The following is a 72,089-nucleotide window of genomic DNA, read 5'->3' on the forward strand; positions in this document are numbered from 1 at the left end:
CAACCAATTTCATATCAAATTCAAACACTTTCACATAAGATTCAATCAAATCCATTCAATTTTTCATTACTCTGGTTATCAAATATCAAATGCCCAGTTAGGTGGGACTTTTCAAATGGGTGGCTAGCCTCAAATTGTTCCTGGTGGACGGAACCAAACACTACTAGTACTAGTAATCTCTAACCAAACCCCTAGAGGCTGGGGTCCAAATCAATTACATTCTCACTATGAAATGTAAAGGTCAACTATTATATCTCATTGACAAGGTCGAATAGTCAACTATTATATCCCGTTGACAAGTGTCAAATAAACCAGAGTGATGTTTTTGTTCAAGTATTCAAATTTACACAACATAATATCTCCATATTTTGTGTCATAAATAAAACAAAATATTCCAACATAATATTTAGTGCAAAACAGTTTGATCCATGCATGGTAACAAAATATCATTTTCTTTTCCACAATTCAAAATAACATATAAAAAAATTTAATTTTATAAATATTGCATTAACTTCCCTTACCTCAAAAGAAGTCCTAAAAAACTTTGGAGAAAAAAATAATCCTGATAATCTACTCTTCACCTAACAAAACATAAGAAGAACAATTATTACTATTTACCTAAAATTATAGGTTTGACAATCCTAAAATTTTAGGTATTCAAATTATTATTTTTAATTATGAAAGACAATTTAATCTATTCATAATAATTTTTTTTTTGGGACACAACTTAATTTAATTAAACTATAATTTATTTCACTAATTAATTTCTATGTTATTTATTAACTTATACTCATCATTAGTATAATTATAATACCAAAAAAAAAACTTTACTTTCTTTTATTTAAAACTTCTATTCTCTCTTTCCTTTTTTTTTTCAAACATAAACTTTATCCATTATTGTCAATATAATAATATATATACATATATATATACATTAACTACCAAACCCCATTCATCCCTCCATCCGTACACACACCCACACCCCATATATATATATATATATATTTTCTCCAAGTGTGCACATGCGTCCTCTATTTTTTTTTCTTTCTAAAAGCTTAAGAATTTCCAATTTCCAACAATAAATCAAAATCTTAAATTTTCACTATTTTGATATTAAAACGAAATAATAATAATAATAATAATAATAATAATAAACTAACCCTAATTCCAATAATAAATCAAAATCTTAAATTTTCACTATTTGATATTAAAACGAATTAAAAAAAATAATCTAACCCTAATCTAGATTTGGGGTTTTCCAAAAAATATATATCTAATGTGCTTGAAATTAACTAATGAATCTAAAATAATAATCTAGGGGTTAGAAACTTACCTATAGAGGTTTGTTCTTCAAACCTTGAAATCTGACCTCAACTTCACGTTCTCTGGAAACTCTCTAGGAATAGGAATACGATTAAAAAAAGAACAGGAAGAAGAGAATTTTCTATTTATACCTAGGGTATTATTCGTAAAATTACCTTTTCACCCCTCTTCCATTTTATTAAATTAATTAATTAGTTAATTTAATATCATTATTAAGAATTTCCTAAATTACCCTTTAAAAGAAAACTTGGGCATTACATCCTCCTCTTCTTAACAAAAGTTTAGTCCTATAAACTTGACATGCCTGAATCTTGAAATAATTGGCCTCTCGGATACTATGATTGCTCCACTGGACCTTTACCAACTTGACAACAGCATGTCGTAGTACCTTATCCATCACATCCACAATTTGAACGGGTACCTTTTCATAGGTCAAGTCCTCAAAAATTTGAATAGGCTCCAACTCCACAACATGAGAGGGATCATAAATATACTTCCTTAGAGTTGAAACATGAAACACATTATGAACCTTAGACAGGCTTGGGGGCAAGGCTACTTTATATGCCAAAGTGCCTACTCTTTCTAATATTTCAAACGGACCCACAAAGCGAGGACTAAGTTTTCATTTTCTCCCAAATCTCATCACAGACTTCATAGGTGAAACTTTCAAGAACACATGATCACCCACCTCAAACTCCAAATCTCGCCTACGATGATCGGCATAACTCTTATGTCTACTTTGAGCTGCTTTTAATCTTTCTTTAATCAAAACAACTTTTTCAACAATCAACTGCACAAGTTCAGGCCCCAAAAGTTTCCTTTCTCCAACATCATTCCAACAGATAGGAGATCGACATTTCCTACCATACAATGCCTCAAAAGGTGACATCCTAATGCTAGCTTGAAAACTATTGTTATAGGCAAACTCTACTAAAGGTAAATGATCATCCCAATTACCTTGCAGGTCCAAAATACAAGCTCTCAACAAGTTTTCCAAAACCTGAATTACCCTTTCTGATTGGCCATCAGTTTGAGGATGGAAAGCAGTACTAAAACTCAACTTAGTGCCCAAAGCTTTTTGTAGACTATGCCAGAATCTAGAAGTGAAACAAGGATCTCTGTCAGACACTATAGAAACTAGTACTCCATGCATTCTCACAGTCTCCTTCACATAAAGAGAAGCTAAACGATTTAAAGAAAAGTTGACTTTCATAGGCAAAAAGTGAGCAGACTTTGTCAACCGATCAACAATCACCCAAATAGCATTATTACCCCCTAAGATTCTTGGCAATCCTATCACAAAATCCATGGTAATATGCTCCCACTTCCACTCAGGAATAGCAAGTGGCTGTAAAGACCCTATTGGTCGTTGATGTTCAGCCTTCACCTGTTGACACACTAAACACTGAGCCATAAATTGTGCAATATCACGCTTCATACCTGACCACCAATAGTTTTGCCTCAAATCCTTGTACATCTTTGTCCCTCCTGGGTGGATTGCAAACTTGGAACAATGAGCTTCCTCTAAAAGCTCCCTCCTTAAGTCTTCATCATTTGGGACACAAAGTCTAGTCCCAAATCTTAAGACCTCATCATCTGACAAAACAAAATCAGGCTTATTGCCCCTCTTAACTTCCTCCATAACTTGCACTAATTGGGAATCATTCTTTTGTAGGGTCTTAATTATCCCAACTAAGTCTGGTTGTACTCTGAAATCTGCTACAAGTGCTCCTAAGCCCATAACTCGAAAGTGGACTTGTAAACTCCTCAACTCTTCAAGTAACTGCCTTTGACAACCTCTAATAGCTGTTAGAGAACCAACTGACTTCCTACTCAAGGCATCAGCTACAACATTTGCCTTCCCAGGATGATACTGAATAATACAATCATAGTCCTTAAGTAGTTCAATCCACCTCCTCTGTCTCATGTTCAATTCCTTTTGGGAAAATAAATACTTCAAACTCTTATGATCTGTGAATATCTCACAAGTTTCACCAAAAAGAAAATGTCTCTAGATCTTAAGTGCAAAAACCACAGCAGCTAACTCCAAATCATGAGTAGGGTAGTTCCTTTCATAAGACTTCAACTGTCTAGAAGCTTAAGCTACAACTCTCCCATGTTGCATAAGAAAACAACCTAAACCCTGATGAGAGGCATCACTATACACCATAAATCCTCCTGAACCTGAAGGGATAGTCAAAATAGGAGCTGACTCTAATCTATTCTTCAACTCTTGGAAGCTACATTCACAATCATCAAACCACTCAAACTTAACTCCCTTCTGTGTCAACTTAGTTAAAGGTAGGGCAATCTTAGAGAACCCTTCTATAAACCGCCTATAGTAACCAACAAGTCCCAAGAAACTTCGAATCTCAGTCACAGTATTAGGTCTTCTCCAATTAGCTACAACATCTACCTTTCCAGGGTCAACTGAGATGCCATCATTGCTTACCACATGCCCAAGGAAAGAAATTCAGTCTAACCAAAACTCACACTTCTTCAGTTTAGCATACAACTGCTTATCTTTGAGGGTCTGTAATACAATACTCAAATGGCCCTCATGCTCCTCTCTACTTTTTTAGTATACCAAGATGTCATCTATAAAAACCACCACAAACTGATTTAGATAGGGCTTGAATACCCTATTCATTAAGTCCATAAAAGCAACAGGTGCATTAGTCAAACCAAAAGGCATAACCAAAAACTCATAATGCCCGTATCTAGTTCGAAAAGCAATCTTAGGTACATCTTCACTTCTAACCCTTAACTGATGATAACCAGACCGAAGATCAATCTTAGAGAACACATAAGCACCTTGTAGCTGATCAAATAAATCATCAATCCGAGGAAGGGGATACTTGTTCCTCATTGTCACCTTATTCAACTCCCTATAGTCAATGCAAAGTCTCATTGAGCCATCATTCTTTTTCACATATAGAATAGGAGCTCCCCAAGGTGAAACACTAGGCCTGATAAAACCCTTGTCTAATAACTCCTGAAGCTGAACTTTCAACTCCTTAAGCTCCACAGGTGCCATCCTGTATGGGGCCTTAGACATAGGACCTGTTCCTGGTACCAGATCGATGGTGAACTCCACCTCTCTCTCTGGTGGCAAGCTAGGCAAATCCTCTGGAAAGACATCAGGATACTCCCTTACTATGGGTATGTCTTCCAACTTCAAATCACTTTCATTACTCATCACACTAGCCAAAAATCCTTGGCAACCCTTCTTGAGCAAGCTACTAGCTCGCAAGGTTGAGATCATACGCAGTGGTTTGTCCACATGTTTCCCTTCAAAGCTAAACTTAGGTTGACTAGGAATACTAAATGTCACCTTTTTTTCAAAATAGTCAACAGAGGCATGGTAGGAAGCTAACCAATCCATCCCCAAAATCACATCAAAATCCTGAAGGTCAAGGAGTACTAAGTCAACTGGCATTTCCCTATAACCAATCATCACAATACAATTTCTAATCATTCTACTGGCCACAACAGAATCTCCCACAAGAGTAGCAACAATCAAATCAAAGTCCATGCTAGCAACAGGCAAACCCAACAAACCAGTAAAAGATACTAAAACAAAAGAGTGTATTGATCCAGGATCAATCAAGACTCTAGCAAATAAGGTGTGGATTCAGAGAGTACTTGTCACCACATCAAAAGTGGCCTGAGCATCTCGATGAGTCATAGCAAACACCCGTCCTTGGGCTTTGGGTTTCTGTTTATCCTCCTTATTTTCCTCTTTAGGCTTCCTAGTGATGAACTTCCTATTCTCTGGACAATCTCTGATCGAATGTCCTTGCTTCCCACAACCAAAGCAAACTCCAGTCTCTCTATAGCATGACCTACCCCCATGCTTCTTACCACAAGTAGGACAAGCCCCATCTAAATTATGCGCTGTCTTCCCTTTATTCTGATTTCTTCCTAATGTAGACCTTCGCTGTGCTTGATTACCATGAGCACCATCACTCCTATTTCGCTTCCTTTGCTGTTCCCTATACTGATGAAGCTCCTCATTATCTTTCTCTGCTATAAGGGCTCTATCAACAACCTCTGAATAGACACCAAGCTTTAGAATAAATATCTTGTTCTTCAAATAAGGCTTCAATCCATCCTGAAACTTTAATGCCTTTTCCTCCTCTATAGCAATCAACTGTGGGGAAAAACGTGATAACTCTGTAAATTTGGCCTCATACTGAGCCACAGTCATATCCCCCTGTTCCAAACGAATAAACTCTCCCACCTTCTGCCGCCTAACACTATCAGGGAAATACTTCTTGTAGAAAGCCTCCCTAAATTGTCTCTATGTTATGGGTCCCTGATCCTCTAAAAGTCTCCTAGTCATACGCCACCAATGATCTGCCTCTTTATCTAATATAAAGCTGTATAAGAGGTTTTTTGCTCCTCAGAGCAATCTATGACACCAAATAATTTCTCCATCTTAAGGATCCAAGCCTTTGCCTCTGTGGGATCTGTAGCACCAGAAAAGTAAGGAGGACCCAATTTCTTGAAGTCATCAAAAGAGCTACCCCTAGAAGATGAAGACTGTCCCTGAACATTAGTCCCAACAGCTCGAGCTTAGCGTTCAACTAAACCAGCTAGTGTCCCAAGATACCTATAAATCCCTTCTGTACTCACAAGAGGCAAACCCTCAACTGGAGGTATATCATCATTAGCCTGACTGTTTTGTGAAGAAGCTGCTCTTCTTGGTGGCATGATGTCCTAAAATAATAATGCATAACTAAATTAGTCACTAAAGAACCAATTAGAAAATTTCCAAATAAAGAAAGAATTGAAATTTATACTAAATGAAACTAAAACTTAAACAAATGCGTCACTCATCTATCCCCAATCTAAACCAATTCAAATTCCCATCAAGATCAAAACCTAGTGCTCTGATACCACTCTGTCATGCCCCAAGACCCACTCCAAGGGTGTGACGGTCATTTCACACCTCAAACCCGAAGGCTTAAAGTATAATCTGACCCAAACAATCATATTGTAATTGGATGTTACCAATTACCAAATACCTATTCAGAGTAGCGGAACAAAATCTAAAATCCTCAAAATTCAATTTCCAAATAACTTCCAAATATCAAATGATCCAAATGAACATAACTAACAGTTAAACAAAATCCAACATAAAATCCTAATGATGACCATTCCTCAACCTAGCCATCACTCCTCACCTGAACTAAGAGTACCTGAAAAATTTTCAACAATTGGGAATGAGCTCACAGCCCAATAAGGAATATTAATGCAATTCATGGATCAAATATTTTCATTTCAAATAGGAGATATCATTTTTTTTTCTCATCAAATATCAGAGTTTCAAAAATACCAATATATTCAAAATTCAACCAACCAATTTCATATCAAATTCAAACACTTTCACATAAGATTCAATCAAATCCATTCAATTTTTCATTACTCTGGTTATCAAATATCAAATGCCCAGTTAGGTGGGACTTTTCAAATGGGTGGCTAGCTTCAAATTGTTCCTGGTGGACGGAACCAAACACTACTAGTACTAGTAACCTCTAACCAAACCCCTAGAGGCTAGGGTCCAAATCAATTACATTCCCACCATGAAATGTAAAGGTCAACTATTATATCCCATTGACAAGGCCGAATAGTCAACTATTATATCCCGTTGACAAGGACCAAATAAACCAGAGTGATGTTTTTGTTCAAGTATTCAAATTTACACAACATAATATCTCCATATTTTGTGTCATAAATAAAACAAAATATTCCAACATAATATTTAGTGCAAAACAGTTTGATCCATGCATGGTAACAAAATATCATTTTCTTTTCCACAATTCAAAATAACATATAAAAAATTTAATTTTATAAATATTGCATTAACTTCCCTTACCTCAAAAGAAGTCCTAAAAAACTTTGGAGAAAAAAATAATCCTGAAAATCTACTCTTCACCTAACAAAACATAAGAAGAACAATTATTACTATTTACCTAAAATTATAGGTTTGACAATCCTAAAATTTTAGGTATTCAAATTATTATTTTTAATTATGAAAGACAATTTAATCTATTCATAATAATTTTTTTTTTTTGGATACAACTTAATTTAATTAAACTATAATTTATTTCACTAATTAATTTCTATGTTATTTATTAACTTATACTCATCATTAGTATAATTATAATACCAAAAAAAAAAAAAACTTTACTTTCTTTTATTTAAAACTTCTATTCTCTCTTTCCTTTTTTTTTTCAAACATAAACTTTATCCATTATTGTCAATATAATAATATATATACATATATATATACATTAACTACCAAACCCCATTCATCCCTCCATCCGTACACACACCCACACCCCATATATATATATATTTTATTTTTTTCTCCAAATGTGCACACGCGTCCTCTATTTTTTTTTTTTTCCTAAAAGCTTAAGAATTTCCAATTTCCAACAATAAATCAAAATCTTAAATTTTCACTATTTTGATATTAAAACGAAATAATAATAATAATAATAATAATAAACTAACCCTAATTCCAATAATAAATCAAAATCTTAAATTTTCACTATTTGATATTAAAACGAATTAAAAAAAATAATCTAACCCTAATCTAGATTTGGGGTTTTCCAAAAAATATATATCTAATGTGCTTGAAATTAATTAATGAATCTAAAATAATAATCTAGGGATTAGAAACTTACCTATAGAGGTTTGTTCTTCAAACCTTGAAATCTGACCTCAACTTCACGTTCTCTGGAATCTGTCTGCGAACAGGAATACGATTCAAAAAAGAACAAGAAGAAGATAATTTTCTATTTATACCTAGGGTATTATTCATAAAATTACCTTTTCACCCCTCTTCCATTTTATTAAATTAATTAATTAATTAATTTAATATCATTATTAAGAATTTCCTAAATTACCCTTTAAAAGAAAATTTGGGTGTTACATGGACCCTTTCAACCTCAACACCACTTGCACTTCCATTTAAGTTAAAACAATGTGATATGGTACCATCCATTATTCTTCTCCCAAATCCCCATGCAGGAAAGCGCCTATCAGAATCATAAAATTGTATGACCTCTTCGACGTCCATTATAGCTTGTTGGTAAGCATTGAACCGGCCAAAATGATCAATGTAGTGCAAAGAATCTGGAGTTCGAGGATTTCCATTTGAAGCAGTAAAATCGACAACAACCATAAAATTAAGTGCACATCCACTAGATACATAATCAATAAAACTGTATAGTTGCTTCTCACAAAATTGATCAACAAATAGTTGGTCCTTCAAAACCTTCTCATGACCATGTTGAACAGAAGAGGGTAAGATGAAATTGACACCAATTTTTTTTTTTTTTTTTTTTTTGTTTATGAAGTTTTTCCAAGTCTACCACTGATTTTTGAAGTTCAATAATCAGTACATTATTCCCACTAGTATTGAAATCAAAGCACTCAATAACTAATAGGTTATCCTTGCTAACAAATTGCTTCATTGTCAAACGTAGAGGCCTCCAGATTGGATTCAAGTTGTTATCAACCACTTTTGTCTTGCAAATTGAAAAAAAACCTCCATGTTCAACCATCCTAGATATTCTTAGAAAAGGGTCACTTTTAGAAACCAAGTCTTTGTTTTCCAAATGTGAACAATGGAATATAACATCAATAGATTTCCTTGAAGCAGCTGTTTCCTCTGCATGGACAATGAGTTTCCCTAGGTTTTTCAAACCCCTATTCCCATTTCTGTTATGAAGATCTAAGGTTAAATTTTGGCCTTGTTTAGTCAATATCTCTGATAGAACACAACTGCATTCTCCAAGGAATTCTTGATCATTCAACTTCAGTGTTTGGACAGTCTCCAATCTTATCACTTGACTTCAAGTTGCCATTCCTCTCCAAGATTCTCCCCAAACAAGTGTACTACCGGTTCGACTCATTTTCTCCGAAGTCAATCCCATAATGCTTTCTCTCCAAAGTTTGTATGCTATAATGATTTCTTCCTTGCTTGGAGAATGGTGCGGTTGGTTGATGGTTCTTCCCTGAATCTGTTGGTTCTTCTCTGAGTTAGATCTTCCCCTCTAGAAAAATCCCTCGTGCTCCTTCCAAATCACTGGCTTATGCGTCCTCTTCCTCTCCTGGAGATATATGTTTCTATTTTTCTCACGAAAACAATCCAAAAAAAATCCTCCTGCCTCCTCCCGTGTCCCTTAATTGAATACAAGGTATGTCATTTTCCCATCATAATAGTAAGCATTTAATTATAATTACTCAAACCTCCCGATGAACTAATCCTACTGGTTCTAGTAAACGATTTACTTGCACCATTCCCTCCAACAAAATGAAGAGATCAACCACCATTACCTCCCCATAAGAGAGAATCTCCAAGGAAAATATGAGGAATTTTGTGAGCACCATCAGTACTAATGATAACAACAATAATCAAACCATAAATTCCCAACACTCTTGCCATAACAGCTGGAACGATCGACTTCATAACAAGTTCCAATCTCATCACACCCATGGAGGCCACACCAACCCCGTTCTTTGTGGTTCCATATGACACTCCCATATAGGAGAAAACAAGGGTGGTAGCAGCGTCGAGGAAACCGAAGAATGGAGCCATCTCATCGCCGCTGAAGGTAGACATCTTCTTGTGTTTGATTTCCACCCAAACGGACCAGATTTGAAAAAATTTCTTCCTTTTTCTCTGCAGTGTCCTTTCCTCTATGCTTAGAATTTTTCTTCCTCTTGTTCCCTCTTCCTTTGTCTGGTGTGATTGCACTTTTTTTCTCATTTTTTTTTTATGATCTCTCTGATCCCCTTTCTAGAATGGTAAGTCTTCTTTTCATGTAACGCTCACTATTTCATTCATCTATGCGCGTGATGTTCTCCCAACTGTCCCTTGTATTTTTCCAAAAAAACCGGCTTCATTCATTCACCAGAACGCCGGAGATCCCTCTTTCACGTGATGCTGAATCGCCCTTTACCCTCATGGTGAATATGTGTTGTCCATTTTTAAGTCCCCCGCATCACTTTCCAATGGTGGTTGCATGTGGACCTTCATTGTAGATTTCCTCCAACTCTCCCAAATCCATAGATGCCTTTAAAATACACTTTTCTTCCCATCCTGATTTTTCATTCCAAAAAATATATAGCCCATTGACCTTCTTTTTCCTTAAAAAAAATTTGACCTTGATTCCCTATTCCCAAATATGTAATCGTTTCCTCATCAAAACAAAATAAAATAAACTTAAAAATTAAAAAAAAAAAAAACTAATGAAAATCATGAGATTGATAAATAAAATAAAAGAAGATTAAAAAGAAAAAAAGAAAGACTAAATTACGTAATTTCATGATTTAATAATGCAACCACATGCATATTTAAAGTCAAAGCAATTCAAGCAATTTTCTATTAAATAAGTAAATAAATAAAAAAAATTAAACAAAAATAAATGTAATTATTAAATTCATGCAATAATAATAAAAAGATTAAAAATAAAAATAAAAATAAAATAATAAAAAAATAAAATAAGATAAAATAAAATAAATAAATAAATAAATCAAGCGCGTGCTAGTCATACAATCTATGCAACCCTACTTGAGAGGTGACCTAAGCAAGACTAGTAAAACTAAGTGGGCTAGTCATGCCTAATGGGCCATGTGTGCTTAAATGAGCCTAAGGTGCTTATGTGGGCTTAGAGTGCCTAAGTGGGCCTAGGAAGGATGCCTAAGTGGGGCCTAGGATGCCTAAATGGGCCTAGGGTGCCTAAATGGACTTAAGGTGTCTAAGTGGGCCTAAGGTGCTTAAGTGGGCCTAAGGTGCCTAAGTGGGCCTAGGGTGCCTAAATGAACTTTAAGTGCCTAAGTGGGCTTAAGGTGCCTAAGTGGGCTTAAGGTGTCTAAGTGATCTAGTCTAAATAGGGCTACCAAGAGTCACAATGGGGTTAGGTAAATCTCTTAACCAAAGTCTCCAAGGTGTCTTAGAAAAGATAGACTACACGAGTAGTAATGGGCCACCAGGAAATTGCTGTAAAGTATTGAACAAATACCTAATAGGACATGTGCTAAGATGACAAAATGGAGAGTCTACAGATATTTTCTTGTTTAGGGGAATTTGTCCAAGGTTTCCTTTCAACTCCTTGTGTGCGCCGTAACATGCTAGCAGTGATTCGTGATGAGGACTTGACTTCTTAACCATCACCTCCATGTATTCTCTTGTAGTAAAGGCAACCCTATAGCTTGAATAAGAGTAGTAGGTTGAAATATCACGACTTGATTCTTGATTGTATTTCTCAAACTAGTTATGAACCATATTCCTCTATTAAGCACTTGTCCTTACCATTAACGCTTCAAACTACTCTTAATAAATTCACACCGATGAGGTTTGCCTCAATTTAGTAATCTAGCCTATTAGATTGTCATACGTCCTTGGTCCAAGCTGCATAATTATATTTACAACAAATGTCTTTCAATTTAATTCCTTACCAAAGGCTTCATAACCCTAGAACCATTGTAGAGTCTTGCCCTTCAAATGAATAAAGGCAATCTCAACCTTCTCTTATTCCAACATTTCATTATACTAGAAAAACCTCTCACACTTGTACACCCAACCCACAAGATTTTCCTCCTCAAAAGCTAGAAAATTCAATTTTAAAAATTTGGTTTGCATATGATTCATGTTAGAAGCGAAACCTGTTCGTGGCTTGATTGCAATTAAACCACAAACCCCCATGGAAACCATTGAAACCAATGATTTTTCTATTAGATGATCAATTTTGAGGTTCATTGCTATCATCATTCGGGCTAACTCCTTCAGTTCTAACGATTGTTGATTTGAGGTCTCTTTCAATTGCTTTACGGAATCCTCCAACGGATGAACTTCTTGTGTTCTAGTCCCATCCATCATCACTTGGTGCTAGGTTGTCGCTCTAATACCGATGAAACAACCAAGAAGAAGAAGATACGATATAAACAAAGAAAAATAAAACTTTTATTGAATAATGTTCTCATAATCCCTACCTAAAAGGAACTAGTCTCTTTATACCCAAGAGTCATTGACTCAACAAAAATAAAAGTATAAATTGCAAAAGAAAATCAAATAAAATCTGAGTAATTACCAAACTCAGCTTATTCAGAAACACCTAAGATAACCAAAATAAAATCAAATAAAATGACGGAACCTAATTTAAAATGAGTTATTGCAAAAGTATTTTAAAGGTGGATTTTATAACCCTCGTTTCTTCCTTGTAGGATCAGCTGGTGCAATTCTCTTGGGTCAATTTCTCAATTGTGAGAACAAGAGGTGTAGAGATTTTGATATGATCATGCTTAAAACTGCAAGTAGGGATGTCACAGAGAGGCAGCATTAAAGGTGCAATGACGTGATGGAGAAAAATAAAATTTTGTTTCTTTTCTGCAACCAGCAGCCCAACTAAAAGAGAGCAAGTTCAGTCAACTCTATTATCCATGAAACCTGTATTACAAAAGAAAGTGAAAGATTAAGACAAATATTGAGAGACCCATTTAATTCTGCTGCTTGGCCTTTTCAAACATAGTGATTTTGTTAGTAATTGCTGGGTTTTGTGGCTCTTTCTCAAGGGTAGGTGTGATATTGGGGTTCTGAAGGAGAGGGACAGAGGGGTATCATAAAACGACGTGGTTGGAACTCTTTCTCACATTACGTTTAGGGTTTTTGCTTCTTATTGGCAGCAGGAAGGAGCTGAGTGGGAGAGTGACAAATATGAGAAAAAAATAACCCATCTGCATGGAAGCCATTTTTGGGCTAAGTTTCAGTAGTGGAGGAGAAAACTGGCAATTCCTCAGTCTGAGCTTCTCCTTTTTCCTCAATTGGATGCTGTTTATGTAGGGCTTGACCAATCCAAGTTGAAGCCCTAGTTAAAACCCTGATGGGGCTAATTAATCGGATGCCATATTGCAGAAAGAGCTTCTTACTCATTTTACTTGAGCCTTGAAAAAGTTCAGCAGATGGAGAATAACATTTCCCTAATCCTCCATTTGCTGGTTATAATTACAATTCCCCATCTCTCCTTGTAAATTCTCTGTTTATACCAATATTAGCTATCTCATCCTTGCCAAAAACAGCTTGCTCTAATGCTTTCTAATTCGTGGTAACAGATGCTTTGCTTTGATATATGAACTTTACGCAAATAAAAAATAACATTCCATTTGGAATGTGTTCAATTAGTTATGTATTTAATCCCATGTACTTGTACTTTGAAGGACAATTCAAGGGCTTTCCATGCATTGATTGAATATGGCTAATGGCTAGTCAAATGAGTATCCAATGGATAAGTCATAAGAATAAGGAAAGAGATGTTTTCCTGGTTACTGGATGAGGTAGAGGCTGAATCTTTATGCTTTACTTAATGCCTGAGAAAGATTCTATGGAAATGATTTCTTCAAAATATTACAGTAGGGGGGTGGTATGTTTCTTCCTCTATTGAAATTTTGATGAATAATTTCCTCTTGGTTTTGAAGTTGTGGTTTGCTACATTGGTGGATGTCATTGGCATTATTATCTGACTCTGTTTATCTATATTTCTTTTCTTCTTTGCCTTTATTTGTCTGTCCCCTTTTCCTTTTCTTGTTTGTGTCAAACATTTGCTGTTGATTATCTTTTGGAATGTTATGTTTATACAAATAACAGTGTGGCTTAGAACTGTTGTATGTTGGTAGTCTATTGCTCAAACCAACTGTCTGAATAAAATGCTTGGGTAATGACCTATTAATTGAACGTTGTGAAGAACTCCCATATTCCTTTTGTGTGAATCCCATGGTCGATGTTTTTTTTTTCATCATTTTGGAAGGGATCTGATATATATTTTCAATAGGTGTAAGTGTGAGGCATACTTTAACCAGATCCATCATTTTAATTTAAGAATTTTATATTTGTAGATAGACCAAGATACTTTTGTTTTGCTGTTAACACATTTCCAAACAGTTCAGATAAAATGTATCAAGAAACATCAGCCATAGAAACATCCATATTTTCAGTCTGCAGATTAGGAACTTGCAGCTTTAATTAATAGGACATAAAGTTGAACATAAAAATCCTGCACTATCATGAAAAAATATAGCTCACAAATCCAGTAGAAAAGCTTTAATATCATGCAACTTTGTCAATGCTTCTCTCATGATTAAACGATCTGTAGTTGAATGAGCAGCACACGACAAACCAACATGTATTATGGCAGTAGTACACTCTTCAGTTTTGATTTGCGAATGGGACGAAGTATTGCTGCTATTAATGATGCTGTTAAAGTCACCAGAAGAACTAGTGAAGGTGCTATAGTCTGTACAAGCATCATTGTTAAAAAGCCGTTTGTCAGCCATATCTAAAAATTGATTTATGAGCAGAGCGGATGCCAACTTATGCTGATCTAAACCTTCCTGAAACATTTCATCTGTGGGTTTCTTTGCTGTGAATATCTCAAGCAGCAAAATTCCAAAGCTGTAGACATCCCTACTTGTTGAAATCCTTCTACCTAAACCACACTCTACAACAAAATAACATCACATTAGAGTAATGAAGACCCACACTCAAAAGTGGAATGTTCGATGCCGAATGTTCCTCAACACTTCACACTCTGCATTGAAATTCTCAGAAGCTTCACCTTGTTGTAAGTCGATAACCTTCACTGCAAAAATGGTGTTGACCCCATTTTCACCAGTTCAAAAATGGTGTCGATAACCTCATTTTCTTAGCCACCTTTCCCCATCCCAAGTTCAAAAGCCTTGTTTCTATTTCTAAGTCAGTAAGAGCTATCCTTACTCCGTCATTTATCAGGATTGTATATATCGTGTACTCTTTGGTGCCATTATATATACATGTTATTTGTAAATCAGAAAAAAAAATACGGAAAAATGTCTTAAGAGAGTGGTTTGGAGTTATTTGGGATTGTGATTATAGGGGGTGGGTTTTTTTATTCAGCATTAGTAAGTTCTCTCCAATCTTCTTCAACTTTTGATTTATGCCAAGATTTTTGCAGTTTATTTTTGTAGTTGCCAGCATAAGTTAAGGCCTGAGGTGTAGAAGAGGATAACCCATGAAAATTGAGTTTATAGAGAAAAGGAAAAACATATTTTATTTATTTTTATTACTGTTAAAGAGTAAAAAATGTATGTTAAGTTAACGTCCTCTTGTGCACACATCTCCAACCGTGCAGGGAGTGAAACATTTTTAAACAAATGCATGGGGAATAAACGAACATAGAAGTTTAAGCCTGAGAGTTCTAAGAATCAAGGCTCTAGTACTATATTTGTTAGAATTCATGAGAGTTTGCCTTTGAAAATGTCTTAGTTAGACTTAGTCTCTGTTTTGCTATCTCTGATTTTCAGTTTTCTGTTAGTAGAAGTAGTCATAGCAGCTGAGAGTTTTTAGCATTTTCAATTTGGTTGTAAGCCTATAAATAGGCATTCTCTTCGGTGAAATATAGTGTGTGTCTTTCTCCAACTCAGTACTCTAATATTTTCTGAAAGTTTTAGTTCCTTTCTCCAGATTTTTAACAGTGGTATCAGAGCAAAATTCCTATGGGCTGTGAGGCAAAGTTTTTGAGTGTTTTGAGTACTAAACACAGTGAGGTTGAGTGCAAACACTAGTGAGGTTGACTGATCTATTTTTTTCAGGCAACTGTGGTGCAAACATGACTCCTTCTAGCAATATTTCCTCTGTAATTCCAGTGTTTAATGGTGAACACTATCACATTTGGGCTGTCAAGATGAGGTTTTATTTAAGGTCTCAAGGTTTGTGGAATGTTGTGATGTCAGAAGCTGATCCACCACCATTGGGAGCAAATCCTACAGTTGCTCAGATGAAAGCATATGAGGAAGAAAAACTCAAGAAAGACAAAGCCATCACTTGCCTACATTCAGGACTTGCAGACCACATCTTCACCAAAATCATGAACTTGGAAACACCTAAACAGGTATGGGACAAGCTCCAAGGTGAATTTGAGGGCAGTGAAAGAGTAAAAAATGTTAGACTCCTCACATTGAAGAGAGAGTTTGAGTTGATGAAGATGAAAGACGATGAATCTGTCAAAGATTATTCTGGCAGGTTAATGGATGTTGTAAACCAAATGCGGCTTCTTGGTGAGGCATTTACAGATCAAAAGGTGGTAGAAAAGATCATGGTTTCAGTGCCTCAAAAGTTTGAAGCCAAGATTTCTGCAATTGAGGAGTCTTGTGACTTGCAAACTCTCACAATTGTAGAGTTAACCAGCAAGCTTCATGCACAGGAGCAAAGGGTCTTAATGAGAGGTGATGAAGCTACTGAAGGTGCTTTTCAAGCAAATCACAAGGGAAAGAATTCTGGAAACTTGCAAGGAAAGAAGTTCTTCAAGAACAGCAGAGGGAAAGCTGAAGGGTCTTCAAGAAAAGGAAAATTTCCGCCTTGCTCTCATTGCAAAAGAACCAACCATGCTGAGAAAGATTGTTGGCACAAAGGTAAACCTCTCTTTAATTGTAACTTCTGCAATAAACTTGGCCACAGTGAGAAGTATTGCAGAGCCAAGAAAAAACAATCTCAACAGCAACCAGAACAACATGCAAGTGTGACTGAAGAAGACAAAAATGATGATGAGCATTTATTTATGGCATCACAAGCACTCAGTTCTCATGAACTGAATACTTGGCTCATTGACAGTGGCTGCACAAGTCACATGACCAAACATCTGTCAATATTTACCTCCATTGATAGATTAGTTCAACCAAAGGTCAAGTTGGGAAATGGTGAAGTTGTGCAAGCCAAAGGAAAAGGGACAATTGCTATCAGCACCAAGAAAGGTACAAAAATTGTCACTAATGTTCTTTATATTCCAGATTTAGATCAGAATCTTCTTAGTGTTGCACAAATGCTAAGAAATGGATATGCAATCTCTTTCAAAGAAAATTTTTGTTTTATCTCTGATGTACACGGAACAGAGATAGCAAAAATTAAAATGAATGGAAATAGTTTTTATTTGAAGCTTGATTTAGTTGAAGGTCATGTCTTTAGTGCCAAGATTGATGAGAGTGTTGTTTGGCACAAAAGATATGGTCATTTCAACTTGAAGTCACTGAGGTTCATGCAAGAAGCTGGTATGGTTGAAGACATGCCTGAAATCTCAGTTAATGCTCAAACTTGTGAAAGTTGTGAGCTAGGGAAGCAACAACGACAACCATTCCCTCAAAATATGTCCAAGAGAGCTACTCACAAGCTGGAATTAATCCATTCAGATATTTGTGGACCAATGAGCACAACCTCATTGAGCAACAATGTGTATTTTGCGCTATTTATTGATGATTTCAGCAGAATGACTTGGGTTTATTTTCTAAAAACCAAGTCACAAGTGCTCTCTATGTTCAAAAGCTTCAAGAAAATGGTTGAAACTCAAAGTGGCCAGAACGTTAAGGTGCTCAGAACTGATAATGGAGGTGAGTATACCTCAAAAGAGTTTAGTGTCTTTTGTCAAGAAGCTGGAATTCTACACCAGCTAACAACTCCATACTCACCACAGCAGAATGGAGTCTCTGAGAGGAAGAACAGAACCGTGATGGAGATGGCAAGGTGCATGCTATTCGAGAAGAAGCTACCAAAGCTTCTATGGGCTGAAGCAGTCAACACCTCAGTGTATTTGCTTAACAGACTACCAACTAAGTCTGTTCAGAGCAAAACACCAATAGAGGCATGGTCTGGTGTAAAACCTTCTGTCAAGCACCTGAAAGTTTTTGGCTCATTTTGTTATCTTCATGTGCCATCTGTCAAGAGAGGGAAGCTTGATGAAAGAGCTGAGAAAGGTGTCTTTGTTGGTTATGCAGCAGAATCAAAAGGTTACAGAATTTATAGCTTGAGTAGAATGAAAATCGTGATAAGTAGAGATGTGCACTTTGATGAAAACTCCTATTGGAATTGGGACTTGAAGAAAGTTCATAAATGTGATCAAACCACTCCATCTATTCTTGAACCAGCAATAGAAAGTACAATCATTGAAGGTCCACTTGATGTTGAAGCAACTTCAGACACACCAGTGCTTAAGATGAGGCCATTATCTGATGTGTACGAGAGGTGCAATCTTGTACATGCTGAGCCTACATGTTACACGGAAGCTGCAAGATTTCTAGAATGGATTGAGGCCATGAAAGTTGAAATTGATGCTATCGAAAGAAATGGAACCTGGAAGTTGACAGAACTACCTGAAGCTAAGAATGCAATTGGTGTAAAGTGGGTTTTCAGAACTAAATTTAATTCAGATGGTTCAATCTTCAGGCACAAGGCTAGATTGGTTGTGAAGGGTTTTGCTCAAGTTGCTGGAGTGGACTATGGTGATACATTTGCACCAGTAGCCAGACATGACACTATAAGGCTACTACTTGCACTTGCTGGTCAAAGGGGATGGAAAGTGTACCATTTAGATGTCAAGTCAGCTTTTCTAAATGGTATACTTCTTGAAGAAATTTATGTTCAACAACCAGAAGGCTTTGAGGTTATTGGCCATGAACACAAAGTGTACAAGCTACATAAGGCTCTCTATGGTTTGAAGCAAGCACCAAGGGCCTGGTATAGCAGAATTGATTCTCATCTGATCCAACTTGGATTTAGGAGGAGTGAAAATGAAGCTACTTTGTATTTGAAACAAAATGATGATTTTGTATTTGAAACAAAATGATGATGGTTTGCAACTGGTAGTATCACTTTATGTTGATGACATGCTAGTGACCGGAAGCAATGTAAAATTGCTAGCTGATTTCAAAATGGAAATGCAGGATGTATTTGAGATGTCTGACCTTGGCATCATGAACTACTTCCTTGGAATGGAAATATACCAATGCAGCTGGGGTATCTTCATTTCACAAAGAAAATATGCTATGGATATTCTCAAGAAATTCAAGCTAGAATCATGCAAAGAAGTAGCAACTCCGCTGGCACAAAATGAGAAAATTTCAAAGAATGATGGTGAGAAACTTGAGGAACCCTCTGCATATAGAAGCTTGGTGGGCAGCCTACTATACTTGACAGTAACCAGACCTGACTTGATGTTTCCAGCTAGTTTGCTTTCAAGGTTCATGAGTTCACCTAGCAATGTTCACATGGGAGTTGCAAAGAGGGTGTTAAAGTATGTTAAAGGTACAACAAATCTTGGCATTTGGTATTTAAAGTCAGGAGGAGTTAAGCTAAATGGTTATGCTGATAGTGATTGGGCAGGAAGTGTTGATGATATGAAGAGCACTTCAGGTTATGCATTTACAATCGGTTCAGGTGTCATATGCTGGAATTCAAGAAAGCAAGAAGTAGTGGCACAATCAACTACAGAAGCTGAGTATATCTCCTTAGCAGCTGCTGCAAATCAAGCAATATGGTTGAGAAAATTGCTTGCTGATTTAGGCCGGGAACAAAGCTCACCAACTGAGCTTTACTGTGACAATAAGTCAGCCATTTCCATTGCTCAAAATCCTGTCCATCATGGCAGAACCAAGCACATAAATGTAAAATTCCACTCCATAAGGGAAGCTGAAAAGAATTCACTTGTTAAGCTGCATTATTGCTCAACTGATGAGCAACTTGCTGACATAATGACTAAAGGACTTCTTAAATCAAGGCTGGAGTTCCTAAGGTTGAAGCTTGGTATGTCCAAGGCAAATCTCAAGGAGGAGTGTTAGAATTCATGAGAGTTTGCCTTTGAAAATGTCTTAGTTAGACTTAGTCTCTGTTTTGCTATCTCTGATTTTCAGTTTTCTGTTAGTAGAAGTAGTCATAGCAGCTGAGAGTTTTTAGCATTTTCAATTTGGTTGTAAGCCTATAAATAGGCATTCTCTTCGGTGAAATATAGTGTGTGTCTTTCTCCAACTCAGTACTCTAATATTTTCTGAAAGTTTTAGTTCCTTTCTCCAGATTTTTAACAATATTAAATGATCAGTTATCACAAAAGTTTAAGCTTATACAGAATGAGTTAAGAATATTTATCAAGTTAATGGAAATGATAGGAACTAGTTAGTGAAAGAGAGTGACAAAGGAAATTGACAGCAGAAAGCTAATCCTTCAAAAGTAAATGGAATTAACAAATTAACAAATTACACTCATTTCCACGCTGTTAAAGAAAATGAAATCGATCTCCATGTGACTTAGTCAATTGGTTCATCTCAAAGGTCTAGTTTTTAAACATGTTGGTATTATATGTATGGATATACCCAATTCAACTGCCATTAAAAAATAAATAGATAAATAAATAAATATACTCCTTCCAATTGCTATTAACAATTATTGGAAGTGGGTGACTATCTGTATGGTTGACCTGGTAAACGGATTCATCTCAAGATGGCCCAATTAGCTTTTCTAGAGAAGTATCCAATTAGCTTTTCTAGAGAAGTCAACACAGACAATTTTATTGTTTTATTTTTATTTTTTGATTTTTCTTCTTCTACAACAATTGGCTGTTCATGATTAGTCACATATTGGTTGTAACATCATCTTGATAACCTACTTTTCTGCATGGGAATCATTTTTTTTTTTTTTTTGGTTCTTTGACAGAGATAATGAGATTGGTCCAACACTTATTAATGGCAACATCAGTTTTGTTAGCCGTTTTCATCTATCTCCTATGTAGAGGCCTTGTTCCTTATGCCTAATCTATAAGAGCTATCTTCTGTGTATCATAGATGGATCATGGATTAGATAATGCATATGCAAAACATAGAAGAAAGAACACTGCAGGGATCATTTCCTAGGAAAAGCCTTTCCTCTCAAAGAAAAACTAATCAGGATTCAGTACTACTAGCATACTTTTGATCAAGTAGATTTTATGAGCTGAGCTGACTAATAGATCTTCTATGCCTAGTCCCTTTGTTTTGTACCAAAAAAGGAAAAAAGGAAGTGAGAAAATAAGAAAGGAGAAATCAGAATGAGAATTTAGAAGTGCATGATTTAAAATGCTTAAAAGTATTCTTAGATTATGTGGAAGGAATAGGGTCTATGCAAACAAGTTATAATCATCCCAATTACTATAAGATATAAATTAGAAAGCTCTCAAGGTTTTGGTTTAGTCATAACTTCTTGTTCATATCCAGAAGATTCTCCATGTATTGTTCAAAATATTGTTTTGACTTATCAACAAGAGGCAGAGTACTCTTCTTCCAAAACTGGAATACATTTGACTGGTCCTGTGTGCTAAGCATGATAAAACGAAACAGTCGACAACCCTAGATTTTCTTATTATGTAATTAAATAGTCAGCATTTCCAAATCCCTCGTGTTTTCGGTATAAATACTCAACCTTGACTAAAATTCTTCATTCTCATCCCACTCTAGCTTTTGTTTTCTTTAGCTTGTTATATATTCATCCTCTGAAGTTAGCATGGCAAAGATTTATTCCTCTAAGGCCTCCAAAGTAATGCTGACAGCTATATTTGTAGCAATTCTATTGCTTATGTTCTCTATGGCCACTACTGCAATTCTACAGGACACAACAATAGGAGTTCAGTAGGGTGAGTAGAAAATTATCATATGGAGTGTTCTATTTTTATTTCTCAATGCCAAGATACTTTTGCTTTTTGCTATCAACTTTGCATGCCTTTTGCCTTCTTCATTTCTGTGATTGTGTGTGAACTATGTTCAGTTTCTATGAGTTGGGGGTTTTATTGAATTCCAGCCATGGAATTGGTAACTGAGAAATCTTCAAACAGAAGGGTCTACTCATCTGTGTTCCTGACCGCCTATCATTTTTGTGTTGCAGGACGGAAGGCTCTAGGTTTATCTGTTCATGTTGATTATGAAGACCAGTATGATGCAGGAAGGGGAGGATACGGCTCAACAAGTCCATAATCGTGGGATTGAGTTCCCAAGAGCTGTTTTCGGGAAGGTTGCCAAATAAATCTAAGAATTTCTCTGTGTTTCTGAGTGATAATATATGGTTCATGTATGTTATTTTACAAAGCATTTGTACCTTAAAGAAGCACAGAAAGTTGGTGTTAGTCTCTATAGTGTTGTGTTCCTGCAGTTGTCTTGAAATTATAAATGAAGAGCTTTTCTCCCAGTTCCATTGTAATTCTCTTTAGTACTCTACAGAGGAGTCCTACCCAAATCCCACACCAAATTGTTAGTTTACAAAAGTCTATTACCCATGGAAAAGCTGGGAGTTCTTCATCCCACACCATATTTCATTTGATAGAGACTGCAATAATTTTATAAACATTATTGGGAGAACCTTATTTTAATTTAATTTTTTATTTTATTGCCGTACATATGCAAAAATCCCACACATTCTGTGTTCAACCGAATCACATTGTTATATGGAACCAAAAACCCGCTGTCGTTTAACTCCACGGAGAAAGTGTAAAACAGTATTGCAACTGCTGATAAGTGATGATGGCATCTGCCATTGATGCAAATCTGTTTTCTTGTCACTTCTTCAGTTTTCTTGTCCACCAAAAGAGGATTGAAAGTATTTTATGTCCTTAGTTTCTTCCTTTTAGGATCAGCTGATCCAATTCTCTTGGGTCGGTTTCTCAATTGTGAGAGCCAGAGGTTTTAGAGGTTTCGAGTCTTTTGACATGATGAAAATGACCCACAAGTCCTGTAGGGGTTTTCAACTGAGGAGCAGGATTTAAATTTCAATGACGTGTAGAAAAAGAAAATTTTGTTTTTTTCTGCAACCAGCAACCCAACTAAAAGAAAGCAGGTTCAGTCAACTTTATTATGAATGGAGCCTGTATTACAAAAGAAAGTGAAGCGTTAAGACAAATATTGGGACCCATTTAATTCTGCTGCTTGGCGTTTTCAGAGTGATTTTGTTGGTAATTTGCTGGATTTTGTGGCGCTTTCTCAAGGGTAGGTGTGATTTTTTGGTTTCTGAAGGAGAGAGACAGAGGGATATCATAAAACAACGTGGCTAAAACTTCTCTCTTTCTCACAATAAGTTTAGGCGTTTAGGGTTTTTGCCTCTAATTGGCAGCAGCATGGAGCTGTGCGGGAGATGGACAAATATGAGAAAAAATCTAACCCACCTGCATGGAAGCCATTTTTGAGCGTCTGAGCTCTCCTTTTTTATCAATTGGATGCTGTTTATGTAGGGCTTAACCAATCCAAGTTGAAGCCCTAGCTCAAACCCTGATGGAGCTAATTAGTCTTATGTCCAGAAAGAGCTTACTTTTTTTACTTGAGCCTTGAAAAAGTTCAGCAGATGGAGAGTTACATTTTCCTAATCCTACATTTGCTAGTTATAATTACAAGTCCCCATCTCTCCTTGTAAATTCTCAGTTTATAACAATATTAGCTATCTCATCCTAGCCCAATACAGCTTGCTCTAAATCTCTAATGCCTCCTAATTCATGGTAACGGATGCTTTGCTTTGCTTAGGTATATCAACTTTACATAAACAAAAATAACATTCCAATTGGAATGTGTTCGATTAGTTATGCATTTAACTACATGCACTTGTACTTTGCAGGAGAAATCGAGGGCTTTCCATGCATTAATTGAATAAGGCTAGTGACTAGTCTAATGAGTATCCAATGGATGAGTCATAAGAAAAGAGGAAAGAGATATTTTCCTGGTTACTGGATGAGGTAGAGGCTGAATCTTTACGCTTTACTTGATGCCTGAAAAAGATTCTATGGAAATCATTTCTTGAAAATATTACAGTAAGGGGGTTGTATGTTTCTTCCTCTTGGTTTTGAAGTTGTGGTTTCCTACATTGGTGGATGTCATTGGCATTATCTGACTCTGTTTATCTATATTTCTTTTCTTCTTTGCATTTATTTTTCTGGCCCCTTTCCTTCTCTTGTTTATGTCACATATTCTGTTGATTATCTTTTAGAATGCTATGTTTATACAAATAACAGTGTGGCTTAGAACTGTTGTATGTTTGCAGTCTATTGCTCAAACCAACTGTCTGAATACAATGGTTGGGCAATAACCTAATAATTGAAAGTTGTGAAGAATTCCCATATTGCTTTTGTGTGAATCCCATGGTTGATGTTTTTTTTTCATCGTTTTGGAAGGGGTCTGATATATATTTTCAATAGGGTAAGTGTGAGGCATACTTTCTGTCCCCAACCAGATCCATCATTTTGATTTAAGAATTTTACATTTGTAGATAGACCAAGATGCTTTCGTTTTGCTGTTAACACATTTCCAAACAATTCAGATAAAGTGTACCAAGAAACATCATCAATAGAAATATCCATATTTTCAGTCTACAGATTAGGGACTTGCAGCTTTAATTAATAGGACATAATGTTGAACATAAAAATTCTGCAGTATCATGAAATAATATAGCTCATAAATCCAGTAGAAAAGCTTTAATATCATGCTACTTTGTCAATGCTTCTCTCATGGTTGAACGATCTGTGGTTGAATGAGCAGCACATGACAAACCAACATGTATTATGGCAGTAATACACTCTTCAGTTTTGATTTTCCAATGGGACAAAGTATTGCTGCTAGTACCGATGCTGTTAAAGTCACCAGAAGAACTAGTGAAGATGCTATTGTCTGTACAAGCATCATTGTTAAAAAGCCGTTTGTCAGCCATATCTAAAAATTGATTTATGAGCAGAGCGGATGCCAACTTATGCTGATCTAAACCTTCCTGAAACATTTCATCTGTGGGTTTCTTTGCTGTGAATATCTCAAGCAGCAAAATTCCATAGCTGTAGACATCCCTACTTGTTGAAATCCTTCTACCTAAACCACACTCTACAACAAAATAACATCACATTAGAGTAATGAAGACCCACACTCAAAAGTGGAATGTTCGATGCCGAATGTTCCTCAACACTTCACACTCTGCATTGAAATTCTCAGAAGCTTCACCTTGTTGTAAGTCGATAACCTTCACTGCAAAAATGGTGTTGACCCCATTTTCACCAGTTCTGAAAACTCCTTTATATACAGATCCAAAGCCTCCCTTTCCTACCCAATTTTCTGCGGAGAAATCATTTGTAGCATGCTGGATGTCAGAGTATGATATCTTTGGCGGCAACGCCTTGAAACAAGGAGATGGAAAAGTTGTTCCTCTCCTCTTTTTCTTGTTTTGGGTGATCAGCATCCATGTGATACAGGCTGCACACATTAACAGGGTAAAGCTGGCAACTGGCATCACAATCTTGAGTATCAAATGCCTATTTGACTTCACTTTTGTGATACATGTGGGGATTCTCAGCTTTCCTGCAGCCTCAGGGTCACTACCACAGAGCTTATTATTTCCTGTAAGAGAAAGCCAGGTAAGGTTCATGAAAACACCTTTTCTTGGAACTGGTCCTTCCAAGTCATTGAAAGACAAATTTAAGATCTGAAAATACAAAAGATCCTGTAACTCTTCGGGGATTTGTCCAGTCAGACTGTTGGAAGAAAGATCCAAGCTCTCCAATGCTATTAATTTACCCATCGACACTGGTATGGCACCTGAGAGTTTGTTTGTGGCAATATTGAAACTACGCAGACTTAAGCAAGAACCAATTGTTGTTGAAATATTTCCTGACAGCTGGTTATTAGAAACATCCAGGACCTCAAGGTGTTCCAAACTTTCAACTAGGGCGGGCTGAGAACCACTTAGTTCATTATGCGCCAAATATATCTCGATTATATCATGAAGTCTGAAAATCTCCTTGGGTATGCTACCATTGAGCTTGTTCTGTCTTAGACCCAGTCTCTTTAAATTCTGGCACTCTCCAATACTTGTGGGGATTCTACCAGAGAACTGGTTGTACCCCATTGTCAGCAGAAAGAGTCGTGTAAGATTGCCAAAGATATCTGGAATTTCTCCGGATAACATATTATTATCAACCAATAATCTCTGTAGTTGCTGAAGTTTTCCTAGGGAATTTGGTATCATACCTGTGAAAAGATTTTGGTGTATGTCCAAGGCCCAGAGATTTTGAAATCTTTCAAATCCTCGGGGAATGCTACCAGTCAGAAAATTGCTGCCAAAGCAAAATTCAAGGAGATGAGTAGAAAGATTCGCAACTGAAGTTGGAAGCTCACCAGCTAGCTGGTTATCATTAAGATATAGAAACTCCAACTGTGTACAGTTTGCTAGTGAATTAAATACCTGAAGATTAAGCTTGGTGGTGGAAGAGAGATTATTCAGGCCAAGATGTAGGAGTCTAAGATTATTCATGTTACCAAGTAGAGGAACTGGCCCTTGAAAGTGGTTTGAAGAAAAGTCTAGGACTTGAATTTGTGAAGCATTAGAGAAAGAACTGGGAATTGGCCCTTCCAGCTGGTTATGTGCTAAGTAGACTTCTGCCAGGTTTGGAAGTACAAGGCCCATATCAGTTGGTAGTTCTCCAACAAGCATATTTTCTGTTACAGATAAGTAGATCAAAGAAGAGATGTTGTAGATGGAATAAGGGATCTTTCCCTCAAACTGATTCTCTGAGAGCTGAAGTCTTTGAAGATTATGGAGATGACCCAGCTCATTTGGGATTTCGGCGAAGAATTGGTTTCTTGCTAGGCTGAGAACAGTAAGAGAGGTGAGGTTTCCAAAATGTTGGAGCTATTACACCTGTAAGGTTATTCGCTGCAACGTCAAGAATTCTGAGTCTCGGCAGATCTCCAAGTTCAGATGGAAGGTTCCCAATAAGTTGGTTGTGCTCAAAATAAATCTCCTCAAGGTTATAACAATGAGAAAGACCAACTCGAATTGTATCATTAATGGAGTTTCTTGCAAGGTTAATATTCTGAAGGAGTGACAGATGGCTAAAATCCAGTTGAAGTTGGCCATAAAATGAATTGTTGGAAAGATCTAGCAATTGGAGGGAAGTGAGGTTGGAGAGTCGAGGGTGTATCATACCAGAGAGACCATAACCAGCAAGACGAAGTGACAGAACTCTAGTTCCGTTGTTGGCACAAGTGACACCAAACCAAGTGCAGACCCAGAAAGAACATTTTGGGAGTCAGAGACTACGGACTTGAAAGATAGAAGTGCAAGAGTATCTGTATCAGCATCAACAGCCCCTACCCTGTTAGTGCTGCAATATAGAATAATTTGAAAGGGGAGGAGGAGAAGCAATGGGAAATGGAGACGTTTCTTCATTTTTGAAAGAATGGTCATTGAATTCAAGATTTGCAGTCTATATTTTAGCTGCCAGCACATGTTAAGGCCTGATGTGTGTAGGAGGATAACCATTGAAAAGTTGAATTCAATTATCAAACAAGGGCAAATTATTTATTAATCAGTCCCTGTTAAGAGCAATGTAACTTCCTCCTAACCATGTCTCCAACGATTTTATCCTATCTGACAAGATATGAAAATGACCTTAAATTTATATAATTATTTTCCAGACCTAGCTTCTGTCTTATTCTTCATCCTTAGATTCCATAATGAGGGAAATGCCATTTTTCTGTATTAAGAATCAAGAGGGAGAGTCAAGCTTAGCAGCAGTGGTGATGGCTGAAATCATTTAACCAATTCTGATTTCTGCAAAAGAAACTCATTTCTGTTGATTAATTGGTCGATTGTGCTCCCTTTTCTCTTACTATGCAGGGTATACTTGAGAACAATGACCTCTGGTGCATAGTTTACCCTTTCAGCTATTGTTGGGAGGAAGATGCCACTGCAACTAGTATAGAAAGAGGGTGACAAGCAAGACTGATAGTCCTTTGACTTTTTTGTTAGAATGCCTGAGAAATGTTATAAAAAAGCATGTTATAATAATCCCAAATGCTGTCAAAGAAAAACAAATCTGAAAGTTTCTAGCTGGATTGAATAGTCGATGGATTCATATCAATGGCATTATTTCTTAAAAATTTTCCAAGGAGAATGTACTTGATCCAAGTGCTATAAAAAGAATAAATTATGCTTTCTAATTTCTGTAAGAATATTAATTTGAGATCTGTCAAAAATATGTGACTGCCTAAATGGATTGATCTCAAGACAGAACAATTAATCCTTTTCGACAGTTGACTGTGATCCCTCCTCCCCTTGGTTGCCATCTCATTTTCTTGCCAACATTTCTCTCTCTATTATTCAACTTCTAAGTCAGCATGAGGCCGAGAGAAGTAGGTATGAATTCTCTCTGTTCTAGACATTTATTTGATTGTCTCCCACCTTCTATTCCAGAGGGTCTTATTTTATTTTAGTGAATCCTGGGTGAAACACCTTATGTGGTATGTGATATGTAAACATCAGGTGGAAAGGAGAATAGTAGAAAATCATATGATTAGAAAAGCCTTTCTAATCTAGAATTTGAATAAGTATCCTTTTGATTCAATAAATTTTGAGCTAGGAAGAGTACTAGATATTTCTGCTCCGTAGTACCTTTATTTTTTGACTCATTATGAAATGAGTTTCCAAAATTGCGAAAGGAGTATTTTGAGCTAGGGTCTGTGTTTTTGAGACTTTTATACCTGATTTATTTTGTTTTCTTTTTCTTCTGATAAGCAAAGTATTCCATACAAAGGGCAATATAAAAGGAGGCAAACCCTGGTACAAAGGAAGTATATGAAGAAAATTTAAACAACATAGGATCACATGTTGACATTTAAGCATGCATTGAACGGCAAAAACGGAAACGTTCACCTTGGTTAATTCCGTGAAAGGCCATTTCTTTCTCTTTTTTGGTATTCAGGAAGCTCCTCCAGTGCTTGATGGTGCGAGAATTACGAGTTAATGAGCTCTTCCCTTTTACACCCAGATTCAGTCCAAAACGAGAGTGCGTGCTCTCTTTTAGCCAAAGGAGGAAGGGCAGGGAGCCAGCCACACACATTATTTGGACCACCACTTGACTTAATGGGCCAGTTAAGTGAATTAGGGTGAGCCCATAAAAATCAAGCAACAATATGTGTCCAGTCCCATTATGGACCACAATGCAAAAATAAATAACACTGATTTATGACATTATTAAATTGATTATGTAAGTCCACACATAAAAATTCCAACAGTATATACAGAACACCTGAAAAGAGAAAGACAAAAAGTATCCCAAAACCAAGGATGGTTTCTCTTTGTTCTTCATCAGCTGTTGACATATCCACATTAATCTTTATTATGTGCATTATTAAGTTGCTTGTGTTGCAATTCTCTTTTATTTTCTTTTTGCCGTTAGAATCTTTGTTTGGTCCTTTATCACTACATTCGGGCATTGCCAGCACAGAATTTCTTATTTTACATGGAATATAGACCAAGTGCTGTGCACATACAAACACACACAAATTTCAATTCCTATTAAAAAATAAACAAATTTGAAATCTGTCTACATGGGTGACTGAGTAAATGGATACATGCCAAGGAGTGGTCAGTTCTTCTGAAATGAGTCATTAGTACTAACGTGCCGTAATAACCTTGCATTCATTTCTTTGGTCTATGTACAAGTTATTTATGGCATCGTTTTCATTGCCACTTTTCTCCAGGCACTGTTCTAAAATGATGTTTTGACTGGTTAAAAAAACATGGACTAACCTTTCTTCCAGAAGAAAATACCATCAATATGGAAAACTAGAACATATTTGACACGGTAAGCCAGATGAGATACGTGGACTAGATTGGAACAGTGTTGATGACTCTTCAATCTTTTAACATGGGTGTGCTTAATTCAATGATTCTGAGTCTGCCATGTTCATCTGTAAATACTTGAACTCAACTAAAATGGTTTCATTGCCATCCTTAGCCACTTATTTTCTTGAGCTTGTTTCCTCTTCACCCTATATTGGTATGGGAAAAATGTATTCCTCCAGTGCCTCTGCACTCATGGTGGCAGCTATTTTGATTACACTAATGTTTCTCACGTCCTCTGAGGTGGCTGCAGTAATTCTCCAGGACACAACTCCAGAACTTGGTCAGTAGAAAATCTCTAGCTGGAGTAGCGTTTTATTTTTTGCTTCTGCCAACATATGTTGCTTTAAAGTATCATAATGGAGACATCACCCAATCATTTTATAAACCTAAAAGATCATGACGTAGTCTCAAATCAATTTTCAGACTCTGGAAGATCCACTTTGCTTACCCCTTTTCCTTCTTGATTACAGTGGTTGTGCATGCAGTTCAATATATGAACTTAATTTAGTTTCTGAGAGTCACGGGTTTGATTGAACTTTAGGAGTGGAAATGATGACTTATTAAGCAGCATTCAATCAGCAATTTCCAAGGTGCAGGGCAAAGGCTTTTGGGTGTATCCTTTCAAGCTGATTACAGTGGTCCTGGAGGTTATGGGTTGGGACGGGGAGGTTACCCTCCAAAAAATCCATAACTACCGAAGAAAAATAAAAAGTCAATTCAGTTTCCGAATAACTTGGAGATCATGTTGTTTATGTGTGTTATCCTATGCCTCAGCGCCTGCATATAATATGTTCTGTTTCATGGAGAAATATTTCCTTAAATAAGCAAAAATGATGGTGCTAGAATCTATATGATGTTGCAATGTAGTGAATGATACATGGTGGATCTCTCTGTAAACTAGATTACATCACTATGATGATTAATTGATTTGAGTCATCAATTTAGAATCAAAAGGGTGGGCAACTCTAACAATTTAATGTTAATTGAATTCAATCAACAAAATATTCAAATGGTGTTTAGATTGATTATGCCTTGTATTCCTGTTCCTTCGGTACTTGATTTATTCCTGGAATTCTACCAAGAGTTCATACTAAATCCCCATGCCATTTTCTGTGCAAAATCTGAAGACTCTGAATCTCTATGGGTTGTGCCAACTGCCAACAGGCTATAGGAAGAAAATAAAATAAAAAATAAAAATAAGTTGTGCAGTTTGGTTAGAAACAATAGTGTTTCTCAATTCTCCATTTTGGTAGAGATTTGTTAGGGAGCCAAGGAGAGAAGATTTAAGAAGTTTATTCTTTCAGCAGCCAGTAACCAAACTGAAAAGAACGCAGCTCCAGTTGACTTTGTCACTGAGGGAGGTATGGTTACATTTTGAAGAGTAGGGTTCTTTGCATGGTGCTGAAGGATTGATATGACCATCTAATCCTACTTTTTGTTATTTGCACTTCTACAATAGAACAATTTTGTAGAGAATTCTTGGTGGATATGATTTCATTACTCTTCGTTTTTGGCAAGCAGCAGAATGGGGTTCAATCTGTCTGACAATGTTTTCAGGTAAGTGGTAGGTTGGAAAAAATGAAAAAGAAATTGCAGTTTGATTTCTCAGTCAGGGTCTTGTTGGGTTCAATCTTTCCAAGTTGTAACCCCAGTTAAAAACCTGATGGAGCTAATGGAATAGTATCTTTGAAAGTCAAAGGCTCATGGCAGAGAAATTTTATTCCTTCACTAGAGCCTTGGAAAAGTTCAGCCCATAGAGAGGTACATTTTCCTAACCTCCAATTGCTAGTTATAATAATCATTTTGTCATGATTTTGAATTTGTAGTGCTCTATATTGTGGGTTGTTCTGGCAACTAAATTGCCCTGCTTACGTACAGTGCTGTTGCTCTCAATAGTGCCAGAACTAGTGAATGTGCTTTCCTCTGAAAGTTTGATTCAAGTGGGCTGTGGGGGTAAACATACCTTGATTAAAACCTTCCTGCTAAATGTCCTGTTGTGAAACCATTTGTAGAAGCTCAACTTCAGAGCAGGACATCTTTGGTTGCAACCCCTTGAAAGTAGGAGATGAAACTCATTAATACCTTAAAATCATTAATTTGGGAAAATTGCCATGGCTATAAAAATTTTACTTTGGTACCTTCCAAGAGTCACAATCAGATTAAATTGTAGCTCCATAAATTTACAGCGTTCATACAACAAGAGAAAAATATGTGATAATACTATGTCTACAAGGTAATTATTGAAGACAATGGGAGGGATGAAGACCCCCACAGCTCCAGCAGAAATTTCTTGATCTCTTGCAACTTGGTTAAAGTTTCTCTCATGGTTAAACGTTCATTAGGGGAATGATCTGCACAAAACAAACCAACTCTTATTATGGCTGTCAGGCACTCTTCACTTTTATTTGGCCCGATGCTGATGGTATTGCTTGTGCTGCTGTGCTTGCTGTTTCCTGAGGAACTGACGAAGGGGCTGCAAAGCTCTGAAGAACCAGTATGGCTGAAAAGCCTAGGATCAACAATTCCTGAAACTTGATTTGCTTCCACTGCCAATGCATATTTTTTCTGGTTTAGGCCTTGCTGAAACACCTCATCAGTGGGCTTCCTAGCTGTGAATATCTCAAGCAGCAGAATTCCATAACTGTAGACATCTCCATTTGTTGAAGCTTTTCCACCCAAACCATACTCTAATTAAAACAAAGTGACAGCAGATTAGAATATCAACATCCAGTCTAAACAACTAATTCGTTTTGCAAAAAGTAAAGAAAACCCAAGGGAGTCAAGTCCTGTTTTTATTTCTAAAATTTTGGTTTGTTTGGTTGTTTCATAAGAAGTTTTGCAAGATCAGTTTTGATCAGTACCTGGAGCAATGTAGCCAATTGAGCCCTTTAGTCCTATTGTGCTGCTTTCACTCTGTGATGGATTTTGAGAAAGAAACCTTGCCAATCCAAAGTCTCCCACATGAGCAGCCATATCATCATCCAAAAGCACATTTCCAGGTTTCAAATCACAATGGACTACAGGTGGGTCACAGTCATGGTGCAAGTAATCCATGGCAGAAGCTACGTCAATGGCGATGTTCAGTCGCTGGATTAAGCTCAGACTCGACCTAGATTGGGAGTCTTCCGGGTACAACCAGTTGTGTAAACTACCGTTAGACATGAACTCCATAACCAAGGCCTTGAATTCACCTCCGCTGTGATCAATGCTAGAGCATGAAGTAACAACCTTCACAAGGTTCCGATGCCGAATATTCCTCAGAGCTTCACATTCTGCATAGAAACTCTCAGAAGCTTTGCTCTGCTGCAGGTCAAGGACCTTTATAGCAAGCGTGCTGCCGACTCCATCTTCACCAGTTCTGAAGGCTCCTTTATAAACAGACCCGAAGCCTCCTTCTCCTATCAAATTTTCGGCAGCAAAACTGTTTGTTGCTAGCCGGATTTCAAAATAAGACATCTTTTCAGGAAACCCCTTGAAAGGACGGGAAAAGAAACTTTCCTTTGTCCCCTTCTTTTTCCTTCTTCGGGAGACCAATGCCCATATGGAATAGAAGATTACACACATTAACAAACTGAAGCCCAAAACTGCAATGCTGATGGTGAGTCCAAAATGCTTGCTTTGCTTCTTCTTTGTACTACATGTATGGAGTCTCAGCTTCCCTGCAACCTCTTGGTCACTTCCACAAAGCATATCATTTCCTTGGAGAGAATCCCAGCTAAGATTCATGAACACCCCACTCCTCGGAACTTGTCCTTCCAAGTCATTGAAAGACAAATTTAAGCTTTGCAAAACGTTAAGACTCCCCAAATCTTCAGGGATTGGGCCAGAGAGATTGTTAGAAGAAAGATCCATGCTCTCCAGTGCCACTAATTTGCCCACTTTATCCGGTATTGAGCCCATTATTTCATTTCTTGCCACGCTGAGAGTTTGCAAACTTAAGCAGGCACCAATTGTTTCTGGGATGTTTCCGGACAACTGGTTGTCAGAAACATCCAATAAGGAGAGCTGCTTCAGGCTACCGATTTCAATGGGGAGAGAACCATGCAGAGCATTTTTTGCTAAACGCAATTCACTGAGACCGGAGAGAGAACAAATCTCTCTTGGTATGCTGCCATTGAGCCTGTTCCCGGCTAGACCCAGAGTGTTTAATTGATGGCATTCTCCAATACTCACAGGGATTCTACCAGAAAACTGGTTGTATCCCAGTGTGAGCATAAACAATTGTGTAAGATTCCCAAAGATATTAGGAATTTCTCCTGAGAACATGTTCTCGTGGACAGAAATTCTCTGCAGTTTATTCAGTCTTCCTATGGAATGTGGCAACTCACCTGTAAAAAGATTTTGCTGCATAGTCAAGGATATGAGGCTCTGAAGCTTGTCAATTCCTCTGGGTAATTTCCCAGTAAAGAGATTGCTTTCAATGCAAAAATGTTGCAGATGGGCTGACAGATTTGCAACTGAACTTGGAAGGTCGCCGGCTAGTTTGTTGGAATCCAGAGTGAGGCTTTCCAATAGGGTACAGTTTGTGAGGGAATTGAATACCTGAAGATTCAGCTCTGTGGTGGAAGAGAGCTTATTCCATCCTAGATTTAGCATGATAAGTTTATTCATGTTCCCAAGGAAAGGAATTGACCCTTGAAATAAATTTGAAGTGAGGTCAAGGACCTGAATTTGTGAAGCATTGTTTAAAGAATTGGGTATCAATCCTTCAAATCTGTTCTCAGCCAACAAGAGTTGCATGAGATTAGGGAGAGCAAGACCCATATCAGTTGGTAGTTTTCCAACAAGATCATTTTGGGTTAGTGACAGAAGAGATAAAGAAGAAATGTTATAAAGTGAATTAGGTATCTGGCCAGAAAATTGGTTCTCTGAAAGCTGAAGAAGAACTAGATTACGGAGATTACCCAACTCCTTTGGAATTTCTCCATGAAAATTGTTTCTTCCTAGGCTTAGATAGGTAAGAGAGGTGAGATTTACAAAAGTTGGAGGGATTACGCCACTAAGATTGTTGGCATACACATCCATAAATTTCAGTCTAGACAGATGGCCTAATTGAGATGGAAGGGAACCCACAAGTTGGTTCCTCCGTAAATTGATCTCTCTGAGATTATAACAATGAGAGAGCCCAGCAGGGATCTGGCTTTGGAAGGAATTGTTAGAAAGATCTAAAACTTGAAGAGATGTGAGGTTGAAGAGGTGTGGAGGTATAATACCAGAGAGGCCAAGTCCAGGCAGGTGGAGAGATTGGACAGTGGTTCTGTTCCTGGTGCAAGTGACACCAAACCAAGTACAGTGAGATGAGCTGGAGTTCCAGCCTCTGAGAGCATTTTGAGGGTCAGAGACTGTGGATTTGAAAGACAGAAGCGCCTGTTTGTTGGGGTTAGCATCTGGAGCTTCCACCCCGCTCATGCAGGAGTGTAGAATGATTTGGAAATAGACGATGAACAGTGAGAGATGGAGAGGCTTCTTCATTTTCAAAATGAAGATGATGAGTGTAGGCTCCAGCTTTTGAAGTTTACAATCACCCACCTTGGGTCAGAAAAATGCTTGTGAGCAATTTATATAGTTGCCATGGATGGCATCATGCATAGTGACATAACAGTGGGAGGCTGCAGCCATCCGACGACTTGGGCGTCTTTCCCTTCCTCCTTGGTACCAAAGGAAAATATTTGAAAGTACAGGGGTTTGTTTGACAATATTTGAGTCATTTGACTCCAGATATTTGATAAGGTGAGATATTTGATAAGGTGGCGTTTGTTTTGTTATTGAATAAAAAAATCAAATAAAATATTTGATTTTTTTATTAAATGAAAAAGAATTTATTGATATCAACCCAGTTAAAATGAATTTGTTGTCAATAATATTAATTTAGTTATATTGGTTGAAAAAATAAAAAATAAAAAATAAAAACCCAAATATTTGGATAATATTAAAAAAAATATTAAGAAAATTTGGATAGTATGCAAAAAAATAAATAAATAAATAAATAAAATATTCAAGTTATAGTTGGTTCCTAAAACCAAAAGTGAGAAAAATTATTTTATTACATTTATATAAGAAAAGAAAATACTAAAAGCCTTTGACAATGAAATGCTAAAAGAAAATGTTTATCTCCATTTTTCTTAATCCTATAATTGATTCTTGAAAAAATTGAGGAAAAACATAAGAGGGAAAAAATAGAGAAGGAAAATATAAAAAGAAAAATAAAAATATAAGTGAAGGAAAAGTAAAAAAGAGATTTAAAATTAATAAAGTATTTTCACATTTTTATTTTATTTTTTTACTTGTTTTTTAATTTATTTTTTGTGATAATTTTTAGGAACTAAACATAATATAAATGAATGGGGAAAAATTTGTCAAGAGAACATTCCACATCTATTTAACGTTTTCTTATCTCAATTGTTTTTATAAAAGAAAAAAAAATCTTATATATATATTGATTTATCTTTTTCTTCTTTTTCATCTTTAATTTTCTTTCTCCATAATTAAACCTTCCAAGAACCAAACATAACATAACTAGACAAAATAATAATAATAATAATAATAATATTTGAAACTTTTTTAAATCACTTTCCTTAGGAAATGGAAAATGGGAAAAAATTTAAAGAGTGTGCATTCCTTAATAATTTAAAATTCTCTCTCAATTCTCAGTTAAATAAGAGAAATCTTATAGTTTTTCCTACATGTTTTTTTTTTTTCTTTTCTCTTTCTAACTCTCCTTTATGTTATGTTTTTCTCAAAATTTTCAAGAACTAGACCTAACCCAAGAAAGAGGAAAAAAATGTTAAAAAAATAATTTATGACATGAAAAAAAAAAAAAGATAAGTGTAGACCCCTTTTGGCGAGGGCTCGAGAGAGGGTTGTTGGCTTCCTTTTCTTGGCATTTTTTTGGAGGCAAAGGGGGGCCTCCTTATGTCGAGAAAACAACCGCATGGACGGGTGGCCTAGGGCATGGCTGGCCATGCGAGTGGTTGAAGGGGGCCATGCTAGTTGATCGAGAAACAGGAGAGTGGGTATAGCTGAGACAGGAGGTTTTCAGAGGAGGGTAGGTGGTGAACAGAGGGAGGGAACACTTAGGAGGAGCAGGCGAGGGGAGAGGGAGCTAGGACCATCTTCACCCAAAAAGCTCAGGTATGGCCATCTTCTCGTTTCCTATTTTCCTTTTGTTATTTTTTTTTGCTTAGTTTGTGCTTGAGTTCCCGACATGAACGGTCGATGGGTAGTAGGCATAGGGGACCACATGGTGGTTCTGACCTCTAGGATGCTCTGAGGGTGTTTTAACGCATCCATTCTTTCTTTTTATTTGGTTGGTTGATATTTGGTTTGGCTCCATTCTTTTCAAATCCTGTGCATGGCCACCCCCTGTAACTTCCACGTAAATACCCATCATCACCCATGCTCTCTCTTACCTCCCCCACGTTCCTCTCCTTCTTCAATGGGCGGAAGTTCACTTAGCGCCTCCTACGAGCTCCTCCGCCGCCGATGCGCCAAAGGCCGCATCTCCATCCCTTTATCTCATCTCAGACAACCCTCGCGATCGCCACCCTGCTCATCAAGCTGCCGCTACCGGTCGTGGAATCCCCACCGCTCTCATTGCTTAAGCTCAGCTTGGCCTCGCTGGACCCGTTCGCGGTGTTGGCGACCCTGTGCCAGGCGTGATGCGGCCCCATATCTCGCCCCCGCTAGTGCCCCAGCTATCTGCACCACCCATGACTCACCCGGCCACGCTGGTAACTCGGCCTCCCGGATAGATGCCTGGATACCTCGGGCAGGTATCCCCCGATTGCATGTGGCCCCTCGCCTCCCGTGCCTTCTTAGTTAGCTGCTCAGCCCGGAGGAGTACTGCAGCCTCACTCCCAGGTTCCCCCACCGCAGTATGAGGGGTCGGCCATTGGCGCCGCCCTCTTAGATGATGAGAGGTCTGCCATTTCCACCGCCCCGTCGTCCCAACATAAACGTCGGCCTTTTTGTGCTCTGGTGCCCAACCGTACCACCGAACTGTGCCAGTCAGGGGCGTCACAGCCGGAATGGGCTGGACAGCGCAGAGTCTTATGGGGCCATTTGTTTATTTGGCCCTTGTGGGTGACGTCCCCAGGATTCGAACTCGGGACCTTAACCCAGACAGTTGCCCTCGCCCATTCTGGTTGTGGCGCCCCTGACTGGCACAGTTCAGTGGTATGGCTAGGCACCAGAGCACAAAAAGGCCGACGTTTATGTTGGGACGTCATTTGTTTTGAGTATATTTGGCTCTGTGCTAGTCAGGGGCATCACAGAGTGGCCTCCCCAGGATTCGAACTTGAGTCCAAGCCTTAAACAGAGCCAAATATACTAAAAAAAAAATGACGTCCCAATACCCACCATCTTCACCGGCGGCGCCCGTGTTAGAGGCCTAGAGAGCCTCGTGACCTTCCATCTCAGCAGCCACCTCGCCTCTCATCCCGCCAGAGATAGAAACCTCCTCTGGGGGATGTTGCCCAAGTGGAAAAGTGGGTTGTGATGGAGTTTGAAGTCTTGGGCTTGCCCATGATGATGGATATGGGCTTGAGTTGGAGCCTAGGCCCAAATTTGTTGATGAAGGGCCTCATGCTCCTCATGCCAATCACCCTTATGACCCATACCCATATTGAGTTAGCTCATTTGGCTGCTTCAATTCTAAGTAATTTTCAAGCTTCTAATTTTCGTAATTTATTAATTAATTTATTTATTTATTCATTTTTTTTATCTTATTTTATTTTTACCTATTTTTAACTCAACTTAAACACAACTAAAAGGCAAATTATTAGGATTGAATATCATTCTTGAAACTTAAAATAATTTATATTTTATCTTCTCTTCTTTAGTTATGTCTAATCATCATATATGAAATTTTTTATATAATTAGTTTATGTTGGTCTCAATGAATTTTCTATATTCCAAATTTTAAATCCTATTTTCAAAACTTATGTCTTTAAGCAAATTTTCAAAAATCCGACTTCCAAATTTAATTTACAATCTCAAAAATCCCACTACTCGCTTTCATTCGCTTAAGTATCATTTTGATTAATTATTAACGTTATTCCATATTTATCTATTTATTTCTTTTAAAAATCTCAATCATTAAAGTCTAATTTTTCAAAAATCCGACTTCCAAATTTAATTTACAATCTCAAAAATCCCACTACTCGCTTTCATTCGCTTAAGTATCATTTTTGATTAATTATTAACGTTATTCCATATTTATCTATTTATTTCTTTTAAAAATCTCAATCATTAAAGTCTATTTTTTCAAAAATCCGACTTCCAAATTTAATTTACAATCTCAAAAATCCCACTACTCGCTTTCATTCGCTTAAGTATCATTTTTGATTAATTATTAACGTTATTCCATATTTATCTATTTATTTCTTTTAATAATCTCAATTGTTAAAGTCTAATTCTTCAGAAATTCGACTTTCAAATTTAATTTGCAAATCTCCAATTCTCGAACAAATCTCGAAATCCCAATTTCTTTCTAATTTAATTTCTAAAATTCTCATTCTTATATTTAATTCCTAAAAATTCGATTTTTAAATAATCTCTTAGTCTCCAATCCTCAAATAAATTTCAATCTTCCCTCGAACAACTTAATCTTTGTTTGGTAATGCATGTGACATGTTTTGTGCTCTTTATTGTACGCCGACTCTATTTTTATGATAACATATCGCTCGTTCGTGTTCGAGGTACGCATCCACTCTCATTCTGTTCATTCTCTATGCATGTTTTGATTCCCATATGTGCATGATCGATTTGAGTATCCATTGATTTTCCTATTGATTGCCACGTCAACTTCATTTTATTAGTAGAGACCCGATTTTAGGAACTTAAAGGGGTGCTACGGTCTTTACCGTACCTTCCTGATAAGTAACCTAACCCTCGAGCCCGATCCGGTTTTTCATAGACCATATTTTCCAAAATAAGGAGTTACACTTAGGGTTTTCTTTCTTATTTTGTTTACTCTTTTAAAAATAAAACAAAAATAAGTGGCGACTCCAAGTCATTTCTTTTTAATAAATAAAAATCATTTTAAAATAAAAATTGAGCTCGCCATCGAGTGGAAAACGTATGAGTCGAAATGCGGGGTCCACAATAAGGAAAGAAAATACTAAATTATTAAGTTCTTATTTTTTTTGTTATTAAAATAAATTCTTGATTTTTCTTTCTTGTAAGAGTTGAAGAAAGAAAAAAGCTCAAAGAAAAGATTTGAACTTTGTTCACAAGTTTAAAAATTTAATTCAATTTTCTTTATAATAAATGAAAGAACTTGAAAATGTAAAACTCAATAAATAATTTTTATTAAATTTAGTTTTTTTTTTTCATACAAATGGAGAGATTTTAGATTCTTTACCATAAAAATTTTCCCTTTTCCCAAAGCTCACCTTGAAATGAAAGATATCATGGTATGTTTAGGTTGGGAAAAAATTGGAAAAAAAAAAAAGGATATAAAGAGGGGAAAAAAAAGAGGAAAATTGTTGTGGAAGCCCCAACTTTCCCTTCTCATTTTCACTTTCGTCACATTTATTCAGAAAAGACGATGGACAAGATTATTAACATTTTCACTATTCTCTTTATTAATTTTTTTAAAAGGAAAATAGAAAAAAAGACATATAGAGAAATATATAAAAAATAGATTTGAGGTTGATATTGATTACTACTCAAAAAGTTCTATTTGATAGCCTATAATAAATCCTTTTAAACACTTTTGAGTAGTAGTTTAGGCCTTTTAACTCAATTGGCATGTTAAGGACCCTTGAAAGCAATTTTGATCACTTTGTGTAAGTTTTGGTGTTTTTGTTAGTATTTTGATCACCAAAGCAAGTCAAGACTGAGGAGAGCTATGAGGAATCTTGGGCAAAGCTTAGAAGTCATTTTCCAAGAGTAAATCCGGATTGCAAGGAGAAAAAGCAAAGAGAATATGCCATAAAGCATATTCTTGATGACAGTAGTAGCAGCCACTTTTGGAGCACTTTCTGAAGTCCAAATGATGCATGTTATATACCATTTCAAAGCTCAGGAAGTCAACAATCTAATGCTTCAAACGGTGTGCAATTCGGAGTTGAAACGAAGAAGTTGCAGCCATTACAAGCCAATCACTCCGAGCTGAAGGAAGCATTTTGCAAAGTGTTGCGAAATCACCCTTTTGTTGCGAAGTGATTTCGCAGCCTTTTTGAACAGTGTGATGTTTCTCCTTCTGACGATGCCCGATTTATGCCGCGAGAAGGAAGCTTGGAACCTCAAGGTGGAACCCTACTTCGCAGCCCTGTGAAGATAGCTTGTTGATGCGAAAATATTTCGCAGCCCTCTTGAGTGTCTGGGAAATCTCGCAGACACCATTTTTCTCCTGCGAAATGGTTCCTGAAGCCTCCCGATATTTGCTACCGACATTGGGAGATATTTTCCATTAGATTTTTGTTGTCTAAATCCCAAAATACTCCTTGTAAACCACCAATTACATGATTCCTTAGTTTTTAAGTTAGTAAAAAGACTAAATATCTATGTAATAATTAGTTTTATATTATGTTCATATATATACCTCTCGGGAGCCTGTTCTCAGAGAGGAGTTCCTTCTGTAAAAGTTTGGGTGAGCAAGTAAAGTTTATTTTCTTTCTACTGCCTTACCTTCTCACTTTGTATTTTCATTTTCTTACTAAGTTATGAACTCTCTGAGGAGTTTTCCCCATAGAATGAGTAACTAAACCTCTAGTTCCTTGGAGTTAAGGTTGCCGGGGAAGGTTCCAAGTGCAAAAATGCAAAGCTTTGTGGTTTTAACTAGTAATGAAGAGGAAGTGAAATCCTTTAGTGATTTCTATGTTTTTAGTTAACTTAAAACACCTTAGAGTCACCTGGGCCAACACTTGGTAAGGCAAGTGATTTCCAACCATGGAAATGCACTAGTTTACCCCTTGCGAGCCTCTGGTAGGTGACTTCAGGGTAGGATTTTCTAGAATAGCCAACACTTGATAAGCTTTTGGACTCCAAGGAGACATCCATTAGTTATCTCTTGCGAGCTTTTGACGGGTGATCCAAGGTTAAGGATCACCTTGAATGGTTAAGGCTTAGTGAGAGGCTTAAACCATTGCAAGTTGCATCAGTGAGAGAATTAAAGTGAAATCTAATTGAAGGAGTCTCTGTATAACATCGGTTAGAGATTTGACTATATGTTGAATCTTTAACGCGAGGAAATGAACCATCTGACCGGAGCTATGTCTTTTGCATGAGGATCCACCCCAGTGAACCTAAATCTCCAAGGAATGCTTTTCTTCCTAAATTATTCCAAACTTCTATTATGTTAGTTAGTTTAAGTCTCAACATTTACCAATCAAAGTTTGTGTTTTACTTCTTAAGCTAACCATGAAATGAAACAAAACCAATTCACTTGGAATTGGTATCATTGAGAGCTTGTTAATCTTTCCCAGTGGACGATCCTAGAGCCACTATACTATAGTAGCTTTTTCTTTGCTACCCTAGTATATGGTGTTATAGGTTATAAATTTTGTTGATTACTCCCTCAATCAAGGAGCACTAGCTGGACACAAATCAGCTGAGACACCAATTGGGCACGAATCAGATATTTTATTTTAATTAATGCTTCTTCAAACTTATTTATCTTATTTTTCTCTCTTTATATAAAGATTAAATAAATTAAAATTACATAAAATTTTAATCATATTTAATTGTTGTCTTAGTTTTTTTTTTTTTTTTTTTTAATAATAATCAAATATGAGAATTATTATTATTATTATTATTATTACTATTATTTACTATTTCCTAGCTAGTTTCCTCTCATACAACATAGGTTATTTTTCTTTTCTTTAGGTGATAGTTTCCATGAATCTCCCACAACCTATGTTTCATAGATATAGGGGTCCTACACTCCCTTCTCTACAAACAAATCATCTAAACATCCTTCATTTTCCTTGGTCTTTTCCTCTCATGAGATTCTAACAATTGGCTAGGCCGTCATGCATGCTCTCCATCCATCATTTTCAAAGACATTTCTAAGTTTGTTTGTCTCTTAATTTAAGTCAAGAAAGGACAACTCCTTCAGCGGACCGCAAGAAGTGGAGATGAAAGAGAGGTGTTGTACTAACTTGACTAAGATTCTTGAATGTGTTTCATAGATATAGGGGTCCTACACTCCTTTCTCTACAAACAAATCAACTAAACATCCTTCCTTTTCCTTGGCCTTTTCCTCTCATGAGATTATAACAACTGGCTAGGCCACCATGCATGCTCTCCATCCATCATTTTCAAAGACATTTCTAAGCTTGTTTGTCTCTTTATTTAAGTTAAGAAAGGACAGCTCCATCAGCGGACCTTAACAGCTTGTTTGTTTCTTTAGGTGATAGTTTCCATGAATCTCCCACAACCTACAACTTACAAGAAGTGGAGATGAAAGAGAGGTGCAGTACTCACTTGACTAAGCTTCCTGAATGTGTTTCATAGATATAGGAGTCCTACACTCCATTCCCTCCATCATTTTCGAGACATTTATAAGCTTGTTTATCGCTTAATTTAAGTCAAGAAAGGACAACTCCTTTAAGTCAGAGTAGTAAGACAAAATTCTAAAATCTCCAAGTATCAACTTTTAAAAAAAAAAAATTAACACATCAACCAAAGTGTTATTGCCCAAATAACTCCAAATTCAAATAATTTAAATAGGGATTAAAATTTAACATCTAAACAATGTCCAAAATAAAGTTTGAACCAAAATCCTAACAAAGAAAATTTTCTCAGCCTTGCCATCACTTCTTGCCAGAACTGAGAGTACTTGAAAAATTATCAACGACGGGGCATGAGCTTAAAGCTCAATAAGGAACATCAATCCAGTTTCATGGATAAAATATTTTCAATCATGCTTGCAAATAGGAGATATAACATATACTTATTTTCATAAAAACTTTTGAGTTCAAAATATTAATACATTCAAACTTTTTAACAAAACTTTCTCATATCCATTTCAAAACAATTTTTCATCAAAACCAAATCAAATGCATTCAAAATATCTTTACTCTGGTTATTAAATAACGAATGGTGCCCAATTAGGCGAGACTTCACAATTGAGTAACTAGTTTAAAATTTATTCTAGTTAAGGTGAACAAAACCAAATGTCAATAATTATAACCCGTTGACTATGACCATAAGGTCAACTATTATAACTCATCGATTAGGGCCATATAATATCAACTATTATAATTACCCGTTGATTAGGGCCGAAAATGCCAACAATTATACCCTGTTGACTAGGGCCATAAATCCAGAGTCAACACTTTATTTCATTAATTCAAACTTACAAAAAAAAACATCATATCTCCTCAATTTTTCCTTTTTCATAAACGAAGAAAATGCTTAAATATACTTTCTATACAAAACATATATTTGATCCATGCATAAAGATAAAAGTAATATTTTTACACATTTCAAATACAATATAAAAAGAAATTTATTTTCTTTTATAAAAATCTACATTAATTTCCCTTACCTTGAAGAAGTACTCAAAATCTTGAAGTATTTAACTCTGAAAATTTTCCTCCTCACCTAACATAATATCATACACAATATTGATTGTTAATTATTTATCTAAATATATAACTTTGACAATTTTAAAAATATTTTATTTAGTATTAGGGATCCTAATTAATTTCTCATATTAATATTATTACCATCCAATATTATTTTCAACTTCCTAAACAATAATTTATTTCTATTTTCTAACTTATCTAAATTAAATCTTTTAAGAATATTTATTTGCATTAAATTATTATTACTATTTTTAATTAACTCACAAGAAGTAGAGATGAAAGAGAGGTGCAATACTCACTTGACTTAGATTCCTGAATGTGTTTCATAGATATAGGGGTCCTACACTCCCTTCTCTATAAACAAGTCATCTAAACATCCTTCCTTTTCCTTGGCTTTTTCTTCTCATGAGATTCTAACAACTGGCTAGGCCGCCATGCATGCTCTCCATCCATCATTTTCAAAGACATTTCTAAGCTTGTTTGTCTCTTTATTTAAGTTAAGAAAGGACAGCTCCATCAGCGGACCTTAACAGCATGTTTGTTTCTTTAGGTGATAGTTTCCATGAATCTCCCACAACCTGCAACTTACAAGAAGTGGAGATGAAAGAGAGGTGCAGTACTCACTTGACTAAGCTTCCTGAATGTGTTTCATAGATATAGGAGTCCTACACTCCATTCCCTCCATCATTTTCGAGACATTTATAAGCTTGTTTGTCTCTTAATTTAAGTCAAGAAAGGACAGCTCCTTTAGCGGACCTTAACAACTGAACCGCCCTTTCCACACAGAGTTCTGGTCTTTCATTTCCACACGCAGCTGCCCTTTGTCAAATGCATAAGATTCTTTCCATGTTGAAGATGAAAATCATTTCCAAATCTCTACTCCAATTCTTCCTTCGTTTTATTTTAGAATTGGAACTTATCTTTCTCAATTCTAAAAATAAATTACACAAAGGTTTAATTTAGGTAAATATTATTAAGAAATCATTTTGGGTTTAACGTTAATTACACGGCCCATGTAGATTTTTCTTTTCTCTTGGTTAGCCTATAAATATTGGAGCAAGAAAGTGCTATATATCATCGTCCTCTATAGTTGCAATTGGCATGGTGAAAATGGCTTTCCTTAAGAGCTCTCAAGTCATGTTGATGGCCCTTTTCGTAGGAATCATCCTTCTCATGTCCTCTGAGGTCGCTACTGCAATAACACAACTCAAATTTGGTTAGTATATTTAGAGGACTTCCCACACATGTATTTTATATATGTTTCTCATAAACATGCCAGTGATGACATCTCCATATATTTAGTCTTATTATCCTCTTTATACATATAAGAGAGAAAATGGTGACTAATATTTAAGACAAATGTCTACCTTGATATGTTGCAGGACGAAGGGTTCTAGGCGTACCAAATGACGACTACCATGATCATCCAATTGGCTATCCCGTAGGAAGGGCAGGATACCTATACCCTCCTCCATAACCATAGTTATGTAGAAAGTCAAATAAAATTTGCTACCTGAATAAGAGATTAGCTAAGATGCTATCTGATGATGTCTACAGATAATTAAGGGTGATTGTGAGTTATGCTTATGCTTGATGCTTGATGCTTGAATCATGGGGTCAGAATATATTTAGTATTGTGAAGCAATATGTAAGACGGAATTATCAACAAAATAATACATCTGGATGGTGTTAGCATTGGGATGTATAAGATTGATGTGTATCTTAAAAGAGATGTATTTCAATTCTGGCTTTATACATTAATCTCCTTGTGTTGGATGTCATGTAATTCAGAGTACTGAGTTTATGTATGGGTATTATGCAATATAGAAATGCTAGAGAATAGATCTAGGTTCAAGCCTGAAAAAAGGAGAAAGGAAAAAAATATTCTGAACCTGTTTTTGCAACCAAAAAATTATCCGAATACCAGCATCTGCTGTCACTTCTTTGAGTAGTGAAAAGGAGAGGGTGATCGAATTGGCCTTAGTGCATGCATGCATACATGTAGATCAAAGGGGATATGAAGACAGATTAATAACCTTCTCATTAGTCATTACTGATGACTTACAAAATTATTGGCACCATTAATCTTGTATTAATAATGCTCCGTGGCCTCTGTGCATATGGCTGCACGTGCAGTTGTTTGCAGAATCAATGATGATAGAATTACGTTACATTCCTTTTGTCATTGGAATATTCCTTAGTTGATCCTTTATCACTTGAGTTTCCATAGCACTGCAAGCATAGAATTGCTTGTTCTACATAGAATAGACCCAAAGAAAGTGTTGTGCACACAAAAGCTGCATAAATGGGTGACTGATCAGTAAATGGAATCCAATATTTCAACGAGTGGCCAGTTCTTGTGAAAGAAGTCGTTAGAGATAAATGACGCGCGCCGTAGCAGCCTTTCTTTCATTAATTTGTCTATCTCTTCTATGTACAATTTAATTACTTGTGCCATCATTTTCATAACCACTTTTCTCCTAACAATATATATATTACTTCACACCAAAAAACATCAAATTATATTTATGTTATATAATTATATTCAAATAGTTAATTATAATTAATTTAATTTATACAAAATGTGATCGGATTAAAATCATATATAATTTTAATTTTTAGGTTAGTCAATCTCTTTTGTGTTAACACGGTTCAACTACTCAATATCAATTACCTAGTTTTTGTCATCCTCAATATCAATATCAATATCAATATATTTTTTGTTAAAATATCATTGAACATTTTTATATATAATATTGTGGATCCCGCATTTTGGCTCATGCGCTTTCACTCGATGGTGAGTTCGATTTTTATTAGAAAAATGGTTTTTATTTATTAAGAAAATGACTTGGAGTCGCCACTTATTTTTGTTTTATTTTTTTTTAAAAAAAAGGTAAACAAAATAAGAAAGAAAACCCTAAGTGTGACTCTTTGTTCGGAAAAGGTAGTTTGTTAAAAACCAAATCGGGGCTCGGGAGTTAGGTTACTTATTGGGAAGGTACGGTAAAGACCGTAGCACCCCTCTAAATCCCTAAAAACAGGTCTCTACTAATAAGATGAAACAAGTATGACAATTGATTGATTGAACATGGATATTGAACAGTGATCAAATGTGTGAAAACAAGACACGCATGATAACAAATAAATCGATAGACACAATCGAGTGCGAGACGTACCTTAGTCACAAACTGAGTGCTACCATAAGAGGCAAGGTTAGTGCACAAATACAGAATAATCGCATGCATGTCATAGAGTGCTGCAAGCCAATCAAACATAGCAATTAATCAATCAATGAGAAAATTCCATATGTTGGGCCCCCACCAAAGCCCGATTTATTTTAGCATGAATTGGTCTCACAAATTCCATTGTTTTAGAATTATGAGAAAAAAAAAATATTCTTGCTTATTAAAATCAAGAGAGATAGAAGATTATTTGAAAACTATAGTGGAATTAAAACTGTTCGAGAGAAAATTGGAATTTTGAAATTTATTTGAAAAATTGGAGTCTTGAATATTACTTGAAAATTGGAGTTTTGAAAATTAAATTTAAGAATTGGAATTTTGGATATTAAATTTAAAAGAAATTGGAATTTTGAAAATTAAATTTAGGAAATGGAATTTTGGAAATTAAATTGAAGAATTTGAATTTTGGAAATTAAATTTGAAGGAAATCAGAATTCTAGAAATTAAATTTGAAAGAAATTGAAGTTTTAAAAATTAAATTAAGGAAATGGAATTTTGGAAATTAAATTTTAGGATTGGAATTTTGGAAATTAGACTTAAGAATTTGAATTTTGGAAATTAAATTTGAAAGAAATTGGAAAATTTAAAATTATTTGAGAATTAGAACTATGAAAATTGGAATATAAGAAATTATTTGAAGATGGAATTTTTAAAAAATAAATAAGTAAAATGATAATAATAATAATAATAATAATAATAATAATAATAATAATAATAATAATAATAATAATAACGTTATTAAATAAATAAATGTGAAAATTTGAATTTTGGAAACTGAAAATTAAATTTGGAAGAGTTAATTAAAGATGGAATTAAAAAATATGTATATAAAAATAAAATAAATAAATAAATAAATAAAATAAATAATTAAAGTTTGGGAAGTCAAAGTCTTGAAAATTAAATTTTTTAAAAAAATGGGAGTTTTGAAAAAAAAATAAATTAAAATTAGAGCTTTGAAAAATTAAATTAAAACTGAAGTTTTAGAAAATTGTATTGAGATTAAAATTTTGAAAATGAAAATTTTCATATCAATAGTTGAAGAAAACTAAGAAAATAATAAATAAATAATTAAAAAAACAAAAAAATATCCTTAGCATAATAACGTGTACAGGCACTAGCACTCCAAACCCATTTTACACATTGCCATGATGTCATGCTTACATCACAAGCATGAACCCTCACATTAAGATAATCACTTAGGGCTCATGTAGCCTTTTCAACTTGTTGGGCAAGTACCCTTGCAGCCTTAAAGCACTCAGCATCCCTACCAAAGTCAGGATATTTAAACGTGGTCTCTAGTTGCCTATTATTGCTCTAATCCCATGCACAGGAACTATGAACTATTAGCCTTCATGCATTTGCAGCAGATTCATTCACAAACGATCTCTTATAACTAGTTAAGACCATTTCAAAAGGCATAATATCCCATCTCAAATAGCTCTCATCTCTGTAATGATTGTAAACCCATTGAGCTTACATAACATCATGCATTGTAACCCTGTTATCTTTCTCTTGTTCAATCAGAAAACCCCCATTTCTAATATTCAGGTATTGGAAATTTGAATCCGACTCATTCTCAAAAGGCTCGGTTGGATAAGTGTGGAGGGTGGGGACTGGTGAGGCGTTTGCACGGGTGAGGAGGTGAAACGAGCTGCTGCAATGGGGTGATGGATGGAGGAAATGGGTGTGGACTGGTGGGAAGAGTACTAGCATCTTCAAATGAGAAAAAAAAGAAGCAACTAATATCTTCAAATAAAGCAAGATGAAACAGAGCTTCACTGAGTTTATACCATACTAAAAGAAGAATGAATGAAACAATAAAAATGAGCATATGAACGAGCCAAAAATCAACAAAACTCCTGTGTAGCTTCTATTATCCATGACCAAACAAGCAAACAAAACTCATAATAGCAAGAAAGAAGATGGGATAACGGTGGTAATGAAGATGAACAAGAAATACACAGATAACTTACCTGAGAGCTCCTTTGAAACAGAGACAGCCTGCCCCCTTTCCTGAGCTCACTTCTCTGTCTCCCTTAGAAAATATCTTCCTCTCTCCGTTTTTTTTTTTTTTTTTTTTGCTCTCTTCTCCAACTGTCCCGATTTTTTTTTCAAAAAAATCTTTCCCCTCCAAAAATGAAGACCTCCCCTGCCCTACTTTACTTGCTCTCTGTTTCTTGTTTAGAAAAGGTCTCGTCTTAACCACCACCATGGCAAGGTGGTGGTGTTCTTGGCCATTCGTCCATGCATGCAACTCGCTTGAAGAAGTCGGCCCCTTACTCCTCCCAGATGCTGCCAACTCTCCAAAGTGGTAAAAAAAGTCGTAAAAAATGCCCAAAACCTGGACCAAAATGAGGGTGCACAGATATGCCCCTCTTTAGTAGAGATCATGAGTGTAGTGAATGGATCACGAACACATGAGAGATGATTGGAATGAAGTAAACTGTACCGAAGAAAAAAAAAGACCCCGAATTTTGGTTTACAAACTATAACACGATAAGCTCGAGATCTAGGGCACATACTAGGGAGGCAAGACTCTAGACAAAGATACAACCAAAGGGGTGGGTGTAGCACCAGACTACAACACGATGAATGGTTCAATGATAAGTATAGGATAAAGAATGATCAATCTCCAGAAAGAATGAATTCGAAGAAAGAGATGCAACTTAAGATCGAACAAGACTCAACTCAATCAAACAAAACAACGACCGATCGATATAGGTGCGGTCCCAAAAACTCAAACTTAAACAAACAGGATGATGACCTATTGATATAGGTGCGGTCCCGAAATTCAAACTAAACTCAAACTGATAGGAAGATGGCCGATCGATATAGGTACGGTCTCGAAAACTCAAAATGAACTCAAACTGATAGGAAAATGGTCAATCCATATGGGTGCGACCCTAACTCAAACTCAAACAGACACAACAATGACCGATCGATATAGGTGCAGTCCCAAAAACTCAAACTCAAACAAACAGGATGATGACCGATTGATATAGGTGCGGTCCCGAAATTCAAACTAAACTCAAACTAATAGGAAGATGGCCGATCGATATAGGTGTGGTCTCGAAAACTCAAAATGAACTCAAACTGATAGGAAAATGGTCGATCCATATGGGTACGACCCCAACTCAAACTCAAACAAACACGATAATGACCGATCGATATAGGTGTGGTCCCAAAACACAAACTTGAACTGATAAGATGATGACCGATAGATATAGGTGCGGTCCCGACTCAAACTGAACACAAAATAATAGGAAGATGCCGATCGATATAGGTGTGGTCCCAAAACACAAACTTGAACTGATAAGATGATGACCGATAGATATAGGTGCGGTCCCGACTCAAACTGAACACAAACTGATAGGAATGTGGTTGATCGATATAGGTGCGACCTTGACTCAAACTGAACACAAAATGATGGGAAGATGGTCGATCGATATAAGTGCGGTCCTAACTCAAACTGAAATGGAAATGATAAGAAGATGGCCGATCGATATAGATGTGACCCCGAAAACTCAAACTGACATGACAATGACCGATCGATATAGGTGCGGCCTCGACTCAAACTAAACACAAAATGATGGGAATATGGCCGATCGATATCAATGCGGCCCCCAAAACACAAACTTAAACTAACCAAATGATGATCGATCGATATAGCTGCGATCCTGAAACTCAAACTGACATGAAAAATGACTGATTGATATAGGTGCGGCCCCGAACATTCAAACTGATAAGACAATAAATGGCCGATTGATATAGGTGCGGTCCCGACTCAACTGAACACAAAATAATAGGAATATGGCCGATCGGTATGAGTGTGGCCCTAAAACGCATATTGAAACTGACAAGGTGATAAATGACTGATCGATATAGGTGCGGTCCCAAAAATCCATACTCAAAACTCAAATTGACAGGATGAATGACTGATCGATATAGGTGGGGTCTCGACTCAGACTGAACACAAAAAATGATAGGAATATGGCCGATCAATATGGGTGCGGCCCCAAAACACAAACTTGAACAGATAAAACGATGAATGACCGATCGATATAGGTACGGCCTCAAAAACTCAAATTGACACAAACTAATAAGATGAATGACCGATAGATATAGGTGCGGTCCCGACTCAAACTAAACTCAAACTCAAACTGATACAACTAATAGGATGAATGACCAATCAATATAGGTGCGGTCCCGACTCAAAGTAAAATCAAACGGATAGGAAAATGGCCAATCGATATAGGTGTGGCCCCAACTCGAAAATTCAAACTGACATGACGAATGACCGATCGATATAGGTGCGGTCCCAAAAACTCAAACTGACACGAATTAACAGGATGAATGACTGATCGATATAGGTGCGATCCTGACTCAGACTGACACGAAAAAATGATTGGTCGATATAGGTGTGGTCCTAAAAACTCAAATTGACATGGAAATGATAGGAAGATGACCGATCGATATGGGTGCGGTCCCAACTCAGAATGACACAAAAAAAATGACCAGTCGATATAGGTGCGGTTCTGAAAACTCAAACTGACATGGAAATGATAGGAAGATGGCCGATCGATATAGGTGCGGTCCCTACTCAAATTGAACACAAAATGATAGGAAAATGACTGATTGATATATGTGCGGCATTGACTCAAACTCGAACAGATAAAACGATGACCGATCAATATAGGTGCGGTCTCGACTAAAAAAACAAACAGATAAAACGACGAATGACCGATCGATATAGGTGCGGTCCCGAAAACTCAAACTAATATAGAAAATGACCGATCAATATAGGTGTGGTCCCGAAAACTCGAACTAACATGGAAATGATAGGAAGATGGCTGATCGATATAGGTGTGACCCCGACTCATACTCAAACAGACAAGATGATGGTCGATCGATATAGGTGCGACCTCGAAAACTCGAATTGACATGGAAATGATAGGAAGATGGCCGATCGATATAGGTGCGACCCCGGCTAAAACTCAAACAGACAAGATGATGGTCGATTGATATAAGTGTGGCCCCGAAAACTCAAAATGAACACAAAATGATAGGAAGATGGCCGATTGATATAGGTGCGACCCCAAAACTAAACTGACAAGACAATGAGATGGTTGATCGATATAGGTGTGGCTCTAGAAACTAAACTCAAATCGACGAGATGAAAGATCTTATCAAGTGACCCAAAGCTAAAGGATAACTAAGATGACGACGCAAACAAACTCGGTAGGAGGGGATATGCCCCAATATGGCAACTCATGAGGATCGACAACTAGGTCTAAAGATGATGAAGCTTGTGAAAGGTTTGATGATCCAAGGGAAGGAGGGTATCTCCCAGTATGCAACTCGCGGGGGTCAACAACTAGATTGAAAAGTGAATTAAGCATGTGGAAGATCTGATGCTCTCGGAGAAGGTGGTATGCCCCAGTATGTGACGGTGAACAAACTGAGTTGTGAAATGACACAAAACTACTATACTCTGAAATATGCTCAATCATCATGTAATGAAAAGGTCCAACCTCATATAGGTAATGCCAAACAGGACCATGTATCGTGACACCATGCTAACAAAAGAAAACTAACTGGTGAATAACAACAATGATGATTAGTGCTCGAAACTCAATGAACAAGCAAATCAACACTCAACATGCCAACTGTCAAAGTGAAAACATCGTCACTAATAAATCAACAATCTGTCAGGCCCTACCATCATGGAAGATGTTGAACCTAAAGTCTAAAAGATGTATGAAAACACAACCAAAGTGATCGAGAACTGATCTACGTCTCCTCCTAATCGAGATAGGGGTGAGGTCATGTGTCACGGTGGGATGTGTAGGATAAAATAAGGTGATGATCAGGCTCTGGTATGATAGGAGGCATGAAAGTGTCCAGGGTGAAATGTCTGGGTACGAAATGAAAGGTACGTAAGTATTTGAGATCATCCAAGTATGCCAAGAAGACTAAACCCGAGGTATTAATACCTCCATAATCCATTGAAAGCAATAATCACAAACAAAAAGTCAAGTCTCAATATCAAAACCTCCAACAAGGAGGCTATGCCCCAGTATGCAATGAGGACAACATGAAATAATCCAATGATCTCTATATCACTCGTCATATGCTCCAACGTCAAGAATCAATCTGATCTCCCTCCAAAAGATGGATATGCCTTAGTGTAAAGAATCTGATAAGGTGACTATGCTCTAATGAAAAATACTCTCCATCCTGGCTATGCCCCAGTGTAAAGTAATGTATCTGAGTCAACAAATCAATCAATCTCTACTCCTGGTGATAAAAATGGAAACATCCCAACATAATCCATATGAATTGGAATCCCCTAGCTCTATGAGTACGAATGGACTGTCTATGCCTTAGTATAAACCAAATGAAGTGACTATGCTCTGAGATAAATCAAAGTCCATCACCAATGAGAGGAATATGCCTCAAAATAAATTGTCGTCTAAAAAATCAACCATCAATGAGTAGGGTGTGGCCCAATGCAGAGTATCGAGTAGAGTGATTATATCTCCAATAAAAGTGCTCTCTGAAGTGGCTATGCCCCAGTGTAAGGTTATCCCACAACTCCTAATCCATCATAATCCATGCGAAGAAACGAATTGACTATGCCTCAGTGTAAGGCATCATCCCGAAAGAAAATATCATCGATGAGCGGGGTATGCCCCAATGTAGATAACGTCGCCTCTGAAAATCCATCACTGATAAGAGGGGTATGCCCTAGTGTAAATCATCATCTCAACTCTCCATCCATCATGCTTTGAGGAATAATCTTTGACCAGGTTCGAGTATTGCCCACGTGTGACCTGTCAAACACAATGTGAAGTAATGGCCTCAAGGTGGTCTTCAAATACGGGACGTAACGTAGGCCAAGGTAATAAAGTGAAAGAAATGAAAGGAAACTAGGCTCAAAAATCCCAATGATATAATCCCCATACCCCTCATGCATGAGATGCAATGCGTAGAAAACGTCATGAGTCCCGGACCTAGGGGTCCCCACACGAAAAGTGATGATAAATGAATGGACACTTCAAATAAACAAGTATGATGTGTGTGTACCAAACCCAAGTCAAACATCAAGCAGAATGAGAAAAAAAATGAGATAAGATGAAGTAGAGTGAAATGGATGGATAAGATAAAGATGGAAGAAGGCGAAGAGATAGAAAAAGTGAGTGATGGTCAACCTGCATCAAAGCGTGGAAAGTAGTCACATCCGGAATAGATAGAATGATGGACAGAGCAAGGATCCAGAGACACTAAAGAAAATGTGCTCGTATCTCTCATAAAAATCGAATGGGCGACTCATACTCTCACCTAAAATATACATTAAGATGAATCTTAGAAAGAAGCTTTTATACGAACTCTCTCTAACACATGAACTCAATGAAACAAACTAGCACGTCCATACACATGCTCAATGGAGAATAAGAAAGTAAACAATGTGTTTTTTATTTTATTTTATTTTATTTTTTTGTGCATACTCTGATCAATAATGAATGAACTCTCATGAAAATACATACCTAAATGATCAAACTCTCTCCACATACGGATGTAACACGAATCCTCACTAACAAGACAACATCTCAAACTAAAATCTCTAAACCACTGCCCATGGGGTGAACGAGGGGAAATGATGTGACAATCCTCCATGCAATGATGTGTGAAAAACCACCACTCAAGGTGAAACAAGGATAATGTCGAGTAAGCAATGATGAAAGAAAAGACAGAGAACGAATATCACAAGTAGTGATATGTGATGCCGAAAAAAGTGATGAGATGATGTCAAAGAGGAAAATATCACAATGAAGAGTGAGGAATGAGGCCTAAATATGTATGTCAAGTTTAGAACTCATGATGTATCCAATCAAAGCATGCAAACACTATAGGGTCCCTAACCCGATGTAATAGGTAAATGAAGTGATGAAATAAAAGGCTATGGTGCTCGTGTGAGGCTCAATGGGCTAGTAACGGGTAACTCTATACGTAAGGGTGATAGGGTCAATGGGCTCATGAAATGATGGCCACCCATCCTTTAACCATAACCTCGAACATCGTGCTTTCAAGATCTCACATGGCCAATACTAAAGACTGGCATCCATCCAACATAGTCGTATCAACTCCTCTAAAATTGTGTGAAAGCTCCTACTCCGAATGCTCTGTGATAATCATCAATGTCCTCTGACAATCACCTCACTATATCATCATATACCACTCGCCACCGTCTCGAAAAATAAGTCTCTCTGATCATACCAAAACACCTGAAGTCATGTGTAACGACTCAGATTTGGATGTTCCTTGACGATCCCTCTACCTCAACAATATCATCAAGTAGTCAAACCACTCTCTCATCGTGATCCATCCATCATCATGCAAAGCTCATCCCAAGTCTAACCATCTCGGACTCTACCTAGTCAAATCAAGGAAATGATGGAAAGAATAGGAAATGGTACTGTAGTATACAAAGGCGAATAGGAATGGTAAGGTCGTATAATGGTACTAAGGGGTGGTGTCATGTCAAGCTCAAAATGGGTAGGTCATCAAGTCCACAAAGTCAGGGTATGGATATAGATATGATGCTGATTTGATCAGAAGGTGAAATGGGTCATAGTCTCGAACTCCTTAGGTCGATCTCCTAATCCTAGGTCAATAGGCTCAATATCCTCCATGATAGGTCGGACCAAAGTGATCATGATGCATAAGTGAAAATATGTCTCATATCAAAAGCATAGCATACATCAATGCAAGATATGCAAAGCATACTCATTAGAAAAGAGAATAACACATACTCAAAATAAAAATATCACATCACTAAATGAACCAAATGAGTACATCATGTGTGAAGCGATAAAGGACAACAAACGACTAGACTCTCAACATGAACTATAAACAACGACTCTGAACCAAACTGGACTCAACAAAGCAACTCTAATGAACTAAAGACTGGACTCGACAGAACGGGAAAGGCTTTGATGACGACCATAAATCAAAATGAAAGGTGTTCTGAGCTAAACCGCTGCAAAATGATGTACCCATGTCAACTGAACCAAGTCCTCAACTCGGAATATCCCAAAATACCATATGACCATCAATATCATCAACATCCATATCAATCTACTAAAGGCTAGGAGGAAGGGGAACTGCACGTGTAGAATGCGTAGACAGGGGATTGGTGGTCACACTTGGCCCAGACAAGTTGACCAACCCTGAATCAATCAAGTCCTGTATCGCATGATGGAGCGCTGGACAACGCTCAATATCATGTCCCTGAATCTGATGATATAAGCAATGCTCATGTGAGCGGAAATGAGGAGGAATGAGATGTGGCAAGGGGCATGGCGCCAAAGGAACAATCAAACCAACATCTCTAAGCTTCTCAAAAACTCTAGTCAAATTCATACCCAATTGAGTAAACTGTCTCGCGGGTCTCTATGCTTATGGTCTAGGTGGCGGGTGAGTAGTGGCTCTCGGATGTGGTGGTCGTGGCTGTATGTTGGTCGGAGCAATGTAAGGCTTCTGAACATACACTGGTTGATACTGATACTGCGGATGAGAGAAATGAGCTCTGATTGTAGGAGGCCTATAAGGTGAGTGATGTGCAGGCCTTTGATGCTGATAGCTAATAGCACCAACCTCTCCAGGTCTACTAGATGATCCAAATGGATTCTTCCCTTTACTGTCAGGGGAAGGAGTAGTATCTATCCATAATCCTAGAGCAATGGCCTCCTTGACACTGAAAGTTGCATAAATTAGGCTCTTAAGATCCTGAAATGGAATGCCCACAAGACGCCTAGCGAACCTCGACTATAGGTTCAGAAGAACCATATCAATCTGATCCTGTTCCTTAGTCCGGTTTATCATACCAGCCACCTTTGCCCTCTAACGATTGATAAAGGAAGAAATAGACTCATTTGGCCTCTGTCTGATGGCCTCCAACTCTCATCTGGATACATCAATGTCGACACTAAAAGCAAACTGAGTCAGAAACTCATGAGCCACATTTTCCCAAGTATGAAGTCTCGAAGGCTCAACTGAAGAAAACCATTTTTGAGCTACCCCACTAAGTGACATAGGGAAGAAGGCCACCAACTGTGCATCATCTTTCCCGTGTGCTCTCATGACTGTGCTGTATAGTCTCAAATGGATCTTGGGAAAACCAATCCCACTATAACGCTCAATGTCTGACATGCAAAACTTGGCGGGCAAGCTAGCTGCTAGTATACCATCCCTATCATCCTAAGTCAAACCTCCATCCTGTAATCTGATCTGTCTCATCTTGGCCTCAAGCCTCTCAACCCTAGCCTCCTGCTCGGTCAATCTAGTATCATCAATAGTAGTAACAATGGGAGGCAACACTGAGGCAGCAGGTGGTGGAGCAGTCTCACAATGATCTGATAAATGGAATGGAACGCCATGTGAAGTCCCAAGTGGAAGAACCTGTGCTGTTATAGGTACATGGGGAACTGTATCGTTAGTGTTAATGCCGATTGGATGATGATTCTGGCGAGAACTCTCTATCTGATCCAAACGTTTACTAACCCCTGCCATGAACTCCTAAATAGAAGCAAATGTGGAAGCTAACTCGTCTGACATCTCGACCGAATTGTCTGAACCCTGATATGAATCTGCTATGATCAATCGACCTCTAACTCTCCTCCAAGGATGTAACTCCAAACTCAATCAACTCCTAAAATGACTTCCTATAATGCAAATGAAATGGATGAAGGACACAAGATAAGACCTTAAAAGACAACAGTACAACATGCAAACACACGGTCCTGATGTGGCAATCTGAAATCTAGATGTATGATGAGAACTCTGGAGTCATAAAGGTGTCCACCGTGAGATGGCTACAAATGTGACTAGAGAATTCCTATCGATAATCCAAGATGAAAGAGGTGTGAAGAACATGCTATCACGAGATCAATACTCCATCTATAACCACATATCCTTGATTCAACCTCCAACCCAAGCTCCGTAAGATAAAAATGATAAGGTGATCAAGGCAACTCTCTAAAAAAAAAAGTGTAAATGTGAAAATGTGCCTTTCACATTTCTGTAATGACAATATGAGCATCGAGTTGAAAATCGAATCAATGATCAAACCAAGAATAGGGTACTGGGCCCATGATAGATGTACGGTGTAAAAAGGTGATCAATGAACATATCCCAAAGCATCAAGCAAGTGACAATAAAGTGAAAGGATGTGCCAAGCCAAGAAAAGAAGATGAAAGCCTTAAGGAGAAAACATGTTAAACTTATCGAGTGAAAAACATAAACTAAGGCGACATGAAAAAGGTGATCCAACCGATATTCAAACTCATACCAATCTCTGAGCACTCTCAACTGGAGACTAAAGAGGGAGTATCGAATCCGAAACATGACCATAGAGGCTCTGAAAGGCCTCAGATGCACCCACGTGTGAGGAAGGAATCCTAATAAAATGATCTAAGCTCATCTTACAAGATCAAGGTGGCCCTAAAATGAAATGAGTGGAATTTAAAAGATCCCTAGCAGAAGCGATTGTACCCTTCGGTGGTACACAACCCTCTACACGCCTTTGAAGAGACGGGGTGCTTTCGTGCAAGGTGGTCATCACCTCCACACATGCACTACCTCGACATCCTAGGGGGTTTCCTATGGTGAAACCTCTCAAAACTCTCAACGCTCAATGGTCAACTAGAGTGCGTAGTGATGGTGTGGGTGCATCCGAAAATCCTATGCAACTAAAAAGAAAACACACTAGCCACACAAATATCCTGAAATCTAGCTCTGGGCTATACAAGTCTTCAAAGTTCGGACTCCAATCAACATCAATATGTCGACCACTTCCAGAATGCTCCCAAACATAGATATAGTCCATTGCTAGACCCTACTCCTAATCACTAGCTCAGTCGAAGAGCAAACAAAGAAACAAGTCTCATATCAAATACGAGACCCCAGAAAACAAGGTCGACCAAGACTAGGGACTTGGAAATAAGGGGATAGGTGTGTGTCCCACATAGACAAGCAACTCATGCAATCACATGGCATGAGGGAAGTCATGCAACAGACAGTCATGCAATACAGGTATATATCATCCAAATCTACACACAAGCTAATCAAGAAGAATATCTAGCAATGATAGCATGCTCCATGATAAACAAGATAACATATGACCAAAAGAAACAATCATGTCAAAGTGAATGAGATAAGCAGCAAGAATAATGTACATGCCAAGGTAAGCAGAGTAATCATACAACAAGGAGAGTCAATACGTGAGGATAATCGAAAGGGTCAATCAATATAATCGACACACCAAAACCTTAAACAAATACAATAACCAAGCATGCATCACTGATAATGATACCAAGAGCTCTCAATGTGTACTCAATAGTCAAGAAAACACACACACAAAGAGAGGTGGGTACCCACTGATCGACTAATCAAACGCCACATTTGCTTCATCCTAAGTTCAAGTTTGACCCTCTAATCGATCCCCAATGGAGCCGCCATTTTGTGGACCTAGCATTTCGTCTCATGCGCTTCCACTCGGTGGCGAGCTCGATTTTTATTAGAAAAATGATTTTTATTTATTAAGAAAATGACTTGGAGTCGCCACTTATTTTTGTTTTTTTTTTTTTTTTAAAAGGGTAAACAAAATAAGAAAGAAAACCCTAAGTGTGACTCCTTGTTCGGAAAAGGTGGTCTGTGAAAAACCAAATCGAGGCTCGGGGGTCAGGTTACTTATTGGGAAGGTACGGTAAAGACCGTAACACTCCTCTAAATCTCTAAAAACGGGTCTCTACTAATAAGATGAAACAAGTATGGCAATTGATTGATTGAGCATGGATACCAAACATTGATCAAAGGTGTGAAAACAAGACACGCATGATAACAAATAAATCGATAGACACAATCGAGTGTGAGACGTACCTTAGTCACAAGCTGAGCGCTATCATAAGAGACAAGGTTAGTGCACAAATACAGAATAATCGCATGCATGTGATAGAGTGTAGCAAACCAATCAAACAAAGCAATTAATCAATCAATGAGAAAATTCCATATGTTGGGCCCCCACCAAAGCCCAATTTATTTTAGCATGAATTGGTCTCTCAAATTCCATTGTTTTAGAATTATGAGAAAAAAAACATTCTTGCTTATTAAAATCATGAGAGATAGAAGATTATTTGAAAACCAAAGTGGAATTAAAACTGTTCGAGAGAAAATTGGAATTTTGAAATTTATTTGAAAAATTGGAGTCTCGAAGATTACTTGAAAATCGGAGTTTTGAAAATTAAATTTAAGAATTGGAATTTTGGATATTAAATTTAAAAGAAATTGGAATTTTGAAAATTAAATTTAGGAAATGGAATTTTGGAAATTAAATTGAAGAATTTGAATTTTGGAAATTAAATTTGAAGGAAATCAGAATTCTAGAAATTAAATTTGAAAGAAATTGAAGTTTTAAAAATTAAATTTAGGAAATGGAATTTTGGAAATTAAATTTTAGGATTGGAATTTTGGAAATTAGACTTAAGAATTTGAATTTTGGAAATTAAATTTGAAAGAAATTGGAAAATTTAAAATTATTTGAGAATTAGAACTATGAAAATTGGAATATAAGAAATTATTTGAAGATGGAATTTTTAAAAAATAAATAAGTAAAATGATAATAATGATAATAATAATAATAATAATAATAATAATAATAATAATAATAATAATAACGTTATTAAATAAATAAATGTGAAAATTTGAATTTTGGAAACTGAAAATTAAATTTGGAAGAGTTAATTAAAGATGGAATTAAAAAATATGTATATAAAAATAAAATAAATAAATAAATAAAATAAATTTGAAAATAATTAAAGTTTGGGAAGTCAAAGTTTTGAAAATTAATTTTTTTTTTTTAAATGGGAGTTTTGAAAAAAAAAATTAAATTAAAATTAGAGCTTTGAAAAATTAAATTAAAACTGAAGTTTTAGAAAATTGTATTGAGATTAAAATTTTGAAAATGAAAATTTTCATATCAATAGTTGAAGAAAACTAAGAAAATAATAAATAAATAATTAAAAAAACAAAAAAATATCCTTAGCATAATAACGTGTACAGGCACTAGCACTACAAACCCATTTTACACATTGCCATGATGTCATGCTTACATCACAAGCATGAACCCTCACATTAAGATAATCACTTAGGGCTTATGTAGCCTTTTCAACCTGTTGGGCAAGTACCCTTGCAACCTTAAAGCACTCAGCATCCCTACCAAAGTTAGGATATTTAAACGTGGTCTCTGGTTGCCTATTATTGCTTTGATCCCATGCACATGAACTATGAACTGTTAGCCTTCATGCATTTGCAGTAGATTCATTCACAAACGATCTCTTATAACTAGTTAAGACCATTTCAAAAGGCATAATATCCCATCTCAAATAGCTCTCATCTCTGTAATGATTGTAAACCCATTGAGCTTACATAACATCATGCATTGTAACCCTGTTATCTTTCTCTTGTTCAATCAGAAAACCCTCATTTCTAATATTCGGGTATTGGAAATCTGAATCTGACTCATTCTCAAAAGGCTCGATTGGATAAGTGTGGAGGGTGGGGATTGGTGAGGCGTTTGCATGGGTGAGGTGGTGAAACGAGCTGCTACAATGGGTGTGATGGATGAAGGAAATGGGTGTGGACTGGTGGGAAGAGTACTAGCATCTTCAAATGAGAGAAAAAAAAAAAAAACAACTAATATCTTCAAATAAAGTAAGACGAAACAGAGCTTCACTGAGTTTATACCATAGTAAAAGAACAATGAATGAAACAGTAAAAATGAGCATATGAATAAGCCAAAAATCAACAAAACTCCTGTGTAGCTTCTATTATCCATGACCAAACAAGCAAACGAAACTCCTAACAGCAAGAGGAGAATATGGGATAATGGTGGTAATGAAGATGAACAAGAAATACACAGATAACTTATCTAAGAGCTCATCTGAAATAGAGACAGCTTGCTCCCCTTCCCGAGCTCACTTCTCTATCTCCCTTAGAAAATATCTTCCTTTCTCCGTTTTTTTTTTTTTCTACTCTCTTCTCCAACTGTCTCGATTTTTTTTTCAAAAAAATCTTCCCCCTCCAAAAATGAAGACCTCCCCTGCCCTACTTTACCTACTCTCTGTTTCTTGTTTAGAAAAGGTCCCGTCTCAACCACCACCATGGCGAGGTGGTGGTGTCCTTGGCCATGCGTCCATGCATGCAGCTTGCTTGAAGAAGTCGGCCCTCTACTCCTCCCAGATGCTGCCAACTCTCCAAAGTGGTAAAAAAAAAAGTCGTAAAAAATGCCCAAAACCTGGACCAAAATGAGGATGCACAAATACAAATTTTCAATAATGGGTACAATTAATGTTTTTAATTTTTTTAAAAATAATACAATATCTTATGTTAATAATCTAGTTTAGTTAGTTAGCTTGGTTGATAATTTAATCCAAGCATTTTTTAATTTAACTTTACCAATTTCTTGGGTTTTTACATTGGTTTTGAAATAAAATAAAAAACTGTTATATAATTTGCTAGCAATTTGGATTACACCTTCAACACACCTATAGTCGCTGAGGATGAATCTCAATTATGAACTACACTTAAATTAAGGAGGGATGCGGGTAGAAGTGAATAGTTGCATTTGAAAACAAATTCGGGAGATTCCCCAACACATATTATTTTTTCTTGGAATTTCTCAAAGTTTATATTCTTATTATAGACCTTCAATTTTGTCTTCTTAGCACATGTCCTATATTAGATGTTCTTTCAGTACTCTATAACAATATTGAGAAAATAAAGGCTATGCTTAATTAAAAGAAAACACCCAAGAGGGGGGTGAATTGGGTTTTTCAAAAATATTTTCAATAACAACAATTTCAAACACAATATAAATGAAAGTAAAGAGATAGAGTTAGAGAATTCAAACTCGGGTTTTATAGTGGTTCGACACTTCCTTGCCTACGTCCACTCTCCTCAATCTCCTAACCAAGTGAGGGTTCCACTAACTTGAAGCTTCAACCAAGCTTCTAATCTTCTTACACTTGGATTCTGGCTCCAATGGGCTCTTACACAATCTCTTCAAGAATTACACCTCTTGAAGGCTTAAACGCTTGACTTTTACAAGAATAAAACACTCAACCTAGCTCAAGGATGGATCAAATACAAAACAAGGCTAGGATGACTCACAAAGGTGCACTAAGGAGTATGCAAATGATGATTTAATGCACCAAGAAAGAAATGAGAGCCTTTTGATCAAGAACAGGTAGGTAGACAATTGATTGCAAGTGTTCTCTTATTCATAAATGAAGTGGAGCTCTTAATTTATAGGTTTCTAAGCTCGGGAGTCAAAAACAACAAAAGGTACCCTCGACCGGTCGAGCTATGGGTCGACCGGATCACTAGCCGTTGGGCATTAAATGCTTTGACAGGTTACCGTTGCCTCGACTGGACCTCGACCGGACATTGATTGGGAAGGGTGTGAACCTCAACCGGGAAGAGAAGGCTAATGGATAAGAGAGAGTGTTTTTGACACTCCTCGACTGGTTCTTGACCGGATGGGGTCAACCGGTCGACCGGTTCCCTAACCAGTTGAGCCGGTTGGCCATAGCCTCGACTGGTTGAGCTTTTTGGCCCCAAAAACCTTCATTTTGAGATTCCTTTCTTTTCTACTACTTAGGCAAGGTCTTTAGGTGAATAAATATGCCAATTTTAAAACATTTTGCCTAAGGTACATTTGATAAAACTCGGGTTTGAATGAATTTGAAAGTTTAAAGAATAAACCGAGTTTTTCAAAGATGCATGAAATGAAATGAAAACCTTAAGTGCACCCATGCATTCATCTTACATTCATTTCCTATGATCAAGGGGCTTCCAATAATCTCGGTCTTGTATCCATTTGGTCATTGGATGAATTTCCAAAATTATACCTGAGATTCTTTACTATTTAAAATAATTAGTCACTTAACCATGGTTTGTTATCATCAAAACCCGATTAGGAGAACCCTTGGGGCTAACAATCTCCCCCTTTTTGATGATGACAAACCTTGGTTATCTAGGAGAGAATAAATCTCCCCCTCAAACCAAACATGGATCAATTAAAGCGAAAATTTTAAATGATAAACACGATGCAAAATTTTAATAGGAGACAATGTGAATTCTAAAAATATCATATCATATATAATAATATTGCATATACACAAAACAAGACTAATGATATGGAAATGTCATGCATGTGTGTGTCCCCTAGATCCTAAAATTTATCCCATTTTGGCAACATAAAAAAGAAACGAAGGGGGGTCTCGAAGATATCAAGGCGGAGGTGGAGGAAACACTAAGCGAAGGTAGGTCATCATCTCCTCATGCTGTTGATCCATACGCTCCTTAATACGCCCAAGTCTCTGATCGAGATGCTCAAACTGAGAAGTGAAGCCGGTCTGATACTGATCTATGCAATCCTCCATAGAGTAGAAACGAGTATCACTGACGACTGCAAGCTCCTCCATACGAGTCTCGAGAGAACTGATCTAAGCGGATAAATCCATCAAAGGCGCATGATCAGGTGCGTGAGGTGCCTGAGATGCTATCTCTGCATGAGAAGGCTCAGTAGGGCGCTTGCCCTGAGCCCTGGAAGCGCGGACTCTCTCCTAGGCGCCATCAGAAAGGCTGAGATGAAGGAGACGAAGCTGAAGAGAGGGATGCACACACACCTAAAAGCCCTCAAGAGCGGGAAGACACTGACGCAGGCTCTCACGCATGGACTGAGGAGGAAATCGGCCAAATGCGAAGCCCTGGGTCCCAAATCCCAAACCCTAGCCTCCAAAATCCAATCCGTACCTCTCAGAAAGCTGTAATGGCGTCAAAAATCCCTTGAGGGTAGTTGGAACGACACAAGGGTTGAAGAACCAGAAGAAATGGTTGAGAAACTGAGGCACGGGAGGCTCTTTAAATTCTCAGCCTTGACAAATCGGTTGATCGGTTCCTCAACCGGTCGACCGCCTGGTCAACGGTCAACGCGGTCAACGCTTCGATTTATGTGCATTTCCTTGTCTCGCGATCCTCCCCCTACCTTTTTTAGTTGAAATCCCCAATTTTTTACGCCTAATGACAAGGGAATTTTGATTTTTGGTCAAAATTTGACCTTTTTCCTAAGTGTATTTCTATATGATGCAAATGATGTGAATTTCATGTAATTATGAGGCACATTCAACAATAATTCATCAAGCAATCACAAGATCATGGAGAAATCACCCCTAATTGTTTTCTAATATCAACAAATTGTTCTTCACTTAGAGGTTTTGTAAAAATATCGGCAAGTTGATCCTTTGTGCTTACAAACTCAAGAGTAATATCACCTTTTTGTGCATGGTCTCTAAGAAAATGATGTCTAATTTCTATATGCTTGGTTCTAGAGTGTTGCACAGGATTTTTTGAAATGTTTATGGCACTAGTGTTATCACATTTGATAGGAACATGCTCAAAAGACAAATTAAAATCATTAAGAGTTTGTTTCATCCAAAGGATTTGTGCACAACACAAACCGGCTGCTATGTACTCAGCTTCCGCCGTTGACAAGGCTACGGAATTTTGTTTTTTACTATGCCATGAAACAAGTGAGTGTCCTAGGAAATGACAAGTGCCACTAGTGCTTTTCCTTTCAACTTTACAACCGGCAAAGTCGGCATCCGAATATCCAATTAATTCAAAGTTATCACCCTTAGGATACCATAGGCCTATGTCCATTGTCTCTTTCAAGTATCTAAGAATTCGTTTTATGACACTTAAGTGAGATTCTTTAGGACAAGATTGAAATCTAGCACATAAGCATACACTATACATGATATCAGGTCTACTAGCGGTTAAATATAGTAAAGAACCTATCATGCCTCTATACATAGTTGAGTCAATGGATTTACCTTTCTCATCTTTGTCAAGCTTGATGGATGAGCTCATTGGAGTCTTCATTGTTTTAGCCTCTTCCATGTTGAATCTTTTGAGAAGGTCTCTTATATACTTTGCTTGATTGATGAAGGTTCCTTCCTTTAGTTGCTTGATTTGAAGTCCAATGAAGAAGTTAAGTTCTCCCATCATGCTCATTTCGAACTCACTATGCATGCATTTGGAGAATTCTTCACAAAGAGAGACATTAGTAGCTCCAAAAATGATGTCATCTACGTATATTTGCACTAAAAGCATGTCACTTTCTTTGGTTTTTATGAAAAGAGTTGTGTCAATCTTTCCCATTTTAAAACCCCTTTTCAAGAGAAATTTACTCAATCTTTCATACCATGCTCTAGGTGCTTGCTTCAAACCATAAAGTGCCTTTTTAAGTTTAAAAACATGATTAGGAAAGTTAAAACTTTGAAATCCGGGTGGTTGTTCAACATAAACTTCTTCTTTTATAAAACCATTTAAGAAAGCACTTTTCACATCCATTTGATACAAGACAAAATCTTTAAAACATGCAAAGGCAAGTAGCATTCTAATGGCTTCTAATCTAGCTACGGGCGCAAAGGTTTCTTCATAATCTATCCCTTCTTCTTGATTAAAACCTTGGGCTACCAATCTTGCTTTATTTCTAACAATTATGCCATTTTCATCCATTTTATTTCTAAAGACCCATCTAGTTCCAATAATACTTTGATTTGAGGGTCTTGGCACTAATTCCCATACTTCACTTCTTTCAAATTAATTTAACTCTTCTTGCATGGAAATCATCCAATTTTCATCAACTAGAGCATTATTTATATTTTTAGGTTCAATTTGAGAGATAAAAGCAAAATTATTGCAAATGTTCTTGATAGATGATCTAGTTCTTACCCCACTAGATGGATTACCTATAATTTGATCTTGTAGGTGGTTGATCACAAACTTCCAATCTTTAGGAAGATCTTGGCTTGATTCACCTTGCACTTGATGAGGAGGGGGTAGTGCCAATGGTGATTCTTCTTTCTTGGGATCCTCTCCAACTTCTTCTTGTTGCCTTCTATCTTCAATTTGCAATTTTCCCATGGAGGTCTCCAAGCCTAAATCATCATCAAAGCTTTCTCTTTCTTGGAAAGAATTGTTAGATTCATAAAAAATAACATGGATGGACTCCTCTACAACCATGGTTCTTTTGTTAAAAACTCTAAAAGCTTTACTTGAAGTTGAATATTCAAGAAAGATTCCAACATCCAATTTTGCATCAAATTTTCCTAGATTGTCTTTGGTGTTTAATATAAAGCATTTGCATCCAAAGACTTTGAAATAACCAATGTTGGGTTTCTTGTTTTTGCAAAGCTCATAAGGAGTTTTCTTAAGAATGGGCCTCAAAAGAATTCTATTTAAAACATAACATGAAGTGTTAACCGCTTCGGCCCAAAAATATTTAGGTAAATTGTTTTCATTTAGCATGGTTCTAGCCATTTCTTGAAGAGTTCTATTTTTCCTTTCAACTACCCAATTTTGTTTGAGGAGTTCTAGGAGCTGAAAAATTATGGTTAATGTGGACTCGCATTTTTCACGTGCGCCCCCACTCGATCGGAAAGACTCGCTTTTTATTTGTGAAAAATTAATTTTTGGAAAAAAAGTTGGAGCCGCCACTTATTTTATTTTTATTTTAAAGGAAAAATAAAACAAGAAAGAAAAACCCTAAAATGTGACTCCATAATTTTTGGAAAAAGCATGTCTTTGAAAAACCCGAGTCTAAGTCCGGGGATCAGGTTACCTATTGGGAGGGTACCTTTAAAAGGTAGCACCCCTCTAAGCCCTATAAAGGTCTCTACTAACTAAGTTAAGGGGAATGTGGCAATTAATCGGTTAATTATGGATACCTAAGTAGGCTAGGTGGTTCCAAAAAATAGCATGCCAAACAAGATCAAATCATAATAAAGGAAGGTTAGGATGCGTACCCGGACCGCTTCTCAAGCGCTATCATAAAACATCGATGGTTAATTTAAACAATATATCATCCAACATGTGTTTTATTAGAAATAATCAAACAATGAAACATGTATATCAGAACACTCAAGCATTATTAGACGTAAGCATTATTTCACAATGACAAACATATTCACAGAATTCAGAAAGTAGGTGATAGAGGACATACCTGGATAGCATAGATAATTTGTAACGTGCTTCCTCAAGTTGTAAGGGGTTAGATAATAAATTATAAAATATAGAAATCCTAGCATGCTCGTTATCTAATTAGCATAGCAAAAGTGATCAAAGTATACAGAATCATCAATTATCACATACATCTTGTATATAATTCCTAAAAAAATAGATAGACATGATTTCAACAAGTGTCAAATATGGCAACAAAAATAAATTTTGAAAAGATTTTCTTATGTAGGGGTTTCACCAATTCCCCAATCGATATACACGAATTTAGCTTAGAATTATCCCATTTATTTGGGACCACAAGCTTTGATTCGTGTTTTATTCAAAACTGTAATTTTATTTGAAAGATGTGAACCGATCAAAACATGGTTGCACATTATTTTAAAAAAAGAGATTTTGATTTTAAGAACTCTAAATGAATTTTTGAAATGGATTGTTAAGGGGATCTTTTGACTCTAAGAAACTCTAAATGAATTTTTGAATTGGATTTTTAAGGAAAATGAAAATTTGAGAATAGTGTTATATTTTAAAAATAAAAAGAAATTAATTTGAAAGCAATAAAGTGTATGAATCAAAATACCAAGCAAAACAAAAGAGAACAAAATCACAAAGTAGAATTTTTGACAACCAAGAAAATTGAAGGTGAGAATGGAGGCTAATCTTCATGAGTTTCCAAAAGCCTCAGAAAGAAAATCAAATTAAATGAAGGATCACTAAAGCAACGGGCAAGGCATTCTAAATTAGACAAACTAACAAAGTATCAATTCATGAACTAACGGCTAGGATTTTAAAAGTATATAAGTTAAGATGAGGGTGATCGGGATCTAACATTAATGATTTTGAAACAAAAACTAAAAAAAAAGGATCAATTCAGGTAAGGAACTAAAATTATAGAAGTACCTAAACTAATTACAACGAGTTTGACTAAATTAAACTAAAAACATGAACTTTCAAACATAGAATTAATTTTACTAATGAACTAAAATTATAAAAAGTGCTTAAACTAATTAAAATGAGCCAAACTAAATCAAAGCAAACTAAAAATATGTACTTTCAAGCATAGAATTAATTTTTTTTGATGAACCAAAAATTATAAAAGTGTCTAAACTAAATAAATGAATTAAATTAAATCAAAGTACACTAAAAACATGAACTTTTAAATAAAGAATCAATTTTATCAATAAATAAATAAAACTATAAAACACATAAACTAATTAAAATGAACCAAATTAAATCAAAGAATACTAAAAATATGAACTTCCAAACATGGGATCAATTTTATTAATAAACTAAAACTATAAAAAAAAAAAAACACCTAAAATAATGAGTATAAATTATTAAATCAAAGCAAACTAAAAACTGAAACTTTCAAACATGGGATCAATTTCATTAATGAACTAAACTATAACAAATATCTAAACTAAATATAATGAATCAAATTAAATTAAAGCAACCTAAAAACGCAAACTTTCAAACATAGAATCAATTTTATCAATGAATTAAAACTATAAATGTATTTGAACTAAATAGATGAATCAAACTAAATCAGAGTAAACTAAAAAAAAATGAACTTTCTAACATGAAATCAATTTTATCAACAAATAAATGAATGAATAACAAGTAATTAAAAGAGTAGCAAATACATGAATAACTGAATGAATAAAATTCAAACGTTTTCAATCTAAAGCAATCAATCAAAATTAAATAGGGATCAAATCATTCTTTTTTTTTAAAAAAAAAAATTTCTTAATATAATGAATCAAAACTAAAACATACAAACTCATTTAAGCTAAACTAACAAATAAATTAATACTAAATTAGATTGGAATTAAAAAAATCCACTTCGTCTAATAAAATTATTTGAGTTATCAAATTAGAATCAAAAATGCATTTTTTTAAAAATAAAACATATTAATAATTTAGTGACTCAAAAACTAAAATAATCAAAATTGGAAAAACAATATGCAATCTTTCTAAAGGTTTAATCAAACAATTGAATTAAAATTATGAATAGAATAAATTGATAAACCAAATCGAAACCTAAATTGTACCTAAAAAGATTAATTAATTGAACTAAGAAATCAAAATCAATAACAAAACTAAACTAAGGAGTAAATTAAGACAAAACTAATTAAATTAAAATCACAAACACGTTTTAACTATCATATAGATTAAAACAACATTAGCATGGACTTATGAATTACGAAAAAAAATAATCAAAACTATTTCAAAAACTCACCTGTATTGTAAAAAAAAATCTGCCTTTGATGCGTTAAGGTGGCTCCCCCTAGAAAATCCTCTGTTCCTCTCTCTTTCAAAAAGAATATCACAACCCTTTGCTCCAAAAATTCTCTCTTGCGTGTTCTCTAAAAAAAAAATCCCACTGCTCGTTCCTCTGTTCTCCTATTTTATATCACAATCCATTTTTTTTTTTTTTTGGAATATCCTGTTTCTTTTTTTTTTAATGCACATGGATATAGAAAGTGCATGCATGTGGCTCACATTGGAGACTTCTCTAAGATGTAGTCATGTCCTATTTGGTAAGTGATCAAGCATGTTGACTTTTCTTTCTTAAAAATAATAAAGAAATCTCTCTTACAGCTGTGCACAAAGTGGCCACTTCCTTCATTTTTATTTTCAACAATATAAATCTCTTTTTCCCACCCTCCATTTAGCCGTGATCTCCTCTTTCTATATGCAGCCCGGATTCTTATTTGAAGCCATGATCTCATTTCCCTTAGTGAGGACTCTTCCCAAAACATTCACGCCTACCTTTCAATGTATCCATCCCACCATGCATCCAAGGAAATCCTCCAAATATTCAATCTCAATGTGATTGTGCACACCTTCCATGCTTTTCCTACAAAATTTCAAAGTTAATAGATTAAATAAAATAATAATATTAATGATGATAAAAAAATGAGTAAAAGTAATAATAAGAATAATAGTTGTAAAATAAAAATAAAACATTTAAATAAAATTCTTAAATTAAAATAGATAAGTAAGGGCAATTATTATGGAAAAAGTGACAAAATAATAAGGAAATAAAATAGGTGAAGAAATAGACAAGATAATAAATATAATAAATAAAAATAAAATAATAAAAAGTCAAGTCATGCAACTTTAAAATAAACGAGCCATGCAAGTCATGCAAGACATACAAAAAAATGCAATCATGCAAACATGCAAAAAAAAAAAAATACTTAAAAGGTGATCTAAGTGGGCCTAAGTGAGCCTAAGTGTGCTAAGTGTATCTAAATAGGCTTAGGGTGACTAAATGGGTCAAGGGTGCCTAAGTGAAGTCTAGTCTAAATCAAGACTACTGAGGATCACAATAAAGGGTCAGATAATCCCTTAACCAAAGTC

The 72,089-nt window shown here is 36.3% G+C and overlaps 2 protein-coding genes and 1 long non-coding RNA gene across 3 annotated transcripts; 1 reads left to right on the forward strand and 2 right to left on the reverse strand.

The window, feature by feature from the left end:
* Positions 1–25,045: 25,045 nt before the first annotated feature.
* LOC109121602 (probable LRR receptor-like serine/threonine-protein kinase At3g47570) lies at positions 25,046–27,343 on the reverse strand. The gene is made up of 2 exons (XM_059734482.1): positions 27,101–27,343; positions 25,046–26,803 (listed from the first exon to the last, which is right to left on the reverse strand). Exons 1-2 carry the CDS (start codon positions 27,341–27,343, stop codon positions 25,046–25,048), a joined length of 2,001 nt encoding a protein of 666 aa, XP_059590465.1.
* A 4,556-nt stretch (positions 27,344–31,899) lies between these two features.
* Positions 31,900–35,421, reverse strand: LOC100255549 (probable LRR receptor-like serine/threonine-protein kinase At3g47570). Its single transcript, XM_019216330.2, has 2 exons — positions 32,665–35,421; positions 31,900–32,490 (listed from the first exon to the last, which is right to left on the reverse strand). The coding sequence occupies exons 1-2, from the start codon at positions 35,273–35,275 to the stop codon at positions 32,030–32,032; spliced, it is 3,072 nt and encodes a 1,023-aa protein (XP_019071875.2). The 5' UTR covers positions 35,276–35,421; the 3' UTR covers positions 31,900–32,029.
* A 9,979-nt stretch (positions 35,422–45,400) lies between these two features.
* LOC132253227 (uncharacterized) lies at positions 45,401–46,121 on the forward strand. The gene is made up of 2 exons (XR_009465047.1): positions 45,401–45,556; positions 45,723–46,121. It is a non-coding gene; the product is annotated as an uncharacterized LOC132253227 (long non-coding RNA).
* The last annotated feature ends 25,968 nt before the right edge of the window (positions 46,122–72,089 follow it).

Source organism: Vitis vinifera, chromosome 18, assembly GCF_030704535.1.
Source record: "Vitis vinifera cultivar Pinot Noir 40024 chromosome 18, ASM3070453v1".
In the NCBI taxonomy this organism is placed as follows: Eukaryota; Viridiplantae; Streptophyta; class Magnoliopsida; order Vitales; family Vitaceae; genus Vitis; species Vitis vinifera.

Bases quoted from the DNA above. Each gene is read 5' to 3' on its own strand.
- LOC109121602 (XM_059734482.1), bottom strand. From the start codon at position 27,343: ATGAAGAAACGTCTCCATTTCCCATTGCTTCTCCTCCTCCCCTTTCAA. The intron at 26,804-27,100 runs GTATGATACACC...CAGGTGTAATAG, and splicing joins TGCTGGTTATGGTCTCTCTG to CTCCAACATTTTGGAAACCT.
- LOC100255549 (XM_019216330.2), bottom strand. From the start codon at position 35,275: ATGAAGAAGCCTCTCCATCTCTCACTGTTCATCGTCTATTTCCAAATC. The intron at 32,491-32,664 runs GTACTGATCAAA...TGTTTTAATTAG, and splicing joins AATTGGCTACATTGCTCCAG to AGTATGGTTTGGGTGGAAAA.